A 71,784-nucleotide genomic window follows, 5' to 3' on the forward strand; every position below is an offset into this window, starting at 1 on the left:
ACATAGGGATTTAACATTTATGAGTCAAATAAATATTTTGGAGAAGCAACAGGAAGTGAGCATCCCAGCAAGACTGAAACATATTGACTTTTCCAATTAAACTGGAAAAGCAATCTGCTTTCTCTTCAGTAACAGTCTTATTTGATTTTTAAAAATTCATTTCATTTGGAAAATGTAAAGATATCTTCATCAACCCAATGGCTTACATTTGTTCAGAGAACAAATTCAGGCTTGCAGAACTATTCTTGAAAACCCGACCACTCACAATAACTTTGATGGCTTTCCTAAACCAAGGGTAAAATAAAGCATAGATCAAAGGGTTTATGGCCGAGTTGTAATAAGCACACCAACAGCAAATCTCATAAATATAGGCCGGGGTTATGAAGCCCATAAAGGCATCAATCAATGAGTCAATACTATATGGTAACCACGAAATCATGAATGCTATGACCGTGATGCCCAGGGTTTTAGCTGCTTTCCTCTCTCTCTTGGCCACTCTGGATTTGTAACTTTCTGATGATGACTCTGTTTTGCCACCAGTATTTTCTATCTTTTTGGCCTGTTGTCTGGCCACAAGAAAAATATTACTGTAGAGAATTATCATAACAAGGGTAGGTATAAAGAAGGACAGAAAATCTATCAACACCCAGGTTTGATTTACAACTGTCTGGCAACCTCCTACACAGTTGAGGGCCCTAGACAGTTCCTCCAGCCCATTCTCATGGGCACCCGTGTAGAACACGGCACCACTGTAAGTGATGGGCAGGATCCAGGAGATGCTGATGCAGACCCCTGACACAGACACCGTGAACTTGGTGGGATAGACCAGGGGGTCAGTCACAGCAATGTACCTGTCGATGGAGATGAAGGACAGGTGGAAGAGAGAAGAGTAACAAAATGCTGTGTCAAAGCACGTGTGAAAAGTGCAGAAAGTTCGCCCGAAGTACCAGCAGCTCTCCACGGACCTGACCATGCTGAAGGGCATCACAGTCACTCCCACCAGGAAGTCTGCACAGGCCAGAGAGGCGATGAGAAAATTGGTTGGTGAGTGAAGCTGCGTGAAATGCAGGATGGCAGTCATCACCAGGAGGTTCCCAAACACGGCTAGGACAGCCCCAAAGCCATACACCGTGTAGAGAATCACCCGGGATGCGGGCGAGTAGGGGGTTTTCACACAGGATCCGTTCAGGTGCTCGTAGCAGAGCGGCCCAGCTGCAGAGGGGGATGAGTTGCTCATGATCTCCTCTTACATCTGGAGAATTCTGTCCTTGATTTCACAGACTTTCAATGCTTCTGAGGGAAAAACATACAGTAGGATGCCTGAGGAAATGATCACATGTTAGTAATATTGTTTTTCAATTTTCCATTTTTTTTTTTACTATAAATCTCAATTGTGTTCAATAGCAAAATAAAATACAAAAAATTACATTGGCCAATATCACTAGGGGTTACTTTTGACTAATGCTTAGTTCCCTTAATTTGGTAAAGTCCTAAATATTTTTAGATGTTTTACCTCCAAAGTTCCTCTTTTCAACAGGGAGTGATATGAGAAGTAATTATGGACTGAAAGCATCATCTCCTGTTAGGTTTATCTGCATTACTGCCTAAAGCACACAGTCCTCCCAGATAAATAAATGCCATCTATAGGAAAATCCCTAGATGCAATCCCTGTAGAGCAACGTGTGAATTTGGAAGATTATTTTCACGAGTAATTATTAAGACAGTTATTCTACAAAGTAACTCCTTGCATTAAGTTAGCCAAAGACTTTTTTTTCTTCTTAGACTTGAAATCTTCCCCTATTCTCACTTCTGCTCTGGACGCTTTCTTGAATTTTTATTACAAAGATAAAATAGGGTACAAAAAAAAAATAGGGTACAAGCAGTGAAAATTAACACTTGTTTTTTTTTCTCCGGTGAAGAATCAGTTCTGCATCTTCACTGGACACCAACAAACAGCAAAGAGAAGACACACTGGGAGCAACTTGCAATGAAAGCGCTAGAAGCACCATTCGTGTGTTTAGACACACCCTCCTTTCTGAGCTTCTACTACGGTTAGCGCTGGTGGAGAAAAGATCGTTGTCTTCTTAGGATATTGTCACTGGAAGCAGATTGCAATGTCTCTCCATCCACGTGAGAAATGGGTGTAAACCCTCTGTACTGCTGCTGTGGGATGCTCACAAACAGAAGACTTCCCATTCCCTTCTGTAGTGGGTTCCATGTTATCCCCGCCCTTGCAAAGGAAATGTCCATGTTCTAACCCCCAGAATCAGATCTTCTTTGGAAAAGAGGCCTTCATGGATTTAATAAAGAGATCACCCTGTACTATGAACAAGGGCCCTAAATCCAAGAGCAGTGTCCTTCTAAGGGACAGAAGTTGAGAAACAGGGAGAGTAGAGAAATGGCCTTGTGCAAATGGAGGCAGAGAATGGAATGATGCTACCGCAAACCAAGGAATGCTTAGAGCCTCCAGAAGCTGGAAGAGATAGAGAATGACTCTACCCAGAGCCATGGGAGGGGAGCATGGCCTGTCAATACCTTGCTTTCAGACTTCTAGTCTACAGGACTGTGAGAGAATACATTTCTGTGAGAGAATAGTGCTGGCAAGATTGTGGCTGTTTGTTACGGCAGCCTAGGAAACTAAGACACTCTCCTGGGTGATTTTCATTAGAATGGTTGGCAAGGAAGAAATTACAGCAAAGTATCAAAGGGTGAAAATCAACACAAGTCATTCAAAAACCTGGATTCATAGCTTTGAAGGCAAGTTGCACATAATGAGAGTGTCTATTGTCAGACATTTAGCAGTCATCACCTGATACTGTAGGTGTAATTATGTTCATTTTAAACAAAATATTTTTAGAGGAGTTTTAGGTTCAAAACCAAATTGTGTGGAAGGTACAGAAAATTCTAAATCCAGCTTGTACATCTGGAAGTTTTTGGTTCATGTACCGTTGAAGCCTGGCTTGAAGGATTTTGAGCTTTCCCTTGCTAGCATGTGAAATGAGCGCATTTGTGCAGTAGTTCACCTTGTATATGTGCACATCTTCCTTATCCATTCAGCTATAGAGAGACAGCAGTGTTGCTTCCATGTCCTGGCATTGGAAGCATGGAGTGTTAACCACTGGACCACCAGGGCCTCCTTTCATTCTCCTCACGGTGCTGAGTGTCAAAACCACCACCCACCAGAAGGTCAGCCAAGGTCAGAGAGGTGATGAGGAGCTGAGCTGAGAGGACAGCTGTTTGGACTGAGACCAGTGAGTAGGGCTGCTCGTATTTCAGAGAGCTTTATTATCAATTGCATTATTATTTTGAAGAGATCTTCTGTTATTCTGCTGTCATTGAGTTTGATTTCTACTCTTTATGTCATTTCTGGAAAAGTGATGAGCTACACCACACGAGTTTGGTATAAGCTATTGGGGGAGCCCATCTCCTAAGTTGGGAAGACAATGTCCCTAGAGAATGACTGTACAGGGCTTTGAATCAGAAAGTACCAAGGGTAAACCCTGGACTTGTAATCTTGGACAGTTTACCGGAACTCTCCTGGCATCAGATTGCTCAGCTCTGATTTGGGAGTGATAATACCCACCATAAAGAGCTGTGTGAATAGAGGTAAGGTAGGAAAAGACTTAACTTATGCTTAAATGCAATTAATTTCTACATTACGTTACCAATAATATAGAATAATACAGGTTAGTATAGCATAGTAGAGTTAGAGATATAATAACCATTAGCAAAAATAATAAAACAAGTGCAGGGTCTTTCCTTCCCGTTTATGACTTCACTCCTAAGGACTGAGTAGGATGATGGTGCTGACGCTGAAGGTGGGTGAGTCATGAACGCCTGTAAGCCAGAGGTGAAAGCTGGAATGCAGTTGGCTTCCTAGAGCAAGTGAGCTGGAAAGACCGGTGCCAGTGATTAGACACCCAAATTGGAGGGATTTCAGGTTTTAGTACAGGTCCACATTCTAAAATTCTAAAATCTATAACATTGAAAATTTGTGTCTAATTAATTTGTTGACAAACACTTAACATGAGGCTATTTCTAGTGTTAATTTCTTATCAGTCTATCTGAATATTCATGCAGATACATTAATACTGTTTTGACTCTCTGAGTATTGATGCAGAAATAATGCATTGATGACAAGTGCTTCACACAATCCACTGGTATATTCCAAATATTTAATGGATAGGCCTTTTAAATAAAAAAAAAAGAAAAAAGAAAAAAGTCTGATTTCTAACAGTCCTAGGGGTTCCAGATAAAAGATTGTATCTAGTAAATTACAAGTCCTAAGTAAGGACAGAGGCAGGATGCATGTGATATTCTAGAAGGAGAGAATTTCTAGAAACTGTGAAGCAGATTAGTGCATGGTCAAGAGCACAAACCCTGGATCCAATTGTCCTAGGATTGAACCCAGGCTCTCCCCAACTTCAAAACTGGCCCAGGCTTCAGTATTTTCAGCTGTGAAATGGAGACGATAATTTTACCTTCAACAAAGAGTTAGTACGATAATTATTAGGCTTAGTATTGCTAAAGCACATGATTCAGTATTTAACAGAGCAAGTGTTCACACTTTAAATGTTTTATACATATACGTATGTAAAAGTATATATATATGTATTATAGTTCTGAGAGAATGACTGAGTGCTCAGAATTAACATTAAGATGCAAAAAGGAAGAAGGACCCTGTGCCAGTGTTGACAATATTGGGGGGAGGCAAGACTGGTACAATCTGATGACCTTTGGGGGTTTCTGGGAGGTTGGGGGGTGAATGTTCCACCACCACGAGGAAGAATGCAAAGGATGCCCCCTCATTGCTGTGAAAGAGCAGAGACCTCAAATGAAGACCAGGCTCCTAAAAGGTGCACAGAACCGACACAGAAGGAAACATGTTTGTAAAGTTAAATCTCAATATTTATTCTTTGTAATGTCTTTCAATCTTAATTAATTTATGTTGAGATGCCAGTCTGGGGATCAGTGCTGAACGAAGTCAAACTCCTTATTTTTCAGAGGAGAGTGAGAACAATAAGAACAATAAAATGCGTGTGTTATATTGTTTGTTCAATTTACAGAACTGCCCTTTATTCTTAAATAATCTATTTCTTATATATTGATATGAAAACACACTTTTCTTCTGTGAAATTCTGCCAAAACATAAAGCTGTCCCTGCTATGGTTGCTGCTGCTGTCTCTGATGTCCTGAGTTGGCAAAGTTTATACTTGGCAAGTATCTGTTGGTTCCTTGAATTTTCTTTTTTACAAATGTTCTTATTTCTGAAACTTTTTAATAACTAAGGTGGTATTTTTGCATAAAATAACCCTCAAAATAAACCAGGGCAGCCCCTGGTCAATTCCAAACTTTTGAGACAGTGAAATCTCTTCCAATAGAAGCAGATATCCGAGAAATCAACTACATAGGAAAAGTAATATCTAATGTCGACTATGAAAAGAGTTGTGCTGAGTCTTTCTACATTGTTTTTGTTACTCAGAAAAACCTATTAGAGGAATATATGCTATTTGCTATTCCAGTGTTTGGCTCTCTCCTATATTCTACATACGGTGGGAGGTCCACCTTAGAGGTTTTCATATGAAGAGCCGGTTATATTCCTCTGAGGAGCACACTTTTGGGGAGAGAGGGGGACACAATATACCAACCAGATCATCAGAAAGCAGAAAGCAGTGTAACAGACAAATGAACAAAGTGGTTCTAAGATGGCAGGGGCTATGTAGATACACATTTCCAACCTCTATTGTTCTAGCTTTTCATTAATGAAGAAAATGAAGACACACTTTACCAGGTGGTGCTGGGACGTCCCGGGTGGTCCAGTGGCGAAGACTCTCCATTCCCAATTCAGGGAGCCTGCTTTCAGTTCCCGGTCAGGGAACTATGACCCCATGTGCTACAACTAAGACCCAGTACAGTCAAATAAGATAAAATAAATAAATAATAAAATTATAAGGTACTGTAAATAAATGAGCTATTAAAGGAGCACAAGATTTGAAAATATAATCATTCCTTATCATAATAATACATGATTTCCATTAAAAAATTGTATGCAATTTGGAAATTCATAATACTCAAAAGTGCCTTGAAATGTTTTGAAAGTAGAAGTCTTGCTGTAGAGAAGAGGCTCAAAGGAACCAAATAGTTATTAATAGAAACAACAATATTGTTTGTATTTGTTTGATGTGCAGACCAATCCTGCCATAGAAATTAAGATGCAATTTATCTAAATGATCCTCCCTTCACCCTCGGTGGGGGGGGAACCTCATACAGTAAAATATATAATGAAGAAGTGTAGGTTGAAATGATATGTCACAGGAAATCAATTATTCCCACCAGTGTCCCCATATCTCCAAAGAATTTTGTTTAGCCTTTCCTTTATGATGGCTGAATTTTTCCTTTGAAATAATTAGTACAAAGTTTGTTTTCATATTGCTCCCAGTGACTTGATGGCAGTGGCTGGACCACATCAGGGGAGAAAATTTAGTTACTGGTTATTTCACTTAATTTCTGACTCCCTGGATGTGAATACTGGCTCTGTGTGTGTGTGAGAGAGAGAGAGTATGTGTATACACACAGTCACATCTCACTCTTTCCAGCCCCATGGAATGTTGGCTGGCAGGTTCCTCGGTTCATGAAATTTTCCAGAATACCTAACTAGGTTGTCAGTCCTTACTCCAGGGGATCTTCCTGACCCAGGGATCGAACCTGCGTCTTTTGTGTCTCCTGTACTGGCAGGCTGATTTTTACCACTAGCACCACCTGGAAAGCCAGAACACTGGCTCTATTGTTTAATGAATATGCTATCTTGGGCATGAGACTCACTTCTTTATACCCCGGGTTCCTCACTTATGATGTAAAACAATAATAATATAGTAATAACATTCCCTTGCACATAGAGCTGTTGTGAAGCCTGAGTGGGGAGGTAAGGTGGTCCCAAGGACACAGTGAAAGATCCACGACTTAGACAAAGCACTCTTAGGTTTAGATGGCTTTTATCGTTGTACCCTGCCAGCTCCAAAGCTCATGTGTTACATACCAGAAACACTCAGTAAGTGTTCGCTGAAGCAAAGGCCAATAGACCAGTCCGCACAGAGCCAGAGTAAATTACACAAGAGAGAGATGAGGGCAAGTGCTTGTTGTTTTCTTAATAAGGAAGTTCTAAAATATTTATAATTTTAGACAGAATAAAATGTTGACCTAGGAAAGGAGGTGTTAAAACTAAATGATTGTCTAATATATGTGAAAGTCTACTAAAACAAAAGAAAGACAAGTATAAATGCATCGAACGAGATGTTAGAGTGCTTATTTGAATCCAGAAGCTTTAGATATTCAGCAGACTTTTAAACTTTGATTTTAGCTTTTTCATTTTTGAAATGAGGAAGTACGGTTTCTCTATCTCTGGTGGCACATGATCAGAGAAAGTCACTGCACTGACGAAGGCACAGTGGTGTCTGAGGAGGGTTCACAAATAGTCAGGAAAGAAGAAACGCGAAAAGCAAAGGAGACAGGGAAAGATATACCCAACTGAACGCAGAGTCCCAGGAATAGCAAAGAGAGATGAGAAGACCTTTTAAAATGAACAATGCAAAGAAACAGAGGAAAACAGCAGACTGGGAAAGACTAGAGATCTCTTCAAGAAATCAGGAGACATCAAGGGAACACTTCACACAAGGATGGGCACGATAACGGACAGAAATGGTAAGGACCTAACAGAAGCATAAGATATTAAGAAGAGGTGGCAAGAACACACAGAAGAACTATATATAAAAGGTCTTAATGACTCGGATTAACCACAATGGTGTGGTCAGTCACCTAGAGCCAGACATCTGGAGTGAGAAGTCAACTGGGCCTTAGGAAGCATCATAAGGAACAAAGCTAGTGCAGGTGATGGAATTCCAGCTGAGCTATTTCAAATCCTAAAATACGATGCTGTGAATATGCTGCACTCAATATGCCAGCAAATTTGGAAAACTCAGCAGTGGCCACAGGACTGGAAAAGGTCAGTTTTCAAACCAATTCCAAAAAAGGGCAATGCCAGAGAATGTTCACCAGAGAATTGTACTACCATGCAATTGTGTTCATTTAACATGCTAGTGAGGTTATGCTCAAAATCCTTCAAGCTCAGCTTTAACAGTGAACCGAGAACTTCTGGAAGTACAAACTGGGCTTAGAAAAGGCAGAAGAACCAGAGATCAAATTGCCAAAATTCACTGGATCACGGAGAAAGCAAGGAGATTCCAGAAAAATATCTACTTCTCCATCGATTTCATGAAAGCCTTTGACTGTATGGTTCAACAAACTGTGGGAAATTATTCAAGAGATGGGAATACCAGACCACCTTCCCTGTCTCCTGAAAAACGTGCGTGCAGGACAAGAAGCAACAGTTAGAACCAGACATGCAACAAAGGACTGGTTCAAAATTGGGAAAGCAGAAAGACAAGGCTGTATATTGTTACTCGGCTAATTTAACTTATATTCAGAGTACATCTAAATGTACTGGCCTGTGTACATCTGGCCTGTGAAATGCCAGAATGAATGAATTGCAAACTGGAATCAAGATTACCGAGAAAAATGTCCATAACCTCAGATACGCAGATGATACCACTCTAATGGCAGAAAGTAAAGAGGAACTACAGAGCCTGTGGATGAGGGTGAAAGAGAAGAGTGAAAAGCTGGCTTACAACTCAACATTCAGGAAACTAAAATCATGGCATCTGATTCCATCACTTCATGGCAAATAGAATAGGAAAAAAGCAGAAGCAGTGACAGATGTTATTTCTGGGGGGCTCCAAAATCACTGCTGACAGTAACTGCAGCCATGAAATTAGAAGACGCTTGCTCCTTGTAAGGAAAGCTATGATAAACCCAGGCAGCATAATAAAAAGCAAAGACATCATTTTGCTGACAAAGGTTTGTAGAGTCAAAGCTATGGTTTTCCAGTAGTCATGTATGGATGTGACAGTTGGACCATAAAGAAGGTTGAGTACCAAAGAACTGATGCTTTCCAATTGTGGTGCTGGAGAAGACTCTCGAGAGTTCCTTGGACAGCAAGGAGATTAAACCAGTCAATCCTAAAGGAGATAAACCCTAAATATTCACTGGAAGGACTGATGTTAAAGCTGAAGCACCAATACTCTGTTCACTTGATGTGAAGTGAAAGTCGCTCAGTCATGTCCAACTCTTTGCAACCTCATGGACTATAGAGTCGAGGAATTCTCTAGGCCAGAATACTGGAGTGGGTAGACTTTCCCTTCTCCAGGGGATCTTCCCAATCCAGGGATTGAACCCAGATCTCCCACATTGCAGGCAGATTCTTATCCAGCTGAGCCACACCTGATGGCAAGAGCCAATTCATTGGAAAAAAACCCTGATGCTAGGAGAGATTAAGGGCAGGAGGAGAAGGGGGTGACAGAGACAGAGGATGACTTTGAGCAAACTCTGGAAGATAGTGAAGGACAGGGAAGCCTGGTATGCTGCAGTCCATGGGGTTGCAACGAGTCAAACGTGACTTAGTGACTGAGCAACAACAAAGATTGTATTTTTGAAAGCAGTAAATCAAAATAAATTGATGATTTTCACTGTCAGAAGTGAAGAGTTGAGGGTAAACTAATGCTAAGCAGTCTAGGGTGCCTTTAAATAATTTGTTTCATATTTAACTATCAAGTAAAGATGACAGAGTTTCTCATAAGTACATTAAATCAGAAATAATATACAATCTCAGAAAAGGTTTACCAACTGAAAGCATTTGTTTAATAATAATCAGAAACGACATCCCTAATATACGATTGATTTATATTAAATGAGAAATTAGAGAAATAAACAAGGATATTTTGACATATACTCATCCCTGTCCCAATGATATGATGCTCTGATTTCTCAAACTTGATATCTGATTGCTAGAAAATAAAATTAGAAGAGAATCAAGCAATTTATTTAAAAATACAGAAATATAGCATTCTCTCGTCTTAGTACCAAAAACAAGTCTCCATGTCTGAAAAGTTGACTGGCTTCTATACAATGTGAATTGCTTAACTTGTTCAATTTCATATTTGTGGGTTATATAAAATGCATTTATCAGCCTCTGTCTGTCATCTTTTTATATCCTTCATTTCAGTTCTGTATTTTTTGGAACATATTTGTAATTTGGGCTTTCATGTATATTATTGAAAATCCTTATAAATAATCTTTGAAACAATGCAAAAGTGAACAAAACAGTAAGCTAATTTAACATAAAGTACAATAACAAATGACAATGTTAAAAACTCGTGTGTGCTCTAAACATAGGTTAACTGGTAAGATTTATAAAGTCCGCCAAAATTTTATGAGCAGACAATCACCAGGAAGTAGCCCATTCAACAAATGAATGTTATTTATAACATCAATTACCTTTCCCATAGTAAACAATTGGACAGATATTATAGTCGATACATTTATCTCTGGGTTGATTTTACCCAATTCTGAGATTATATTTCTGGACTCACAAGTCTGAACATCTGACAGGGCAGTCACTACTTTGCCCTTCCTGAGTCAGAAAATCTCTAAGCATTCCCCAGCTACACTTACACTGTAATATTAATTAAAAAAATATTTCAGAGGAATAAAGAGAAGCTATAACCAGGAATTAAACTATTATAAAGTAATAAAAGGGAGGATTTTGAATAACAAAACATTACAGTTTCTATCTATACCTTTTTTTACATTTTCTCAAGAATGCTGCAAGGAAGGGATTAATGACTAGAGATTGTACAGTGAAGTTCAGAGACAAGTAGCAGCCCGAAATCAAAGGTAAAATGCCACGTTTCTGGCTCCAAGGTCATGCTGTTTCCATAACAACCAGGTTTTTATGTTATATTGACCAAAGAATGATGAAACTGAATTTAAGCCTTCAGGTCATATTGGAAGCATAACTTATTCTTTTACTTTACAAGATCTTGCATGTATATGATTAAGCTTTCTGCCCAATGGTGTGTTCACTGTGAATCTATATTCAATTCCTCCATCTAAAATGTGGGCTTACCCGGAAAATAAATTTACTGTTGAGGAATTCTCTCTCAAGACTTTGCCAGTGACAATGAGTTTGATGGCTTTTCGAAACCAGGGATAAAAGAAAGCATAAATCAAGGGGTTCATAGCTGAGTTATAATAAGCAATCCAAACCAGTATTTCATAAACATACGTGGGAGTGATGAAACCTAGGAAGGCGTCAATGATGGAATCTAGGAAGTAAGGCAGCCAGGAGATGAGAAACGCCAGCACTGCGACGCCCAGCGTTCTTGCAGCCTTTCTCTCCCTCTTGGCCACTCTGCCTTGGTAGCTGTCTGAGCATCACCCAGTCTTATTGCTCAGACTCTCAATTTGTCTAGCCTGCTGTTTAGCAATGAGGAAAATCTTGGAATAAAGAACTATCATCACAAGGGTGGGGATGAAAAATAATAGAAAATCCACCAATACCCAACTCTGATTGACTGCAATTTGACAGCCTCCCACACAGGTGAGAGCACTTACTAGATCCTCCAGGCCAGCTGCATTTGCTCCTGTGCCAAGAAGGGAAAAAGAAAAGATAATCGAGAAGAGCCAGGAGAAGGCAATACACAAGCCAGAAACAGACACAGTGACCCTGGCTGGATAGACCAGGGGGTCAGAGACGGCAATGTACCTGTCCAGAGAGATAAAGCACAAGTGGTAGATGGAAGCGTAACAGAATGAGCCTTCAAAACAAGAGTGGAGTTGACAGTAACGCTGCCCAAAGTACCAGCAGCTCTCCACGGACCTCACTGTGCTGAAGGGCATCACGGTCACTCCCACCAAGAAGTCCGCACAGGCCAGGGAGGCGATCAAGAAGTTGGTAGGAGAATGCAGCTGCTTGAAGTGGAGAATGGACATCATTACCAAGAGGTTTCCAAATACAGCCAGCACAGTTCCAAAGATGAACACGGTGTAGAGGATGAGGCGGGGACCTGGCGAGTAGGGGGTTTTCACACAGGATCCGTTCAGGTGCTCGTAGCAGAGCGGGACAGCTGCGGCAGGAGACGCAGTGCTCATGATTCTCTGATTTGATACCTGGAAACCTGTCACCCTCTGTGGCCCAGGATGTCATTCTAGTTTTCAAAATGTCCTTAAAGAAAAGATAAATACAATGTCAGCAGTTGCCAGAGTATTCTGTCTTTAATTCCTTATAAGTGCAAATCTTTATTTGCATGTTTGGAATGTGATTCATAGCCTCATCTTGTAAAAAAATCACTTCCAAATGAATAAGCAGCTAATTTTCAACATTATATAAAATGCTGTTAATTTAAATTTTAAAAAATCTTACCTCGTTTTTCATATCAAAGGAGAGGTTGTCTTCAAGAAGGTATTACATGATATGTGTTCGAATACCACATTTTATTAGCATTATTTCCCTAATTTATCAGAGCAATGATAATGCCCCAAACACTCTCTCCCCTCAGGAATATAACTAAATAATTTCAATTCCCAAAGCCCTTAAGACTGAATCCCCATAAGTTTAAGGTGCTTAGAAAGAAAAAATTAAATAACAATTATGTTTATGCTAAAATAAGTCTATGCCCTACTAATTTCCTACTAATGACATTTTAGCTTTGCATGGAACAGAATAGCGACTATCCTTTAAAATCTTTGAGTGGGATTTGAAAGTCATATAATTTGCTATTATTAAATATTGCCCTTTCACTTTTGTTAGAACCATTTATGTATGATTTCTGTGTTGAATGTCACTAGAACTCTTTCAAATAAACTCTTTATCCCTACCAGTGTTGATTTGTGTTAAAGAAATTAAACGCGTGAGCTCAGTTGCTCAGTCCCTCCGTCGCGTCTGACTCTTTGTGACCACACGGATTATAGCCCACCAGGCTCCTCTGGCCATGGAATTTTCCAGGCAAGAGTACTGGAGAGGATTGCCATTTCCTTTCCCAGGGGATCTTCCCAACACAGGGATCTAATATGTGTGTTTTATGTCTCCTGTATTGGCAGTCGGATTCTTTACCACAGCACACACTGGAAAGCTCAAAGAAGTTAAATAATCATATGTTAAATATTTGAATGATTCAGGCTTACATTTAAAAATTCTGACTTGGGAAAGTGGGGTAGTTTGCCTCAGGGAACAAAGGAAGTGTAAGTACAAATAAAGCACTGTTTCTGCTCCTGTTGTTGTTGGAGTTGCCGTGAGAGCAGTATGGAAGATATTCAAAAAATTAAAATGTTGACAGGACTTTTGGAATGTGGATATTCCTATGTTACACTCTGGATCTTACCACTGACAAATCTCCTTTTCCTCTCAGCATTCTAGAACAGATCTCACCTTAGTTTTTAAAAAAAGTGTTTTCTGGGGCTTCCCTGATGGCTCAGTGGTAAGAATCTCCCGAACAGTGCAGGAGACACAGGTTCGATCCCTGATCAGGAAAGATCCCAGAGGCCAAGGAGCAACTGAGTCCGTGCACCGCAAAGCTGAGCCCGAGCCCCAGAGCCCGGGAGCCGCAAACCGAGGCCACGTGCTGCAGCTCCTGAAGCCCCCGCCCCACGTGCTCGGCAACGAGAAGACACGGGGATGAGACTGCGCACTGCAGCTGGGGACCAGCCTGCTCGCTGCAACCGGAGAAAAGCCTGCGCCGCAGCCAAGACCCAGCGCAGCCCTAAACTGGACAAATACAATGACTTTTTCTGAGGAATGACTTCTATGTTTAAAAATCAGCTTTTTCATACTGAGGCATAAAATAAATTTGAAAAGTTTACATTTTTAGCACGCACGGATGGATGACATGATAAATGTATCCACCCTTATATTCACCACCACAACCAAGGTAGAAAGCAACACCGTGACAATTCTCCTCAGGCCCTTTTATAGTTAATCTCACCACACATTTCCTTTCTCCTGTCCTGGGGAAAACGCGGATCTTCATTCTATGGCTAGAGATTAATTTTCAAGGCCTAAAAATCTTTTATGAAAAGAGTCACAAAGTTTGTCCTCTTTGGTGTCTGGCTTATTTCACTCAGGTCAATGTCTGTGAGTTTCATCCATGTCTGAGTACACTTTCAGCTCATTCCTTGTTATTGCTAAATGTAATTCCATTGTCTGAATATACCACAATTATTTTATCTGTATTTTGCTATTGTTCAGTTGCTCAGGCGTGTCTGACCAGTTAATAAATATTCAGACTGTTCAGCTTGGGGTTGTCATATTGGGAAGTGTAGGTTTAACTCTGCAAGAAAGTATATACTATCTTCTAAAGTAATTGGATCATTGTATACTCCCACCAGAAAGCTATGAGTGTTCCAGTTTGCTCCAAATCTTTCTTTCCTCCTGGTGGATTGTCTATCGACTTAAAAGACTTTGGAATAAACCAAAGATCATCCATTATACTTTATCTTACTTCTTCAACTCCATGTGAGAGGCCAACGTGTGGACCAGTAATTATTACAACTCAATGTGGTGACGGTCGGACACAGAGAGTGCAATGGGGGTCACCACAACGAAGCGGGGAACTGTATCCGCAGGCAATTTTCCCAAGCAGGTGACTATAAAGAGGGTCTAGGAGATATAAGGTAAAAACAGACAGGGGTTTCCCAGGCAGAGAAAGGTGTGTGTTGAGGCTGGGAGATGTGGGCTGGACGCATCCGCAGGGCTGAGAGCGGCGGTAGCGCGCAGGCGCAGTGTGGGGCCGGCGTGCGCTCCAGGAGCCCTGCGCACAACCTGACCTCACCCCCTCGTTTTGCCCGGCTGTTTGGATTTCTGCAGAGGTCAGAGGGCAGGAGGGGCGAGGACATGAAATACCCGTGGTGAGCGATACAAATCTTCACTCCACCTGCTCAGGGATGCTAGATAGGATTTATTTTTCTGCAATACCCTTAAATCTACCTAGAGTCTCACATTGCACCAGGTACAAGAAAAATACCCCAGTAAATACGGGGATTGTGACCTTTATCCCCACAGTGTCATCCATCTTCGGAGAGCTTGGTCTCACACTAGTATCTGTGGGTGTTCTTTGAGGTCTGTCTTCTGAGGAATGCATTTTCCTACCTCTAAGGGGCAGACTTATAATCTTTCCTGGTGGCTCTGTCCGTGGAATTTTCCAGGCAAGAGTACTGGAGTGGGTTGCCATTTCCTTCTTCAGGGGATCTTCCTGATCCAGGGATCGAACCCTGGTCTCCCGCATTGCAGGCAGACGCTTTACAGAATTCGCCTACCAATGCAAGGGATGTGGGTTGATCCCTGGGTCAGGAGGATTCCTTGGAGAAGGAAATGGTAACCCACGCCAGTATTCTTGCCTGGGAAATCCCAGGTACTGTAAGCCCGCCAGGCTCCTCTGTCCACGGGGTCACAAAAGAAAAGACAAGACTTAGCGACTAAACAAGGGGCAGGGTGGGCAACGTTTCCCTTTCCAGAGGGGAAACGCTCCTTCCACCCTCGCTGGGAGGTGAAGTCTCCCTGAAAATATGTGCATCTACTCAGCATATCTACTGTGCCTGATTATCACTTTTCAAGAAATGACCTGAAGAGCAGAAATAAAGCACAAGTGGAATGTTGAACCATGACTCTTGGTAGCTTCCATCGCTGCTAAAGAAAGCACGTAATTAATATATACCAGAAGAGTTGGAGCATCTTAAAGATCTGCTGAAAGAAAACCGTAAAAATACTTTAAAATATTAAGATATAATTCCTTAGATACTTTATCTATATAAGGTGCAGTTTCTCAAATATACTAATGTACCTATGTCATAGTTTCATTAGATAAGACAAAAATATACCAAAAATATATTCTCAAAAGATATTCCCCCCCACATAAAACAAACGAACACACAGATGAAGCTAATGATGCTTCAATAAAAATAAAGGTGGTATGATTAATATCAACTTTAACCTATGTATTTTAATCACAAACATTAAAATGATAAAGCTAAATTACAAAGTAAATCCCCCTCCCCAGACACAGACACTGCCTGTTATACATAAAGTTACATTTGGTAAAAGTGTAATATGGGGACCTAGTCCATATATTGTTTTATAATCTTGATCAGATTTTTTTGCTTCTGTTTTCTTTTGATTTTAGTGAAAAAAAATATATTGTGGTTGTTTTACCACATGTTACAATGTTACATGTCTTACCACATGTTACAAATATTACAGGGCATTTGTTCTTTTTAATGGTTTTATAATGTTTCATTTCAAAAGTAGAACATAATTGATTTAATTTGCACCATGTCAAGCCTAGTTTGTTTCAATCTATAATTGAGAGATACACAATGAATGTCCTTGTCATGTTTCCTTCCTTGCCTGACTCTATCTTCTTAGGCTTGCTTGGCAGAAATGGAAGTACAGAGTCAAGTGACATGTGATTTGAAATTTTACATAAATGTCTTAATTTTCCTCCAAGAGAAGAGATACTAAATTGTGTTTTTCCCATATGTATATGAACATGCCCAACTCTCAGCAGTATGCTAAACTTCTCAGAATCTAATTAATCTGCTATTAATGATCCTTTCAATGCTGTCCTTCCAATTTGAGATATGAAACTCTATTACATTTTAACTAACTTTTAAAATTATTTGTACATTGGACATTTAAATGTATTTATTAGCCACACCTCTGTAAAATTTCCTGTTTATTTGTTTAGTGGGACATTTGCCTCCATCTTTCTATTGTGTAAATTGCTCTTACATTTTTAAAATCTACTAATTCTTCATCATGCATGCTGCCAATAGTTTCTCCAAGTTTGTCTGCTTTTCCTTAACATGGTATTCTTTTTCTTTGACGTTTAAAAATTAAGTGCCTGAGTCCATATGGATTTTCTGTCATGATTCTACCAATAAATTAAATATATACATATATGTTTTCTTCTGGTTTTTTAGCATCTGGAAGAAATCAGTTTGGATTTTGTGAAATACATGAAGCAAGATCCTTAAGAATTTTTCAAAAATTTTTATACAACAACAGTTCTAAATTACACATTTTTCCAATAACATAGATAACAGTGGTATTTTTTATCATGAACAGTGTATAAGCTCCAAGTAGTGCCTATAGAAGGAAAAACAACCAACAATTGCTCTCCATCATGAGCTGGAAGGTAAAACAACAAACTTCATGAAATGAGAAAATGGTTACATAAAGGGATGCAACTATGATAGAAACTGGGCTTCCATTTGGCTAATGGTTATTCCTACATTTACAAAATATCTCCTAAAAAAATAAAACATGAATCTCATCCTGAGTCTGAAATGGCCAATGGATACATCTCAGAGACCTTTAGGAGCTCTAGAAGACTGGACCCCAAGAATCAATTTGCTCAAAATAATTGCAGACTGAGTCCACAGAACCACCTGACATTAACAGGGAACAGAGAAGGAAGAAACATGAAAATGAAAAAAAAGTTAAGTGGTAAGAAAGGTAAAACAGGAACAGGCTTGAAAGAAGAAAATAACAACTGACAGAGCAGGATGGTGTAAAGATTTGAGGAAACTAGAAATTATGACCCCTGTGTCGACCACTATTAAATAACATGGTTCTATCAAATGCTCAAAGGATGTTCACTTTTCGAAATATGTAAACGTATCAAAGTGAAGCTGCTAAAGTTGAGATACCATGTCTCCTCTTCAACTGAATGATCATTTTCAAGTCTGTTATTTCATGCAATAATCACTACAGAAATTTCCAATATATCACCAGATCAACTTGAAATTTTTCAAATCATCGATATGAAATTTAGGCTTTAGAAGTTATTTTATAATTCATAAACTGTCTTTCAATATTGCCAGTTTACTAAGTTTTATTGCTCTCCAAACCAATGGTAAATGAAGCATAAATCAAATGATTTAGGGAAATTTGCAATAACTGAACCAACAAAGTATCTCATAGCGTATGAAGTGTGATAAAACTTAAAGAAGAATCAGTGAATGAATCAGATACATCAAGTAATCATGAGACCAAAAGTGCTACCTTGTGAAGCCCAGGGTTTTAACTGATTTACTCTGTCTCTTAGCCACTCTGATCTTGCAAGTCCCTGGTAACAAATTTATTTTCTAGTAATATTTTCCATCTTTAAAAAGACTGAAACAGACTAAAGTCTGTTTTCTAACCATAAGAATAATATTTCTGTACAGTAGCATCTTAACAAAGCCAGGTGTGAACAATAATAGAAATTCTATCAATATCCAAAACAGATTTAAACAGGTTGAAAATCACTTACTAAGCAGAGAACGATTACTAATCCCTCCATCCCATCATCTCTGACATCTGTGTACATCTTGGCACCACTGTATGCCAGGGGCAGGATATAGAAGATGCTGAAGCCAATCCCTGACACAGACACCATGCAGACTTAGACATGATACTTTTAACTGCATCCCAAAAAAATTCCCTGGGAAAGTAATCAAAGCAAGAAAAGTAGCATACTGGAGAAAGTTAATCACGGAGAAATTTTTGATAAATTGGGAATGAGTAGATCAGTTTGTAAGGAAAATAGGAAAGGAAATAAAAGGGAACAGATATGTTTATAGGTAACAAAGGGAAGAGTCAATGGAATAAGAGAGAAAAGGTGGGAATGACTGCAGGGAATGGGAAATGGTGCGTTCTACAGCAGCTAATAATGGGTTTAACATTTATTAGTCAAATAAATATTTTTGGAGAAGCAAAAGGGAAGTGTACATCCTAACCGACTGACGCATTGATTTATCCAATTAAACTGGGAAAGCAATTTGTTTTCTCTGTAGTAACAATCTTACTTGATTTTTAAAAATTCATTCATTTGTAAAATATGATGATACCTTTAACTTCCTCAACCCAATGACTTACATTTGTTCAGAGAACAAATTCAGGCTTGCAGAACCGTTCTTGAAAACCCCACCACTCACAATGACTTTGATGGCTTTCCTAAACCAAGGGTAAAATAAAGCATAGATCAAAGGGTTCATGGCTGAGTTATAATAAGTACACCAACAGCAAATCTCATAAATATAGGCCGGGGTTATGAAGCCCATAAAGGCATCGATTAATGAGTCAATACTATATGGTAACCACGAAATCATGAATGCTATGACCGTGATGCCCAGGGTTTTAGCTGCTTTCCTCTCTCTCTTGGCCACTCTGGATTTGTAACTGTCTGATGATGACTCTGTTTTGCCACCAGTATTTTCAATCTTTTTAGCCTGTTGTCTGGCCACAAGGAAAATATTACAATAGAGAATTAGCATCACAAAGATAGGTATAAAGAAGGATAGAAAATGTACCAACACCCAGTTTTGATTTATAACTATCTGACAGCCTCCTACACAGTTGAGGGCCCTAGACAGTTCCTCCAGCCCATTCTCATGGGCACCCGTGTAGAACACGGCACCACTGTAAGTGATGGGCAGGATCCAGGAGATGCTGATGCAGACCCCTGACACAGACACCGTGAACTTGGTGGGATAGACCAGGGGGTCAGTCACAGCAATGTACCTGTCGATGGAGATGAAGGACAGGTGGAAGAGAGAAGAGTAACAAAATGCCACATCACAGCATGTGTGCAAAGCACAGAAACTTTGCCCAAAGTACCAGCAGCTCTCCACGGACCTGACCATGCTGAAGGGCATCACAGTCACTCCCACCAGGAAGTCTGCACAGGCCAGAGAGGCGATGAGAAAATTGGTTGGTGAGTGCAGCTGCGTGAAATGCAGGATGGCAGTCATCACCAGGAGGTTCCCAAACACGGCCAGGACAGCCCCAAAGCCAAACACCGTGTAGAGAATCACCCGGGATGCGGGCGAGTAGGGGGTTTTCACACAGGATCCGTTCAGGTGCTCGTAGCAGAGCTGCCCAGCTGCGGTGGGGGCCGAGTTGCTGCTCATGATCTGCCCTTTACACTCAGAGAATTCTGTCCTTCTTGATTTCCACGGACTTTCAATGCTTCTGGGGGAATACATACAGTAGGATGCCTGAGGAAATTATCAGACATTAGTACTATTGTTTTCTCAAGTTTCCTTTTTTATTAGAAATCTTAATTAAGTTCAGTAACAGAATAAAATGCAAAAAATTTACATCAGGCAAAGTCACTGGGAGTGAATTTCAACTAACTAAAGCTCAGATCCCTGAATTTGATAAAATTTCCTTTTGGTCCTACATATCTTTAAAAAATTTTTTACCTTCAGATTTCCTCTTTGCCACAGGCACTGATATGGGAAGTAATTATAGCATCAACTCCTGTTAGGTTTATCTGCCTTACTGCCTAAAGCATACAGCCCTCCCAGATATATAAACGCCATCAATAGGAAAATCCCTAGATGGAATCCCTGTAGTGTGAGGTGTGAACTTGGAAGTTTATTTTCAGTAGTGAGTGTGCAGAAAGTTACTGTAGAAACAACCATTTTAATTAGGTCATTATGTTTCTTGAGCTCAAGATTTTTTTTCTTCTCACACTTGAACTTTTCCCCTATATTTAGTCCTGCTGTGACCACCTTCTTGGATTTTTGTTACAGAGATATAATAAGGTACAGGCACTGGGAGTCGACACTTAGCTTCTCTCTCCCAATAAGAATAATTTTTTTTTGCCTGCTAACAGGAAAGGTAGCATACAGTGTGAGCAACTTGAGACGGATGAATTACATTTCAGGAAAACATTAAAAAAAACCACCATGGTATTTAGACATGTCCACATTTCTGAACTACTACGACTGTCCGTGCTCTTAGAGAAAAGATGTGTTCTCTTTTCAAGACATCGTTGGAAGTGGGTCTGTAATGTCTCCTCATCCACGTGAGGAGTCCACACATTAAACCCTCCGAGTGATTCACATTTGTTTCTGAATCCACGTGGTAGAACTTTCTGTCCTTTGTGCTAAAAAATTTCAACAAAGGAATAATGAACAGAAAACTGAAACACAGCAATACATTTCTTGGTAATTTCCCACCCTTGGAATGTCAGGACAGGGCAGAGCAAAAGATAGTATTACCCAGGCTTCTTCAAGGATTCCAGACTCTGGTCACTGTAGGGCCACTGACTTTGAAGATATATCTGGACTTGTTCTTTTGAATTGTGCCATAGGAATTATTATTAATTCATCTGGTCATCTGACTCCTAATCACACACACAAAAAATACTCTTACTGATCTCTTAGATTCTTCCTAATGCATTCTGAGAGTTTGATTTTGTAAAATAATCAGTTACTTAAGTCGACAAAGGTGTAGGCTAGGCTTTCTCAGCTTCAGCACTATTGACATTTGAGTTCTGATAAGTTTTGATGTGGCATCTGTCCTGTACATCAAAGGGCATCTAGCAGCATCCCTGCTACTAGATGCCAGTAAAATCCCCTTAATTATGAAAGCCAAAAATATCTCCAGACACTGAGAAGTGTCCTCTGAGGCGCAAATGTATCAGAGAGGAATGACTGAAATGAACTCAGTTGGGTCTGACTCTTGGCAACCCCACGGACACCTCTGTCCATTCCAGGCTCCTCTGGCCATGGAATTCTCCAGGCCAGAACACTGGAGTGGGTAGATGTTCCCTTCTCCAGGGGATCTTCCTTCCCAACCCTGGGATCGAATCCAGGTCTCCCACATTGCAGACGGATTCTTTACTGTCTGAACCCAATATATTAGTGGATCTGCCTTACTTAGAACCATGATTCTAGGCAAAAAAAAGGATCACATGATCACAAGTATTACAAGTATCACCTGTCATTTGGGGTACAGAAATAACTTTATCTCCCTCCATTATTTTAAATTTATTCAGTAATTAATTCTTTAATCCAAGGCATAGTTATTGAGTGCCAGGAGCTGGGTACAAAGGAATGAACGAAATAGACATGACCCCTTTCTTCATGAAACTTTCAGTCTTGAAAGGAGAACAAACCTTCAACAAGTAAGCAGATAAGTGGATGTATGAATAAAAATTGGGGGAAGTATTACGACGGTGAAAGGCAGTATTGTGTGAGAGAGCAGTAACCGCCTAGACTGCCAGGTGCAGACAGTAAAGTTCCTGCCAACAGAATAAACCCAAAATGCTGCTGCAACTTTGTAGACTTTTAATGTAATATATGGGCTTCCTTGGTGGCTCAGTGGTAAAGAATCTGCCTGCTAATGCAGGAGATGCGGGTTCTATCTCCGGGATAGGAAGATCCCCTGGAGAAAGAAATGGCAACCCGCTCCAGTGTTCTTGCCTAAGAAATCCCTCAGACAGTGGAGCCTGGTGGGCTATAGTGCATGGGATTGTAAAAGTGTCAGACACGACTGAACAACTAAAAACAACAACAGCAAATAGAATATATACTCAGAGAAAGGAAATAGGAAATGAATGGAACTATAGTTGGGGTTTTCATACTTTTTTTTAGCATAGAGAAACTTAATGAGAAAGAAATATTACACCAGAAGTATAGAAAGAGGGAAAGAGGGACAGATAGAGGTCTAGCTGTGGTCTAGAAGCAGGATGGGGTGGGAAACCTGAAGCTTTTTCTGTGTAAAACCTGGACTGACCCCTAGATCTCTGTAAAGTGAGGAGCTAGATTCCTCCCAAAGTAAAGCACACTTTTCTTTTATGAAATTATTGCAAAGTATATATGATTGTCCTTGCTGCTGTTGTTGTTTTTTGCGATGTCCTTGGTTGGCAAAGTTAACACTCAGAAATTATCTGTCGGTTCCTTGAATTTTTCACCATTCTTATTATTTCTGAACCCACATTTCTAAGAACCACCATCCTGATACATTAGTCTTTTTAATAGTAAAAGTGGTATTTTATAAAGTTACAGACATAGAAAACAACTTATGGTTACCAGGGTATAAGTGGTGGAGGGATAAACTGGAAGACAGGTTGACATACACACAATTTCTGTATATAAAATGGACTTCCACATTATTGTAAAGTAATTAGCCTCTGATTAATAAAAATAATTGGGGGAAAAAATAAAAAAATAAAAATGAATACATTAAAAAAAAAAGGACTTCCCAGATGGATCAGGGGTAAAGAATCTGCCTGCCGATGTGACTGAACAACAAAATGGGCAGGGAGTACGTTACGCTTAAATTTTCTTGTCCAGCATCGAAACATAAATTGCATTCCATCAGTAGCTTGCAAAACAAGATTATATAGGAAAATTACTATATTGAAACCACAGGAATCAAAATAAATTCATTACACTGTGTTAGAACTGAAAAATTGTGTATAAACTGATACCATGCAGGCTAGGGTGCCTTTAATTATCTGTAAAATCAGATAGAAACAGTATGCTCAGTCACTAAGTTGGGTCCGACCCTTTGTGATCCCATGGACTGTAGCCCGCCAGGGTCCTCTGTCCATGGTATTTCCTAGGCAAGAATACTGGAGTGGGTTGCCATCTCCTTCTCCAGAAACAGTATAATTAGAAATAATACACTATTTCTAGAAATGCTTACCAATTCAAAGTATTTGTGTAATGGTAGTCAGAAATAATGTGCTAATAGGTAATGTTGATTTACGTCAAGCTAGAAAAATTTAAAATATAGCAAGAATACTTTGATGTATATTCTCTCCTGCCCTGAAGATATCATAATCTGATTTTAAAATTTTGAAGTCTAATTGACACACAGAACCCTCCAGTCTTAGTATCAAGAGTAATTCTCTGAAATAATTGGCTTGATTTATCCACTGTTAATTGCAGAACTAATTCATTTCTTTTTTTTTGCCTTAGAACTGAGTTTGTGGGTCATAAGAAAATGCATTTCACAGCCTCTGTCTTGGCTTCATTCTATGCCCTTCACTTCAGTTTTCTTTCTTCTTTTGAGCACACTTTTAAGTTATGCTTTCAAGTGTATCCTCAAAATCCACTATAAATTACTTTTAGAACACTATACAACTAAATGAATATGGAATAAATTAATCTGAAAATAAAGTAACATAATGAATGACAGTCTTAAAACCCTGCTTTAAACATCTGCTAACTGGTTCTAAACTCTAATATAATTTTATGAGCAGACTTACTAATAAGGAAGAAGCTCACTGAATAAATAAGTGTTATGATGCAAATTACCTTTCCCATGGACATAACTGAATTGATATTATAGTTAACAGAGTGATCACTTGATTGATATTACCTGACTCTGAAACCACAATGTGGGAACCACAGATCTCAACACCTAACAGAGCAGACCCGCTGCTTTGCCCTCCCTGGGCAAGGAGGCACCACGTCACTAAGTGGCTGTATTTACATTTTAATAGAAAAATAATGCAAAGGAAGAAGCAGAAGATTTAGGCAGAGGTTGAACTAATATAAGGTAACTGAAAGAAGGATTTATATTAACAAATATGTATTAGGTCCTTCACTTGTATTCTCCTAAGTTTGGTCGTGACTACTACGAGGGGGCAGAGAAATACCATGAATTTCAGAAAGAGCCAAGCCACCCAAGATCACCTAAGATCACCCAAGTGTTCCAACGGCAGAATGGGTATTGCCTTCCAGGCATTTCTGGCTCCAAAGCTGTGTTGTCCCCATTACAAATAGGTTTTGATGTTATATTTACCAAAGAATTACGAACTTGAATTTAAGCATATGAGTCAGGGTTGAACTACAATTTAGCTATTTTATATTACAAAAATTTCACTTTTACTATCAGCTTTTTTCTCCTCATTATCTGTCCAACGTGAGTCTATTTTCAGTTCTCCCAAACTAAGAACAGAACCTACTCAGAAAACAAACTTATTGTTGAGGAATTCTCTCTTAAGACTTTGCCTGTGACGATGAGGTTGATGGCTTTTCGAAACCAGGGATAAAAGAAAGCATAAATCAAGGGGTTCATAGCTGAGTTATAATAAGCAATCCAAACCAGTATTTCATAAACATACGTGGGAGTGATGAAACCTAGGAAGGCATCAATGATGGAGTCTAGGAAGTAAGGCAGCCAGGAGACCAGAAACGCCAGCGCCGCAACGCCCGGCGCTCTTGCAGCCTCTCTCTCCCTCTCGGCCACTCTGTCCTGGTAGCTGTCTGAGCATCGCCCAGTCTTATTGCTCAGACTCTCAATTTGTCTAGCCTGCTGTTTAGCAATGAGGAAAATCTTGGAGTACAGAACTACCATCACAAGGGTGGGAATGAAAAATAATAGAAAATTCACCAATACCCAACTCTGATTGACTGCAATTTGACAGCCTCCCACACAGGTGAGAGCACTTACTAGATCCTCCAGGCCAGCTGCATTTGCTCCTGTGCCAAGAAGGGAAAAAGTGTAAATAATGGGAAAGAGCCAGGAGAAGGCAATACACAAGCCAAAAACAGACACAGTGACCCTGGCTGGATAGACCAGGGGGTCAGAGACGGCAGTGTACCTGTCCAGAGAGATAAAGCACAAGTGGTAGATGGATGCATAACAGAATGACCCATTGAAACAAGAGTGGAGTTGACAGTAACGCTGCCCAAAGTACCAGCAGCTCTCCACGGACCTCACTGTGCTGAAGGGCATCACAGTCACTCCCACCAAGAAGTCCGCACAGGCCAGGGAGGCGATCAAGAAGTTGGTAGGAGAATGCAGCTGCTTGAAGTGGAGAATGGAAATCATCACCAGGAGATTTCCAAATACAGTCAGCACAGATCCAAAGATGAACACCGTGTACAGGATGAGGCGGGGACCTGGCGAGTAGGGGGTTTTCACACAGGATCCGTTCAGGTGCTCGTAGCAGAGCGGCATAGCAGCGGCAGAAGGAGACGGACTGCTCATGATTCTCTTCTCATGATTTGATACCTGGAAACCTGTCACCCTCTATGGCCCAGGATGTCATTCCAGTTTTCAAAGTCCTTAAAAAAAAAAAGAGAGAGAAATACAATATGTTAGTAATTGCCAGCACATTCTGTCTCCATATCTTTGCAAGTGCCCGCCTTTATTTTCTTCTTTAATAAATATATTTATTTACTTGCTGTGAAGCGTCTTGGTTGCATCATGTGGGACTTTTTGTCGCAGTGCATGGACTCTCTGGTTGTGGCCTGAGGACTCAGCATTTGCAGTGCATGGGTTTAGTTGCCCTGAAGCATGTGGGATCTTAGTTCTCCCACGAGGGATCAAACCCGTATCTCCTGCATTGCAAGGCAGATTCATAACCACTAGAACACTAGCGAAGTCCTCAAATCCTTATTTTCATGTTTAGAGAGTGATTCATACCATCTTGTAAAATAATTCACTTCCAAATGCATAAACAGTTAACTTTCATCATTAAATTATTTAAGTTAAAAAAATGTATTCCTTTGCATTACCTGGTACTTTATGTCTGAGAAGTGCTGGTCTTCAAGAAGCTGTTATATGATGCTTATTCAAATGCTACTTTTTATAGGACTCTTTTCCTAATTTATCAGAGCAAGGATAATGCCCAAAACACTCTATCCCCTTAGGAAAGGAGCCAAATGATTCCAATACCCAAAGCACTTAAGAATGTATCCCCATAGTGAAAGGTGTAGAAAGAAAGGAAAATTTTAAATCATGATTGTGTTTATGCTAAAAATAATTTTATGCCCTACTAATTTCCTGATGACGCTTGACCTTTTCATGAAATAGGAATGGGAATAGTCTCCTTAAAAACTTGCTCAAGATTTGAAAACCACGTTGTTTATTCTGACTAATTATGGGTGACTCAATTTTCATTTTGTAAGGACTACAGGTTGTTGATTCCTGTTTGTCACTAGAAGTCTTTCAAAGAAGTTCTTAAGCTTTTACATTTCTAGTTTTTATAAAGAGATTAAATACAGAATTATATTAAAATCTAGACTGTTTCAGGTTTAGTTTTAATAATTTTGATTTGGAAAACTGAGCGTGGAGAATCCAAAATGTTTCCTCATGAAATGCATGAAGGAAGAGTAAGTACACCTAAAAAGCAGTTCCTGCTAAGGTTTTTATTTTGGAGAGGGAGGGATTTTGTTGTTTCTAAATGGGAACTGTTAGGAATATATTAAAGAAATAATATGAAAAATGTATTTTTGGAATGTGAATATTCCTATGTTATACTCTGAATTTTACCGTTGACAAATTCTCCTCTTAGAGCTCTAGAACAGAACTCAGCTTAGACTTGGAAAAAAATTTTTTTCTGAAGAGTGACTTCTAGTCATTTTACAAAATCAGCTTTCTGAATCTGAGGTATATTTTATATTTGGAACTTTCACACTTTTAAAGTGAACAGGTTGTGGAATTATGGTAACTGTATCCACCCATGTAGCCACCCCTGCAATCAAGGTATTGAATAGACTGTTTCCAACGCCCCAGTTCATTGTCTGTGCAATATCCATCCGTTTATTGGCTATATTAGGAATGCATTCCCAATTATTTGCTAAGGAGTGATCTATTGTAGGAACATACCACAACTGTTTCATTTATATATATTTTGATGTTCATCTGGACTCTTGCTCACTTTAGGGCTGTTATTAGGTGTTGCTGAGAACACTCATATATAATTATTTGCATAGACATGTGTTTCATTTCTTTCAGGTAAATTGCTGGCCCTAATGGGAAATATACGTTTAACTGTACAAGAAAATACAAACTATCTTCTAAAGTAATTGTAGCATTTTATACTCCCACCAGCAATCGATGAGTGTTCTTCAAGTCTTCTTCAACACTTGCTATTGACATGTTTTTAAATTTAACCATTCTAGATGGTGTATAGTCACATCTCATGTTTTTAATTTAATGAATGGTGGTATTGAGAATCTGTTCATGTTATTATTGGCTATTAATGTATCCACTTTTGGTGACATGTCCATTAAAAATTTTGCCTATTTTTACTTGAGTTCTAAAATTTCTTATTATTGAGTTTACTGGGTACAAGTTTGTTGGGGTCCAGCCCCATCAGGATCCAGGGGAACCCTCAGGATGAACGGCATCGGTGAGAGAGAGACACAGTGAGACAAAGCTCGGGCACTGAGTCTGAAGTTTATTTTTGCACTGCCCGTTTATGCCCTTAAAAACATCTTTTTTGGGGTAAGTGCATATTGCTTACACACAGGTCATCTCAAAACATTACAGCAACTTGACCTTAAACAGAAACAGGATGTCATCCATATATTTCTCGTTTACAAGAGTCTTCTTTATCATTTGGCCTTCAGGCCTGCTAACATTTTATGGCTTGCACCTGGTGTGACTTAAGAAATGTCTGTTTTTCTTGGAATTAATCTATTTTCTTTCTAATAGGCGTTATCTCCATGGGAACTAGATAGGATTACATTTTTACAGAACAGAAATGCAAAGGGCTGCAAAAACAGCAGATATAGCACAAAACAGGCTCTTAGTCTAAAAGTTAACTACCTGCAAGAAGTCACCAGCTAACCTCTATCTAAAGTATTTTCTATTAGGCACATTTGTGACTATTATTTGTGGAGCTTTTCTCACCCTGTGGAGGGACCTATGCTTAATAGTTTCTGTTGTTAGCGTACTGTGCTTAGGATGTCTAGAACAATCATGAACATTTTTTGCAATGGGAGCATACATTTATCAAACAAGCCAGAATGCCAGCAAAAGGGTTTGAATTGAAGCATCTCCTTCATCCCTGGCCCCTTCATAGGGTACCAGCATCTAGGAGATTTATTAATTAGGGTTTTAATTTGGTCTTTATTCAGTGAAAGAGGAGCAGAAGAGCTCTCGGCAGGCAACACAAGAATCTGCAACAGAGAGAACGAGAACAACAGCAGAAAAGCGGGGAGGATACAGGGTGGGGTAGAGGCTGGGGACAGCCTGGAGGGTCCCTTGTATCCTGAACGGCCTTGCGTGTCAGGTCTTTTTATCATGACCTCGTCATGGGTGGGATCTCCCATAATGGCTCCCGGCACAAGTTCTTTTGGCATATATCTTCTGAATATTTGACTTTTCAGTTTCCTGAGAGTGTCTTTTAAAGATTAGAAGGTTTTATTTTTAATGAAGTCCCACTTACTATTTTTTTATTTTTTTTTCCACTTACTATTTTTTTAATGGCTAGTGTTTTTTTTTTTCTAGTCTAAGAAAATTGTCTAACACAGTCACAACTATTTTCTTCTATGCTTCTTCTAGAATCTTTATAATTTTACTGCTAGTGTTTTATGACTCACATCATATTAATTTTAAATATGTTATGAGGAGGAGTCTGAGATTTATTGGGAGAATGAGTAGTAGTATAAGGATATTCAGTAATTCCAGCAGCATTTCTTGAAATGACTATCTTTCTCCAGTGAATGACATTTGCCTGTGTCAAAAATCAATCAACCATATGTGTGCAGATTTATTTCTGGATTCTCTTCTATTCTGTTGATCTCTATTTCTATATTTAGGTCAATACACTTCTGTCTTGACTGAAACTTTACCTTAAATCTTAAAGCCAAGTTGTGTAAACCTTTTACTTTTTTGTCCTTTCCAAAATTGTTTTGGCCATCTTATGTCTTTATTTTTTATAAAACTTTTAAAACCACCTTGTCAAAAAAGAAAAAAAAAAACACACCACACACACACACACAAAAACCCAAAAAACCCCCCAGCAGTGTTCATTGTTATAAAATTTGAGTCTTTAAAACAATTATGAAGAGGGGCACTGGAATATTTGACTGGGACAGTAAAATTTCTCATTTCCCCATTTAATTACATCATGTATGGTTTTCTGACTCATTGGAAAAGAGCCTGATACTGGGAAAGATTGAGGGCAGGAGGGGAGGGGGTGACAGAGGGTGAGATGGTTGGATGGCATCACTGACTCCATGGGTCATGGGTTTCAGCAAACTCCAGGAGATGGTGAAGGACAGGGAAGCCTGGTGTGCTGTGGTCCATGGGGTTGCAGAGAGTTGACATGATTTAGTGACTGAGCAACAGCCACCCCAACAATGATTTATGAATTTAGATGCTTTGCAAATAGCTGCAAAGCATCTAAACTTTAAATTGCTATGGTTTCCTCACATTGAAGGATCGTACATCTTAATAATATTGAGCCTACCTAGCCAAATGCATATTTTGTCTTTCCATGGTTAGAAAACCAAAAGGGGAAAAAAATGAAACTAAAAGTGTTATTTTAGCAAAAAGAAAGAAAGAATAGAGAAACAAAATATAAGGAGCACAGCTAGAAACAAGTATCAAGAGAACAGAATCAGGTCAAATACGGAAAATCATTTATCCAAATTAGCATCTGTAGACACCTGTAATCAAGTGCCTACAGAAGAAAGGGCTCTGGGTGGCCACAGGTTCTTGCTGCTTTAAACATTTTGGTAAAAATGAGCAGTATCTTGTGTTGATTAGTTTCTTTTAACTGCTCTGAAGAACTTGGGGGGAAAATTAGCTTAAAGGCTTTAAAGTGCCAGCTCAACATTTCTATAAGAGGCCTGAAAGCGTTGATGAAAACTCTGAAAGAACTCTTCATATCCTAGAGTCACAGAACTGAGTTTCTGAAAACCAAACTCCAAGCTGAAATCTGTAGGGCCCCGAATTACAAGGCAAACAGAATTCTCAAATTTCTAGAGCCTCTTTCACTAAAAGTCTGGCATTGATTAGCAAGGAAAGGGATTCTCTAAATTAGGATGGTGATATTAAGGCAGGTCCTAATGAAACTGGTTACCTCCATCCTCTGATTCTGCCAAGTCTTCTCTGGCAGAAGCAATAGCCCTCCCCTCACTGCCTCATGCATTCAGTCTTCCTTTGTCTGAAGGAGCGGTGGAGTCCTCCTCTGAGGTAATTGCCATAACAACGCACCTGGACCCTCCTCAGGGCGACCCCTCACACCTGTCCTCATCTTCTCCCCATCATCAGGACCCAGTCCTAGCAGGACCCAAAAGGAACGGTAGGAAGTGAGACTCATGAAGACATGCAACTCCAAACAGAAGCATGTAGGATTCTGCCCATCTATGTTGACAGAAACCCAAGGAATATATATGAGAATGGATCTCAAGTATGTGATATCAGTGTGGAGGTTGAGTAAAGCAGGATCAGGCTTAATGTATTAATAAAGACCCACCATGCAACACATGATCTTTAGTGAAGGAAGAGTTGAGGAATCTTGAAGACATGCTCATGCTCAGTTATGTCCAACTCTTTGCAATCCCAGGGACTGTAGCCTGCCAGGCTCCTCTGTCCATGGGATTTTCCAGACAAGAATACTGGAGGGGATTGCCATTTCCTTCTCTGGGGGATCTTCGGAACCCAGGGGTGAAAATCATGTCTCTTGAGTCTTCTGCTTGGGCAGGTGGATTCTTTACCACTGAGCCACCTTGGAAGCTTTAAAGACATGCTGCAAAACAATATTAAACTACTTTAATACAGTAAGATATAATAATTCCTGAGATGTTTTAATCACTTTAAGAGGTAGTCCCCAAAATATTGGGCTTCCCAGGTGGCTCAGTGATAAAGAATCTGCCTGCCAAGGAGGGGGCGTGAGTTTGAACCCTGGTTCAGCAAGATTCCCTAGAGAAGGAAATGGCAACCCGCTCTAGTATTCTTGCCTGGAAAATTCCATTGATAGAGGAGTCAGTCAGGCTACAGTCTATGGGGTCGCAAAAGAGTTGGACACGGCTTAGAGACTAAACAACAACAACCCTAAAATGTACCAACACTGTTACATTTTATTTTCATTACGTAAGAAAAATATATACTAGGAATATGCACACAAAATGTATTTTTATTAAATTAAAAGAAGCAAACATCTTTTGAGATCAACACATACACACTGCTCTATTTTAAATGGATAACCAATAAGAACATATATAGTGTATGGAACTATAGTTATACATGCAAGAACATGTATAGTGCAGGGAACTCTGCTCAATGTCATATGGCAGCCTGGATGGGAGGGAACTTCAGGGGTGAATGAATACATGTATATGTGTGACTAAGTCACTTTGCCGTGAACCTGAAACTATCACAACATTGTTAACTGGCTGTACTCCAATATTATACTTTGGATAGTGTTTATAGAAAAAAATTGCCCTGTCATAACTGGAAGGTAAAATAACACACTTGATGGGATGAGAAAAATAATCACAAAAAGATAATCTCTCTTGTGGAAATAGCACCACCTGTTCATGGCTATGCCCACATTTACAGAAATCCCCAAATGATATAAGTCCAACCCTGAGTCCGAAATGGCTTATGCATATGACTCAGGGACCTCTTAAGGTCCCTGACTTGACTCAAGGACCAAAAGACCTTTCCCCAAGATACAAGCCTCTGAAAATGAGAACGAAGTTAACTGAGTTCAGAAAAAAAGACAGGGAACACAAGACTTTCATGGGACATGGAACTAAGAAACTTTTGAAAGTGAAGGAAAGGTCAGCCTGAAAGAGAGGCCCAGAAAAGGAAAACCATTAACAATGAAGCAAGGAAGCGTGCAGATTTGAGGAAACAAGAAAACATCAACTTGTGTCAAATATTTTTATTGAATATATTTCTGTTAGATGATTAAAAATGTTCACTCATCAGAAAAGTAAGAGCATGAAGGTAATGCTGCTGAAATTGAGGTATCGTTTCTCCTCCTCAGCTGAATGGAACACTTTTACACAATGTATTGTATGCCACGGTTACTGAGAAATTCCAATTAAATCATTAAATTCCTCGGTTTGAAAATTAGCTCTCTTTAGAAAATAAGTTAATGGTTGATGAGCTGTCTGTTAACACTTGGCCTGTTATGATAACTTCTATTGCTTTCCTAAACCAAGAGTAAAATAAAGCATAAATCAAAGGATTTAGAGCAGAACTATAAAACCAAACCAGCAAAACATCTCATAAACATATGAAGGCGTTGTAAACCTCCCCGCCAAAAAAATCAATAAATGAATCAATCATATATGGTAACCATGAGATCAAAAATGCTATCACCAAAAATGCTATACTTAGAGTTTTAGCAGCTTTTCTCTCTCTCTTAGTCACTCTGGTTTTGTATATGCCTGATAATCCTTCTACTTAGCTAGGAATATGTTCAATCTTTATAGCCTGTTGTCTAGCCACAAGAAATATATTACTATACAGAATTATCATGATAAAAGTAGGTACAAAAATAATATAAGTCTATTAAAATCCAAAATTGATTTACAACAAGCTGACAAGGTCCAGTGCAGCTGAGGGCACTTACTAATTCCTCCATCCCATTCTCGTGAACACCTGTGAGGAACACAGCTCTGCTGCACAGGAGGGCAGGATCCGGGAGATGCTGATGCAGACCCCTGACACAGACACCCTGAACTCGGTGGGAGAGACCAGGGGGTCAGTAACAGCAACAGACCTGTCGATGGCGACGAAGGACAGTGGAAGAGAGAAGAGTAACAAATGCCACATCACAACACGTGTGAAAAGTGCAGAGAGTTCACCCAAAGTACCAGCAGCTCTCCACGGACCTGACCATGCTGAAGGGCATCACAGTCACTCCCACTAGAAAGTCTGCACAGGCCAGAGAGGTGATGAGAAAACTGGTTGGTGAGTGCAGCTGCTTAAAATGCAGGATGGCAGTCATCACCAGGAGGTTCCCAAACACGGCCAGCACGGCCCCAAAGCCAAACACCGTGTACAGAATCACCCAGGATGCGGGCGAGTAAGGGGTTTTCACACAGGATCCGTTCAGGTCCTCGTAGCAGAGCGGGACAGCTGTGGGGGTGGATGAACTGCTATTCATGATGCTGCTGTTAATAGCATGTAAACATCTGGAGATGTTCTGCCCTTTCCAATTACATAAAATAGAGCAGTTTTCTATCTCTTTAACTAAATACCCGTGTTACAGTTACCAGATATTATCATAATGCCCTGTCATATATCTATTTTAATTTTAAGCTCAGAACATATAAAATAATAATATACGCAAGTTAAATTCTCAATAAATACCACTATTAATAATTACTTTTTTATTTTTATTCTTTAGAATATAGTTGAAAACAACTTTCCATATCCAATAAGAGTTTAAGCAAATCTGTGGCAAATTTGCTTTTGCCACAATACATTTCTTGCATTGTAATTTATGAAAAAAATTTTTTACCTGGACTGGATATTGGATTTATTCCTCATTGTCAAAGTTAGTGAGATATATGTGATTTGTTATTTATTAGTTACCTTTACTACCCTCACCCCCACAAGAACGTCTGAGGAGTTAATGACAAAAACCCCCAGGAAACAACCAGAGCCCATATCAAAATATCTACGGGGGAGTCCCTGTATTGCAAGGTGTGAGCAGAGAGAAGAAACTTATATTTAATAATCTCCAGTGAAAACGTATTGTTTGATGTAGAATGGCCTCACAGCAGGGGTGCAGAAAAATGAAAATGAGAGGATATCTCACTTGTATACAAAGATGCAAATATCCTAAACAGAATGCTTGTAAACCAAACATATCAACATATAAAAAGATGATGCGTTTGATTCAATCAATGCTAAGAATGGAAATTGCGTTAACATTAGGAAATCAATTAATATAATTCACCATATTATCAAACTAGGATTTTGTGATTATTTGATTAAATGCAATAATAGCAGGCATTTTTTCCCCCACTCTTTTTCTCGCATAATTGCATCAGCATTTCAGGATGCTAAGCAGATGACCTGGTGAGTACATTGGGATTGTCTTTGTATGTTCTATCTGGTAGAGATAGACATTTCTCAAAATGGGAAAAAAGATGTCCACAGTACCCTCAGCTTGAATAACAATAATCCACTCCAGATCTGTGAGTCTGGTGACCCTCTGTATGTGCTTCAGACCATTCATGTGTGGCTCATGATGTAGTATGCTGCTTAGGCTTGTTTAGATTTCAGAGCTAATGTACCATAATCGGTTTTCCCTCTATCTGTGGGAAAAGGTTCCACTTTTCAAGAAACTATAGACTTATCAGGGAATCTAGTTCTGCTTTTGAAATCCCTTCCTTTTTAGTGTCTTCAGTCAGGATTTTAGTCAGTCAGGATTTTAGTTATGTCGGAGTACTTGGTCAGTTTTCTGTTTTCTTATCTTCCTTCTTCCATCTCTCCTTCTCTCCTAGTCTCTTACTAATTACCCCGTATCTGTCTGGAAATGTGAAAATATTCTGAAGTTCTTCTTCAAATTCTCTCATCACAGTCACGTACTTCCTGAACTGAATATAACTTCAGAAAGCCTACTGTACATCTTCACACCAGTTTTCTTAGAATTTGAGTCACAGCCCTTAGTTAATAACTTTTAATCAGTAGGCATACAGATGTGTGCATCCTAAAACATGATGGATATTCCAGACACACCCACAAGTATCTTCTGTGACTCACAGAGAATAGATTAAGGTGTGCAAGACATGTTACTTTAATGCAGCCATCGTTATAATGGTAGCAAGCAGCAAACAGTATATATAAGTGGTTTGGTTTACATGTATTAAGTCACAAAATGGTTATGTGCAAAAAAAACGAAGTCAGAAGTATTATTATCCTTATTTTATAATCCTAATGGATTGGGAATGGGTATGGATATATTCTAGGAAGGGAAGAGGAAAATGTGTTTTTAAAAATAATGACTGACATACTTTGCAAATTATATTTATTGCTACATCTAAGACACAGTGTTCCAAGCTCCTTAAAGTTTCAAAACTGTAGTACTAAGATAACTTGAATTTGTAATTCACTTGTAATTTATCTCATAATGCTTGAGCTAAATGCAAAAGAAAAAATAATTACTCTCAAAGAAGTATTAAGTGTTAAAAAATACATCGAATATAGCAGTGTGTACATGAACACTGCTATGGTTTAAATGGATAACCAACAAAAACCTATTGTATAGCACATGGAACTCTGCTCAATGTTATTTGCCAGCCTGGATGAGAAGGGGATTTGAGGGAGAATGGATACATGTGTGTGTATGGCTGAGTCCCTTCACTGTTCACCTGAAACTATCACAACATTGTTAATACAGTGTTGTTAATACATTATTGTTAATATTGTTAATACAATGATCAGCTATACCCCAATACAAAATGCTTTTGTTGTTAAAAAATAAAATAAAAACATTAAAAATATATTGGAAAATATTTTTACAACAAATGTATTTTTTAATTATGAAAGAGTGGGATCAATAAACGTTATCCTTCCATCAAAAATTAAAAGAAATAAATCCATTTTAGCTAACTTCATTGCCAAAATATGACTTTTACTTCTTTATTTATTGATTGCTATGTCTCCGTCTGTATCTGCATCTGTATATCATCTGTATATCTGTACTCCAGACACTTAAATTTAATTTACAAATAGTTTTCCAAGTAAGTAATTATTAATCTGAAAAAGTCACTAAGAAATATGGAATTAGACTGACTAGAGACCTGTAGGGAAAGATTTAGGAAGAAAACAGGAACAATATGTACTTAAAAGACACATCCTTCCTAGTAATAGCTCCTGTAAAGAATGATTCAATTCTGAGCAAGCATGTGGCATAAATAACTTATTTTTTGGAAGAAAATCCACACACCAGTGTCTCTGGAAAAATAGGTCTAACTTGTATGATTTTTTAAAAGGAGAAAATATTAAAATGATGAGATGTGGAGCATCATTAATTTACAAACATGCCACACATTTTCATTTTTCAATTATTAAAGAAAAAAGAAGAAAACATTCACCCAAGAATATAATACATTTACTCAATGAGCATTGAAACAAACCTGACTTATCATCGACCTGTTTAGCAACTGGGTTTCAGAGAGACAGCATTTTTAAAGGGACCATTTTTAAAAAGAGACAGTCTGAACACTTGATCTGATTATGAAAAGTGATGCAAAATTAGGATGCAAACAATATTTCCCAAAGTTCAATTATACAAAGCTCAATTATTTGAACTTAAGGACATCTTAGAGAGCGAAGAGTATAAACCCCTGATTTTTTTTGATGGGGAAACTGATGAGGGGAGGGGTAAGATATTGTCAAAATAGCTTGACCTGGTGCTACCAGCTTACAGGACCAGGTCAGGATCTCAGAAAACTGCCCTCTGGGTTTCTTTCCCTCACCTCTGCATCTTAATTGTCTCAGGGAAGTAATACATGAGGAGATTAATATTTGCACAGAGTTTTGAATTATCCAATAAACATTTAGAGGATGGCACGCTCTCCTTTCCCTACATTCTGTAGAAACCTGGAAGGAGAAGAATGTTGTATCTCTTCCCAGAATAAGAGGTTTGTCTTTTTCCCCCCTGCTCAAACCCTGGAAGCCTGCCACAAACTTCCAACACAACACAGCCCACCCTCACAGTTCCACTCCTGCTTTTTGCAAAACCCTATCCCTAGATGGTTAGATGGCACCGCCGACTCAATGAACATGAGTTTGAGTAAAGTGTGTGAGATAATCGAGGACAGGGAGGCCTGGGGTGCTGCAGTTCATGGGGTCACAAAAGAGTCAGACATGACTTAGTGACTGAAAACAAGCTTGCATTCAGTCAGTCTTGGTACAAATCAATTGCGGGAGTCCGTGGTGAGAAGATCTCCCGACTCAGGAGAAGTTTCAGCGCCTTCCTGAACCACCGGTAGGAAAAGACATAGATGATGGGGTTGCAGGCCGAGTTGAAGTAAGCAAGCCAGATAAACGTGTCGAAGACCAGCGGTGGCGTGATGAAGCTAAGGAGGCTGTCAACCATCGTGTCGACGGTGAAGGGAAGCCAGCACAAGAGGTACACACCCACGGCGATGCCCAGGGTCTTGGCAGCTTTTCTTTCACGCTTGGCAGCTCCAGCCAGGCTTTTGCTTAAGTTGTTGATCTGCTGAGCCTGCCTGGTTGCAACCACAAAGATCTTCACGTATAAGCTGATCATGATGAAGCAGGGGAAAAAGAACACAGGGAAGTTTAGCCAGCCCCAAAACTTATTGAACAGCAGCTGGCAACTGCCCACACATGGCATCTGTGCTAGCCACGGGTGGAGCCCTCTCTCTACCACGTCTGTGTAGAGCAAGAAGGCAGTGTAAGCTGCTGGCACCCCCCAGCCTGCCAGGATGTACCCGAGGGCCACCCTGACCGTGAACTTAGACGGATAGAGCAGGGGCTCACAGATAGCACAGTGGCGGTCAATGGAAATGAAACAGAGATGGAAGATGGAGGTGAGGCAGAAGAGGGTGTCCAGGTAGGTGTGCAGGCGGCAGAGAGGGTCTCCGAAGAACCAGCAGCTCTCCACGGAGCGGACAGCGCTGAGGGGCAGCACCAGCAGACCCAGGGACATGTCGGCCAGGGCCAGCGAGAGCAGCAAGAGGTTGGTGGGAGTGTGAAGCGCTCTGAAGTAGGTCACAGCGAACACCACAAACAAATTTCCTAGGACCGTGATCAGCACGCCTGCCGCACAGGACAGGTAGATGGTGAGCCGGATGCCCAGGGGATGGACTGTCCTGGGGCAAGACCCATTCACCTGGTAACAGAATGTCTCGGGGCGCTCTTCAGCATCTTGGTTGAGGACCACACTCATTTATGGTTTCTCTTCCTCTTCTCTTTCTGGGAAGGGTTGCCTGTCCCCAACAACAACAACAACAAAATTTATCTGATAAACGACTAGACAGTGAGATCTATAGGAAGAACTAGAGGAAGATTTAAATCAACTGTGCCTTGAAAATCAACTACAGCATGGGACTCAAGGTCCCAGAAGAGCTACTTCTGTTAGCCCTGGTTTGTCTGACTAAGCACTCTTAAAAGTACTGGAGACAACATCCTTAAAGAAAGAGAAGAAGGATGTAAGTACATATTTCCTCAAAGAAAAAGCTAGTTATATCACAATAAGTAAGTAAGTAAGTAAGTAGGTAAAGTCGCTTGGTCGTGTCCGACTCTTTGCGACCTCACACCTACCAGGCTCCTCTGTCCATGGGATTTTCTAGGCAAGAGTACTGGAGTGGGTTGCCATTTATGTCACAGTCGGGAGTATAAAATTATTAAGAAGTGTCTCTTCCATTTTGAAAACGTACCTGCTGTCAAATGTAAACTGAGATATAAGTGATGAGGGGGAATTGGATGAAAATAATCAAAAAGATACAAGCTTTCAGTTATAAGATGAATAAGTACCTGGGATATAAAATAGAACATAATAAATGTAATGAACACTGCTGTATGTTATACATGGAAATTCTTAGGAGAGCAAATCCTAAGAGTTCTCCTCACAAGGAAAAAATTTAAAATTATACAGTACTTCAACCTATACAGCACTGTAAGTCAATTATATCTCAATAAAACTGGAGAAAAAACAAAATTATTTTTGAGTCTGAACCAGGGAAGAATTAATTCTTGTTAATAAATCATTACTTGGGGAGATGTAACTTCTGGCTCCACCTTCTAAGAATTAAATAAGCCGACAGTAAAATCAACTGAGTAAGCTGTTTTTAATTTATTTACTTATATTGAGGTATCATGACATATGGGACTTCCCTGGTTGCTCAGTCAGTAAAGAATCTGCCTGCAGTGCAGGAGACCCAGGTTCGATCCCCCTGGGTCAGGAAGATACCCTGGAAAAGGAAATGACAAACCACTCCAGTATCTTTGCCTGAAAATCCCATGGACAGAGGAGCCTGGTGGGCTGCAGTCCATGGGGTCACAAAGAGCCGGGCACGATGGAGCGACTAACATGCACATAATGACATGTAACCTTAACCTAGTTTCAAGAACAACATAATGTTTTGATATTTATATATATTTATGTTATGAAATGATCTGCACACTAAGTTTAGTTAGCATTCAACACTGCACAATTTTTCTTATGATGAAAACTTTTCAGATCTACTCTCTTAGCAACTTTCAGATATGCAGTACAGTAATATTAACTTCAGTCATCATCCCCATGACTTAATTATTTTATAAACAGATGTGTGAATCTTTTGACACCCTTCACCCTTTCACTCAATTCCAGTCTCTGGCAGCTTCCAGTCTGTTCTCTGTATCTGTGGGCTTGTTTTTTTAAATTCTACATATAAAAAGTGAGATCACACAGTATTTATTTTTCTCTGTCTGATTTATTTCACTTAGCATAATGCCCTCAAGGTCCATCAATATTGTCTCAGATTGCAAGATTAAATTTTTTATGACTAAAATATATTCCATTCAATTTATTATTTATTTTTTAATTGGAGGGTAACTACTGCTTTACAATTTTGCACTGGTTTCTGCTGCCCAACACCACAAACCAGTCATAAGTATAACTCCCTCCCTCTTGAACCTTCCTTATGCCTGCCCACCTTCCTGCCTGTCTAGGTCATCACAGAACACCAGGCTGGGCTCCCTGTGTTATATGGCAACTTCCCACTGGTTATGATAGTGGGTATATGTCAATGATGCTTTCTCAATTTGTCCCATCCTCACCATCCCCTGCTACATCCACAAGTCTGTTATCTCCATCTGTGTCTCCATCCCTTCCCTGCAAAGAGTAAGCTTTTTGAATTACATGTCAACCCTCCTCAGGAAAAGAATTCAGCATACAAATAATTAAATGAATAGAATTGCCCTATTTTACTTTTGTGAGCTACACAATTTCTAAAGATAACACAATGTTTACACACCCTGGGGGAACTGTCACAAATAAAAAAAGCATTTTATCTATCTAGTCTAGTCACTAGTCTGTGAAATTTTAAACAAAGTCTGATAAAATTGTATTCTGAGCTTTTAAGCTACTTACAGAAGAGTCAGAATCACTTCATGGAAAGGAGTTCTTCTTTTAGCAGGTGACATAAGGTACATAGCATTCACTTCCTTTAGCAAAGATGGCAGATGTACAAGCAGGTAATGATTTTATACTCCAAGTAGAAACTGCTCCTCTATTTTGGGATGTGAAACAAATTAGTACTGAAGGAGTACCCAGGGACCTAGTTTGCACAGTTCACAAGTCTCAGTAGTTTAAGGCTCATTCTCAATATAGGATCACTTATCCTGCTAATTAATTAGAGATGAAATTTAAAGACACTGGATTTACATTTTATTTTGCTTAATTTTACTTTAAGTGTGTTCCATATATCCCTTCTGCTTTAAGATTGTGTATTTTTCTCCCAGCATGAGAAATAATTGAGAATAATCGATCATAAGCCCTTTGGTTTGTGACTCCTACATGGGATTCATCATGGATTCTTTTTAAGCTCTACATTTTGTGCTGGTTAAAGAAATCACAGAAGGTGAAACAGTTCACCTGGACATAGCAAAGTTAGATTCTTGTTCTGCCACTTCCTAGGTCATCACTGATCCTCTTCCTCCCTTTGTTTCCCCATTAATAAGATGACCTATGATTAGACTCATATGCTGTATATCACAGAGATAATATCGAGGAAAATAACATGTTCAATCATACTCTGCTTGTTCTGTTTCTTGGTACCAAACCTCCAGAGGATGGAATGTGTCTTTTCGGCCTTGGAGAAATCATTCCACAGTGCAAATTAAACTGATGTCACAAAAATGACAGAATTCTAAAGGGAACAATAGATTACATCTAGCAGCAGGGGTGTAGGGCAAGGTGGGAAGTCCAAAAAGAAAGGAAGGAATTTGGCATGTACCTCCCCCTTCTCTGCAAAGTCAGGGACACACCCAGTGTTGACTGTCAGAAACTTGCCTTGTGCATGGTTTTAAGGTGACGGACTAAGACAGAAAAGACAAGCACAAGAAGATACACAATCCATTTGTTTTGCGAACTGGAGGTTCAACTATTAACATCATATGAATACACTCACCTCTAAAACAATGCACATTAAAAAAAAAATAAGCTTTTCCTAGTCAATACAGATTTAAGGACAAGTGTAGGCTATTTCCATGAAGTAGATCCTATAATTTCTCCTGAACAGAGGCCACAAAACAGACTGTTCAGGAATACCAGCTCCTAGTTTTACATCTTTTCTTCCATCTCCTTCTTCTAAACAAGCCACATCTGGTATCCCAAAGGCCATTCAAGAGTCCACATGGATTATTTTGACTAGTGTGTAATGAGAGACAGGAGTAGCTAAGACAGCTTTTATGTAACCACTTCCTAGCTCAGCAATAATCCTGGAAAGGTGGTATTATATATAATATTTATCCTGAATTGTCTCTAATTTGCATACTTTCATTCCTATATATATTAAAACCAAAACATAATATGATGCGGAGTAAACAGTTAAAATCTAGTATTGGAAATTTCAATCTATTTCAATGCCTCCCCCTCACCTAAAGGGTGAAATTCACCCTTTATCGGGCGTAGAAGGTCCTCCCAGTTCACTCCCAACATCTCTGCAGTTTCATCTCCCTATATCACGTGGCCAAACTGGTTTTCACACAAATATCTGGCTGCTTTTTTCTTTTGCTTGTTTTATTCCTCGTGATGAATTATGCTCTGCCAGCCTGAGAAATGTGTTTCCCAGAATCTCTTTATGTATATGATTCCAAGTTAGAGGAACTTTGGGGAGATTTGGAAAGCAGAAATGAAGCTGCAGTCATTATTCTGCTGGTTTTTCCTGGCAGACACAGAAGTTGAGATGTTTGGATGGCATCACTGGCTCAATGGACACAAGTCTGAGCAAACTTCGGGAGCTGGTGAAGGACAGGGGAGCCTGGTGTGCTGCAGTCCACAGGGTCACAAAGAGTTGGACACGACTTAGTGACTAAACAACAACAGTGGTAGACAGACAGAGGTAAGAGGTTCCAGCTTGGCCTCACTCCTGTCTGCTGGCACCGCTGACCAACGGTAGCCTCAGATATCCCACCAAATTCCTGCAGAATGCACCAAGGCAGCAGTCAGCCAGAGACAACAGCTAACCATCGACTTCTCTATAAGCGCTGACTTTGCAGTCCTGAGTCTGACTGGTGGAGAAGGAGATGGCAGCCCTCTCCAGTGTTCTTGCCTGGAGAATCCCTGGGACAGAGGAGCCTGGTGGGCTGCCGTCTATGGGGTCACACAGAGTCAGACATGACTGAAGCGACTTAGCAGCAGCAGTGATTGGAAGTGAGTTCTTTAATGAACCTGATGATACAATCCTTTGGCCTAAAACGCAGGCTGCCGCTCCTGCTGCTAAGTCACTTCAGTCGTGTCCAACTCTTTGTGGCCCTATGGACTGTAGCCCAGAAGGCTCCTCTGTCCATGAGATTCTCCAGGCAAGAATGCTGGAGTGGGTTGCCATTTCCTTCTCCAAAATGCAGGCCATCTTCTCTAAATCCCAAACCTGGCTAAATTTTCCTCCTCCATGCTGCCTTAGCTTCCTGCAGTAGAACTGAGTGGTTACGGATCACAAGCTTCTTAAGGCCAGGATTTGTTTTATTCATCTCGGATCCACACGCACTCAGAGCAGATCTTGGCACACAGCAGATGGCCAATAAATGTTTAATGAACTGAGTGGTTTTTAATAAAGAGAACAAAGTGTCCATGGCAGTCACCATGCTCTTGAGAAAATGACTACTCTGTTCATCCTAGATAATACCTAGATAGAAGATCTATTTTGGATTAGAAATAAGGATGGGATGATTCACTTTTTCTATGGACTGGCCTGGGAAGAGCATGTGGAGCTGTTTTGTGAAACAATTGAACTAACATCCATGGACACCCTTTGAAAACTACAAAAGTCCTCCATTGAGGTAAGAAGAGATTGTAACTGTGGTAGAAGCTTCTACCTTCTCCTTAATTTCTTCTCTATTTAGCTCAGCTCCTAGTGGGCAAAAAAAAAAAAAAAAAAAAGCTAGGTGGTATGGAAAAAGGACCACCCCATGGCCTCAGACCCCACTTTCTTGATGTTAGGTAACACATTTTATGTGATCTTAATAAGAAAAGAACTATGTGCTGAACGAATGGCTCCCCATCCTACTTAGTCCCTCAGATTCAGCAACCCAAACATCTGTGCTGAATCCCCAAAGAGGAACAGAGGCTCATCATGGGAAGTGGATTATAAAGTGCTCCTGTCCTCATAAAGTGGTCTATTGCCCATCAGGCCCTGGAAGGAGGTCTAACTTGGCCTGAAGTCTGAGGAACTATTCCTGTTCTTTTGGTTTTCCAAAACAAGTGCCTTACCCTCCAAATACTGCCTTCAGGATTATGGGTGGAGAAAATCTCCTTCTGAAGGACTACATTACTGCTCTCAGAACAGAATAAACTAATTCTCTATTAAGCATCTTAATGCTCAATTTTGATTTCATATACCGTACTGGGATAACAGTAATTTGCTGAAACATCTCAGTACTTAAATATGCTATATTCAAACTACTGAATTATAAGTACCAACTTTGGGAAGCTATGAATGTTCAGTAGAACACAGATCAAGAGGGTATTGAGGATTTCCAACTGAATAGAGATGTTGTTAAAGGTGTTTTAAAATAATGAGTAGTTTTCTCAATAGCTACACTGAAGCAAGGATAGATTTTTTAAAAAAGCAAAAAGTTTCATGAAAGCCTTGGGATTTACCCATATGAATATTGGAAACCTGAGGATTAGCTGTGCTGCATAGATGTGTGATGTCATTTTACCAGGTCAGAGAATGGGGGGGGGGGGGGGAATTGGTTAACCAAATATTCTGATATCACTTAAGAATTACTGCAATCAAATACACACTTATTTAGCACATACATGCTAAAGGTAACAAGTTTTCTTTTTGCAATTTGCCAGTGACTTTTGGTTATTATTATGAAAAACAACCTTACTTTCTGCAAAAAAGAAACCTAAGGTTGATGAATATGTTGCTCTAGCTACATGTGAACAGATTCTAAGTTTGTGACTATATTCCATCTGGGCTGGAAGAATGAGCCTATTAATGATTTACATTTAAAAAAAAAATTTCAGTCTGCTGTGGTTGATTCATGTTGATGTATGTTAAAAGCCAACACAGTATGGTAAAGCAATTATCCTTCAATTAAAGATAAATAAATTTTAAAACCTCAACCTGTTAATACATAGAATATTGAACAATATTTCTGTACAACCACACCTTTCTATAAAGCACTTGTACTACTGAGGCATTAGGAAAGAAGAGACTTAATTTCTATCCTCAGGAAGTTCACCGTGTGAGCATGAAAATTGTAGTCTGAATGTTGCACGTGTTCTGAGCTGGTCAGTCATTTTCCACCGCGTGCCTCTTCTGGCCTTGTCCTCAAGTTTCCCAGCACAACATTGTACACATATGACCAAAGCCCATTAGAACATGTTTCAAGTTCAGTTCAATTCCTTCTTTACAAGTGGACTTTCCCCCCATTTTCCTTGCCAAGAGAATGAGCCCCCACTGTCCAATATCTTTTATCATTATTTCTTTCTGTGAATTTGAGGAACTCCCTCCCACTGTCCTCAAAGTTTCTATGTTTTGGTTATCCAGTGAATGCCTCCAGTGATTTTTATTGGAAAAGAACTATACCAATCACTGTGGGGTACAAAGATGAATAACATACAGAGCTTTGCACACAAGAAGCTCATAATCTACATGAGCAACCAACACATTTGTGCATACTTAATTCCAGTACTGGTGGCTCAGATGGTAAAGAATCCACCTCCGGTGCAAGAGACCCAGGTTTGATCCCTGGGTCAAGAAGATCCCCTAGAGAAAGAAAAGGCTACCCTCTCCAGTACTCTTGCCTGGAAAACCCCATGGACAGAGATGCATGGCAAGCTACAGTCCCTGGGGTCACAAAGAGTTGGACGCAACTGAATGAATTAAAAAGCAGAGACATTACTTTGCCAACAAAGGTCCATCTTGTCAAAGCTATGGTTTTTCCAGTGTTCATGTATGGATGTCAGAGTTGGTCTATAAAGAAAGCAGAGCACTGAAGAATTGATGCTTCTGAACTGTGGTGTTGGAGAAGACTCTTGAGAGTCCCTTGGACTGCAAGGAGATCCAACCAGTCCATCCTAAAGGAGATCAGTCCTGGGTGTTCATTGGAAGGACAGATGTTGAAGCTGAAACGCCAATACTTTGGCCACCTGATGCGAATGAGTGACTCATTTGAAAAGACCCTGATGCTGGGAAAGATTGAAGGCAGGAGAAGAAGGGGATGACAGAGGATGAGATGGTTGGATGGCATCACTGACTCAGTGGACATGAGTTTGGGTGGACTCTGGGAGTTGGTGATGGACAGGGAGGCCTGGCGTGCTGCGGTTCATGGTGTTGCAAAGAGTCGGACACAACTGAGTGACTGAACTGAACTGAACTGAACTGAACTGAATGACTAATCATGCAACTCCAGTACAAAGCAGGAGGCAGAAGAGACAGGACTGGGGTGGTGAAGGGGGGCAGGGAACACAGAAGGAAGATGTCAGTTACATCGAATTTAAGATTTTATCGGGACACCAAAAAGATCCTCCTCTGGTAGTAAGAAACAAGAAGCTCAAATTTGGGGGAAATGACAGAACTGAAAATAAATACATTTGAGAGAAATACATGGAGGCTGTGAGGCTAAATAAGGTTAGAGCAGAATTTCTCAATCATGGCACGATTGAAGTTTGGGGCCAGATAATCCTTTGTTGTCAGGGAGGCTGTTCCATGCACTGTATGATTTTTGTCAGTATCCTTTACCTCTGCCCTTGAAATGTCAGTAGAACTCCCTCCCTGGCTATAAGAACCCAAAATGTCTCTAGACTTTGCCAAATGCACTCAAGGGGCAAAACTGTGCCAGGCTAAAGACCACTGGGTGAGAGAGACAGAGTAACCGTGTGAAGGGTGAAAAGATCATAAAGGACGCAGTTTGGTGAAATAGGTTTCTAGGGCAGGAGAAGGAGGAGAAAAGCAAAACACGGAGAAGAGACAATCACTGAGGAAGTAAATATCAACCAAAACACTAGGGAGGGAAAGAACTGCAGTTCTGTGAATGAAGCTTAATCTTGGTGAATAAAATGTGCACACACAGCCAAAGAGATGTTCACAGCACTTGCATGTATACACGTAGGCCAGGTGACTCTATAGATCAAAAACATATGTTAGAGAAAGAATACATTCCTAAAATCCATTCTGCTTATTTAATGAGACAGTCCGATTTTATCAAACTATTGCAAAAGTCACTTGAATTCTTTTTTAAGAGATTAATCAGCAACCGCAGCTGCTTCCTTCTCCCTTCCTGTGTCCTCACATGCTCTGTAATTCAGCCTCACAGTGTTCTCAAGTTCTCCCCACGCTCCCAAAATGTAGTAATCTCAGGGAAGACTTAGATAAACTCTACATGGCTATTAAAAGTGTGAAGTCCAACTGTCTCTTCTTTTGATGTTTACAGGATAAAAAGAAGATCCCCATCTGACATGCCAAAGGTGTGAAAAGCTAAATCTCTCATTTTGGAAATTTGGGAATCAACAAGTCTTGGGAGAGAGTTTCTTTTTACCGGAGGTATCTCCCCCAGAACCCCAGAAATTGACCACTTTGGGAACTCTGGTATAACCAGAGGCTAGATCTATTGATTCCACCTAGGTGTCTATTACACCAGCTGGTGGCTCAGATGGTAAAGAATCGACTTGCAATGCAGGGTTTGATTCCTGGGTCAGGAAGATCTCCTGGAGAAGGGAATGGCAACCCACTCCAGTATCCTTGCCTGGAGAATTCCATGGACAGAGGAGCCTGGTGGGCTATAATCTATGGTGTCACAAGGAGTCTGACACAACTGGGTGACTAATACACAGGTGTCTATTACACCAACTGGAAGAATAACCTTGTCTAGTCAATCCACTCCTTCACCTCTAGAGGGAAAGAGCATCCAGTTTCCTTAGCAGGAAAGAATTGTAGAGAATGGAGAGCATTCCCTAAGCACATGCAGGAAATATGTTTAGGCTGGAAGAGTCAGGGTGGAAGATTGTTCCTGAGACAATTGTCCTCAATGCTTTGCGAAACCAAGGATAAAACATACCATATATAATGGGATTGAAAGTGGAATTAAAATAGCCCAACCAGAGAAAGACATTGTACAAATCTTCAGGCGTTGTAAAATTAATGAAAGGGTCTGTGATTGTCAAGACAAAAAAGGGCAGCCAACACAACACAAATACTCCCATGATGATGCTCAAAGTCTTGGTGGCCTTGCTTTCTGTTTTGGTTGATGCCTTCATTTTGCTTTCTGACCCGATGTGTTTCATCATAGAACCTGTGCCAATTTGCTTAGCGTGCTTCCTGGCTACTGTGAAAATATGTATGTAAATTCCCACCATTACTGTCCCAGGGAGAAAGAAGGCTATAAAGGAGGCCAGCACCCCCCAGAGCTTGTTGAATATCAGCACACATAAACCTGTACAGTCAATGGCTGCCACAAAGTCTTCTGCACCAATTATGTTTAATTCTGAGAATACCAGGCCGAAAGCAAAAAAGATGGGAATGGACCAACTGATGAGTAGAAAGACTCCTACGAGAGAGACGGTAATTTTGGTGACATAATGTAAAGGGTCACAGACAGCATAGTAGCGGTCCACTGAGATGAAGCAGAGGTGGAAGATGGAGGTGGTACAGAGCATGATGTCACAGCAGCTGTGGACTTTGCAGAAGAGATCTCCAAAGTACCAGCAGGACTCAATGGACCGGATCATACTAAAGGGCATGACCACACAGCTCAGCAAGAAGTCAGTGGTGGCCATGGAGAGGATCAGGAAGTTGGTGGGGGAGTGGAGCTGCTTGAAGTGGGCAATGGAAATGATCACAACCAGGTTGCCCAGCATGGTCATTACTATGGCACCGATCATGACCACATACATGGCACAGGCACTCAGCCCAGACCTCATGTTTCTAGGGCATGAATTGTTCACCAGAGCAAAGCAGAATTGTACTTCTGAAGGGTTCCAAAGGTCCAGTGAATTCATTGTCTTTGTCTTATGGGTACTATGAGTCTTTTGCAGAAATACTGTGTTTTTCTCTTTCCTGTGAAAGAAAAACAATAAAAATAGTGCAGCTTTTCAGAGAGGCCCAACTAACTGCACTTCCGATCCTGGAATAAGCTCCCTACTGACCGTGAGTGATGCTTCATAACTTTAATGTGCATATGAATCAGTTAGAAATCTTTTCAAAACACAGATTCTAGTTCTGGGGTGGGGACTAAGAATCTGCTTTTCTTATCAGCTCTTGGGAAATGCCAGTGCTATTAATCAAAAGACCATCCCTTGATTAGAAAGGAACTAAATACAACTAAATGAATATTGTCACCCAACATCTAAATAACCCAGGTAAATGCATGTTCTGATTGTACCAATATGTTCTTACTCAGGATTCTGAAAACATGGGCAGATCAGGAATTTTCCCTATCCCACTTTTATTAATCAATTTGATTTACTGGATAATTCCCCTCAAGAATTACCAGGACCTTGGGAACTATTCCTTAATGCTGAGTTTAAACAAGAATTGTGATCTAAAGATTGTGCATCTTCTTTTTTTAAAATTTCTGTTGTGAGTATTTGCAAATGTTTTGCATCTTGCCATTAATACATGCTATTCAATTAAGAAAATATTTTTCTCTTCAGTGCAGTCAATTTAGATTTCAGAGTTTAGAACTATATACATAACTAAAAATACTCTAAATCCTACAAGATTATACAGGAATTGCCTCAAAAGAGGGGTCGGAAATATCTCAAATGATAGATTGTGAAATTCTCTGGGTTGTCTCCTTCCATTTGGCAGCCACATTCATTCATAAGCTCACATTCAAATTGACGTCATCTTGTCCACAGATTTTAAGTCTCGCATTGGTAATGAATTTGACAGATAGGGTGCTCATTTATTTTATATGTAATTTACGCTGTTGTACTTAAAATGTGAAAATAATGGGACTGACTCATCTGGAGTATGACAAGGGTTTGACTTGTTTTTCCTTGTTTGACTTGCGCTAGGACTGGATGTGTAACTCTGATGACAAATGACAAGCATTCATGAGATCTAAGGCCAAGTTGGAGAATGGAGCTTAGCCTGAGAATAGATTAACATTCACTGGTCCATTGGGAAAATGAACCCACAGCAAGTCCTTGCCAGGTTTACTTGGAAAAGATGCTAGTGAGAATACATGTAACTTTGAAAATAATATTTACATTTACAATACTTGCTACCATAGCTTAACAAATTTTTCCAATGTGCATTATTTGAAACCTTAACATTATGGCACATTTTATTTGCTCTGGGTATACTGAATTAATTTCTTAGACTAGTATTTTTTTTAAGATATATTTTAACTAAACTGTTACAATATTATGCAACTGAGTTGAACTTGAGAAACCAAAATGTAGAGAGTAAAATATGAGAGACAAAGATTTATTCAACTGTTTTTTAAACTGCAGAGTATCCAGCACTAATTATTTGATTACTTATCATTTTGGTTCCTAAACTCTGATACTGAATATAATAAAATCTTAAATGTCTAATCATCTTCTTTAATAAATGAACTTTTAAAAAATTATTTTTATCCTTTTTACTCTTGTGAATTAAAGTTTTTTCTTTAATTATTTTAAAAATTATCTTGAAAGATATCTAACAATTACTGCAAAATAACTTATACATTTGTCACTAATGGGCTTCCCTACAGGTAAAGGATGGCAACCCATTCTAGTATTCTTGCCTGGAAAATTCCGTGAACAAAGGATTGATATAGTTTAACCTCATAGGTTTGTAAAGTGAATTTTGTTCCTTTTATTTTGGAAGACAAGTTATGAAACAGCTGCTAGAAATTAATAGTATTATTTCATGTTTCTGATGAATGGTTGTGTATATTAGAGAAATATTTCAACATTTATCATATAAAAGGATAGAATAAGACACATTTATTTTCAAAGGTAATACATGGAAGATTTGTTAAGGTAATATCAAAGATAATTAAACCTTCATCTTAAGTTCTGAGTTAAAAGTTGCAAAATGAGTAAGCAAATGCAAGTATAACTACTACTAGTCTACTGCTTTGTTAAAAAATAAAATAGTCCAAAAAAAAAAAGGAAATTATTAAGCGCATGGGATTTTGTTTAAAAACTAAACAAAGTAAAGATTCCTTTTCATTGAAGATATACCTCCAGAAAAGAATTTTTTAATAACAGTAATTTTTAACAATGTAAAGTTAAATCCTCTATGGCATCTGACTTCTATCATAGGACATTGTTGTTACACCTATTTTTTTTTTTTATTACTGACATTTCAAAAAAGGATCAAATTAATGACAACACTGCAAAGAATGGCCTAAGGAAAGTATAGAACATTGTTAATTTTACCAGGAGGTAAAAAGAAATATTTACTAGCAGTTCTGGAGAGAAGCAAAAACTATATTACTTTTTAGTTCAAATTTCTTTCTTTCAGGGAAAAAATTACCGAATGGATAAACAGACTCAAGGACACTGAAATAATAATTTTGAAAAATGTAAAAGTTCCTCAGAATTTTAAGGAAAATATGAAAAAGAAATTATATAATAATTTCCCTCAAGTATTAAATATTTAAAATTCTATTAATATATATGTATCTTCCTCAAATAAGAAGGAAAATATCCAGCAAACTCAATAATATATTGCAAATGAAATGGAAGAAATAAAGAGAGAACTTATATTTGCTTTATCAGGAATGATTTTTCTCCTGTTACTGGTTATGAGGCTTAAACACTCCACCTCTGAGACTGTTTTTCTGAAAACAATGATTTTATCTTGTTTTGCTCTATCTCACTCAAACAATAATTTCCTAGGTAAGAGAGATTACTTGTGAATTAGATGCAAGAAATGACTGCTGTGGGTCTTTAGAATGGCCTCTTTAGAATTCCAGTGATTTTTAAAAATGATCCAAATTTATTTTTATAGATCTTATGCTTTGTAGAATTTATTGATTAATATTTTAAGTTTGGTTCTTTGAACTTGAAATAAATAAACACATACATACATACACATATCTGATCTTTTCTCTCTCTTAGGATACTCCTCTTTTGCTTATAAGAATTTGTTTGGCTAAGTGATTTATTTGTTGTGCGAAGCTGTCTTACCATGCAAATGAGCCTTATGCTTCACCACTCTCTTCCTTACTGATTTTCCCCCAGAAAAGACCCTTAGGCCTGAGATATTGGTAGGCTCCTGGCAGTCTGTGTTGTCATCAGTATTTATACACAAAATATGCCTCCTGTGGCTGCGTTACCCGGATTCTGCTTTTAACAGGAGTGTTCTTTAACAACTTCGGCGTGTTGTCAGCAGAAATGCTATACTGAGTCACCAGAGAATTGGCTGGCTCTGGGAGAATAAAAGTTTTGTGCTATCATCTCCATGACTCCGAAGGGGCACCAAGAACTAGCCTCACACAGGGCAAAAGTGGAGAAGATTGAAAGGGGGAGGGGAAAGGTGGGAAGGAGGAAGGAAGGAAGGAGTTAAAAATCCAACAAATGTTCACTCTACTTATTACCAAATGCTACATGTTTTCAAATGGTGAGTTTTTTAATTCCTGTGAAAATTTGACCAAGTTATATATCTTTTCCTTTTGCTGCCATGTACAGATCAGTGATACTCATTCACCCTGCAGTGCTTTGTCTATAATTTTCTGAGCCCAAACAAAAGGCAATAAGAACCATGCTTCAAACCAACCAAGTGGAAAGGGGAAACTTCCATCATCATGTGGGTATTTTCATACTCACTGGGAGAAGGTGTATCCATTAGTGCACCATAATTCCAATGGTACACTAAGCTTCAGGGAGTTTATGATGGCAATTTTATTACCCATCAAACCACAGAATTGTTATATTTCAAATACTCAATGCTTAGAGGGTATTAAAGCTTATTTATAAAAAATAGAATCAAATTATCTATGTTTAAATTAATTGATCAAAATTAACTTTTACAGCCTCTAAGGATTTTCATCATAAAATGAATAGGAATGATCGGAAAATACTGTTTTTCTTTACATGTTCATCTGGGTTTACAAAACTTCTCTTTAGAAATTTCTTCCCAGGTACATGACGCAAATCAATCACATAGTATTAATATAGTTTGTGCTCAGTTTAAAAGTAATCTTTGTACATTTGTCATTTTCAGTATTTGTAATGTTTAAAGGAATTTAGCATTTACTACAATAGCTTTATGATTCCCACTTAAAAATATGTCATTAAATCATTGATCTAGCTATGATTTTTAAGTTGAGAGCTGGAAGCCAAGTTTGCTAGGTTTACTAAAGTTATTATAATTGTTAAGAGTTTTAAATTTACCATATTTGTAAGTCATAAAATTTGCAAGAGTTAGGTACTGGGGAATGTTTCATGTATATTCGAGAATTAAATTTTCAAAAAGTGACCTTGAAATTTTAATTTGATAAAAGTAAATAAAATATTGAAGGAATTCAATTACCTAAGTCTCTAACTGCTTCTTAAAAGATGTTGTTAAAATTTACTAAGTGTAGAATAACTTATATTCTAAGTTAAATAAAGTTCAATAGAAATTATAAGTTAAATAAATTTTAAAAGAAGAGCTAATTTCTTCAATATTGTTTTCTAATTGAAATATTAATTCTAAAAGCCAAAATTATCTTAAATAGTCTTTTTTATACACAAAAGGACACCAGAAGTCTCAAGATGACAACTGATCTTCAAAAGAAAATAAGTTTGCCAAGTGGAGGAGGGTGAATCGCCCCCAGGGAGGGCCAACGCAGGGGGAATGACTTATTAGGGGGCCAGGGATTCCTTTAGAGGAGGGTAGACTTCAGAAGAGTGACTAAGTGTAGTTTCTACACAGAGAGTTAATTTTTGTAGAAACACAAAGAAAGGCCCAGTCAGGCTTATACAGACCTGATGTCTTTGAGGAGAATTTCAAAATTTTATTTCAGAACAATGAAAAGCTACATTTGTTCTTGGTTCAGCAGGAAACAGATGGTGCAATCAGCCTGTATGATTGAGGAGAGTTTAATTAAAAAAACAGAAACAAAAAAACAAAGAAAGAAACTATTTACAAAGACGTGGGCAGTGCTTAAGGAAACCAGGCAGAAAATTCTAGCACCCAGGGACAGCAATAGCAGGAAAATCCTATGGACAGAGGAGCCTCGTGGGCTATAGTCCATCAGGTCGCAAAGAGGCAGACATGATGAGCATGGGAGCATTACCTTGGCTGGGCCCAAACTGATAGAAGATGAGGATGGTTCCAGGAGTACTAGAGGATGGCTCTATGGAAAAGGAGTCTGAATGGCCTTTCCTGAAGGACTCAGCCAGCCCCAGGGTAACTGGGCAGGGAGGTGGCCTGTGTTAAGCACCCTGATTGCCCCTCCTTCCATCCTCACATCTCCTGCAGGTGTTTCTGTTGGTAAAATGCCATCCATCAGACACTCCAGGGCAAGAGACCTTGTAAATCCTAATCCGAATCTGTGCTTTCTACACAGAGTTCGTGGAGAAGGCTTGGACAAACAGAAGGGATTTAGCTTGGAAACCATGTAAGATATTTAAGAGGAAAGTGTCAACTTGGGATAATTGTGCAGAGTAGATTGCAAAGCTGTGAAATGGGAGGCAAGAACACTAGCTAACATGGTGGGAGAAGAGGCGTGTGCTGAGGATCAATTCTAAGTAAATATTCTTATCCCTTACTGAGTATGCAACATCTACCTCAGTGAATGTAGACAATTTTCCTGTAGCCTCTTGGCTATATTTGCTCAGTCATGTCCGACTCTTTGAGACCCTGTGGACTGTAGCCCACCGGGCTCTCTGTCCATGGGATTCTCCAGGCAAGAAGACTGGAGTGGGTTGCCATTTCCTTCTCCAGTATATTTCATACAGCCAGCTAAGTCCATTCTAATAGATTGTCCCATTTATATTTAGATAGATTTATATGTTCTGTCTAATAATCACATGCTAATGTTCCACATACTAAAGCTGGCCATCCCTACACTGCTCCCTTCCCACTTTGAAAATTCCTAATCCTGCTTCCGTGAGAAGCACATGGGCATAAACATACAGACACAGACACACACACACACAGACACACAAACAGAGGACAAAGACTCTCCTTTGATCAAATTTTAATCAAGCTCCTATGATTCCTCTGCTTGCCTAAGCCAAACTTGGACTTCCCTCTTTGCCGTGGTAGACTCTAGATTGAGCAAGAATCCTGCTAGGTCAGTTTATCAAAAATCCCCCACTCTTGGTATCTGACTAGCCTCACTATCTTATCACTCTGCCCTGCGTTCAGCAAGAATTCTGATGAGTCAGCCTAGCAAGAATGCTCCTTGATATTTCCTCTTAATAATTTTCCATCCACTACTCACAACCCAGTCCCATGGGAGCAAATCCCCACTGCACCTTGTTAGAGTTAAATTCTCTCTATTTTACTATAAAAACCCTATTGTAGAAGCTGTCCTTGAATAAAGTTTGCCTTACAGTCTTTAACAAATGTCATGAATAATTTTTTTTTCCTCTAACACACAAAGCATGAAGTTTTTAAGAGTAAATAAATTGTTCAGAAATAGAGAAACATGAGAATTTTAAAAGTTGAAGGAAGCCAAACAGAGCAGACCCATCACTGGATGTGAAGTGTATGTACTCCTGAAGGGGTGTAAGTCTATTTTAATGTCCTCATCTGTGAAGGGAGTGGCACAATAGGATCATGTTCATGGTCACGTGAGACTCTCAGGAAGAAGGATCCTGGCCTTGCCCTCACAACCTAATATGGCTTTTCCTGGACAAAGCTTAAAATGTTCACCTTAAGACCAGCAGTCAGATTGGGTTAATAAATGCTCTTTGGTAAACATAAAAACATTCACTGGCTACCAATTATACATTTATTATGCACATTTGCTTTTCTACCAAGAAGTTGTTGTTCAGCTGCTAAGTTGTGTCCAACTCTTTGCGACCCCACGGACAGCAGCACACCAGGCTCCTCTGTCCTCCACTATCTCCCAGAGTTTGCTCAAATTCATGTCCATTGTGTCGTTGATGCTATCTAACCATCTCATCCTCTGCCAACCCTTCTCCTCCTGCCCCCTCAATCTTTCCCAGCATCAGGGTCTTTTCTAATGAGTGCAATGAGTCAGCTCTTCCCCTAAGGCAGCCAAAGTATGGGAGCTTCAGTTTCAGCACAAGTCCTTCTGATGAATATTCAGGATTGATTTCTTTCAGGATGGACTGGTTGGATCTCCTTGCAGTCCAAGGGACTCTCAAGAGTCTTCTCTAACACCACAGTTCAAAAATATCAACTCTTCAGCATTCAGCTTTCTTTATGATTCAACTCTCACATCCATACATGATTACTGGAAAAACCATAGCTTTGACTATACGGATTTTTGTCACCAAAGTGATGTCTCTGCTTTTTAATACGCTATCTAGGTTTGTCATAGCTTTCCTTCAAAGAGCAAATGTCTTAATTTCATGGTGCATGTAACAAGTACAGGGAATAAAAACTGTAATGAATGAAGTAGTCCTTACTGAATATTATGCTTTAAGACACAAGTTGAACCTATATATTTGAATTATATTATTAAATTATTCTTGGATCTAGAATTATTGAAATTTAATAAAATAATATTTGCAGTGACCTGGGGATGTAATGTACATGCTTCAGGTCGAAATAATAATCATCTCACTTTCAATACTCTGTTCACTTGTAATGGCCTTTTTCTTAATGTGCTTCAGGAAACAGATTTGCACTTTCTGAATGGGAGCTAAATATTTTTCCCGACACTATGTATTTAAGAGCTTTCCGAAACCATGGATAAAAGAAGCCATGAATGAGAGGATTGCAAGTGGAATTGAAGTACCCAAGCCACACTAAAAGATCAAGTACTATCATGGGAGTGGAGTAGCCTAGATATGGGTCAATCAAAACAGCAAGAAAACAAGGCAACCAGCAAGCTAGAAACACTCCCATTACTATGCCCAGGGTCTTGGCTGCTTTTCGATCCTTTTTCTTGGATAAGTTTTTTCTCACTTCCCTCTTTGTGTTTTCAGGCATGTTGTCCATAACTCTAGCATGCCGTTTGGAAACAATAAAGATTTTGCCATAAATACCAACCATAATGGAGCCAGGAGTAAAAAAACATGTAGTGAATAATATCGTCCCCCAAAATTTGTTGAAAGCAAGGGCACAGAAATTGAAGCAAGCAACGAGAATCTCATAGTTCTGCATACCAGAAACATTGGCCTTGGATAGAACTAAACCAAAAGAAAAAAGAGCAGGGGCTGACCAGCAGAAAGCCAGCAGCCACTTTATCATGGAGATGGTCATTGTGGTTGTGTAGTGTAGAGGGTAACACACAGCATAAAATCTGTCAATAGCAATGGAGCAGAGGTGGAAAATGGAGGCCAGACTTAGCATCATGTCAAAGCTTGTGTGGAATTTACAAAAGCCATCCCCAAAATACCAGCAGCTCTCTACTGATCGCACCATGCTATACGGCATGATGACCAAACCCAGCAGAAAGTCTGTGGTTGCCATGGAGAGGATCAGAAAGTTTGTGGGAGAGTGAAGCTGCTTGAAATGAGATATGGAAATGATTATGACCAAGTTTCCAAAGATAGTGATGAACATGGCTCCGATCATAATTGAGTACATTATTACTCGAATATGAAAATGGCGGTTGGTGGGAGGACAGGACTTATTTCCAAATTTTGGACAACTGGATAAATCTTCAGGAATATGAGTTAGATCCATGGTGCTTTATCTCTTTAAGCTCCTTTTTTGGAAGGTAAGTCAACGTTTCTTCTCCTCTTAAAACGATTCCAGGAAATTTCAGCCCTGAAAGTACAATGAAGTCACCTGTCATTAATTCAATTATAATATATTTAAATATTTAAAATTACATCAGTGGTGCTTACTTTCTGAGTTGTTTGCTGCTCGCTCTTTCCTGTTCTAGTCCATTTTCTTCTATTTCATCCTTCTCTTTATTCATTCAAGGTGGGCTTATCTATTGGCTGTTTTATTCCCCATAATATATCGGAAGCTTTTTAAAGATTTACTCCACTTACACGAGACATCTAAAATAGTCAGATTCGTGAAGTAGATAATACAGCAGTGGTTACTGGGAGAATTGGGTGGTGGTTGTTCAATGTGTTTAAAGTTTCAGTTATGCTAGATGATTAAGGTCTAGAAGTCTGCAAGCCATAATGCCTATAATTAATAAGATGAAATTGTGCACTTGAAAATTCATTAAGATGGTGTATCTCATGGTAAGTGTACCACAAAGAAACAAGCAAATCAGAGAAACACAAGAAAACCTTGGGACATGTTGGATATGCCCAGTACCTTGATTGTGGTGATGGTGTCACAGGTATTTGCGTATGTTCAAACTCATCAAATTCTGTAGTTCTCAGCATATTAATTATACTGCAGTGAAGCTGTTTTTTTAGAAAAAAGGGTCAACTTTCACCTTAAACAGTCACTTCCCTGGAAACTCCTTTGAATTGCAATATAAAAATACTTAATCCACAAAAGCTAAGTGAAATCACAATGTTTTTGCTTCTGCATTCTTTCAGTAATTTGAAATCTTTTGTAAAAAGTCTACAGATGTTTCAAGAGTTGTAAGTGGCATGTGGTTACTGAAATGCACAGAAGACCAGGCACCTCCTATGGGTTAAACCATAGCTTCTATAGTCTGCTCCCTTCCTCTCCTCTGCTGTCTTCTACTCTTCATTTCCCTTCCTTGTCTTCCTTGAGTCTTCTTTCTTATCTGAGATTCTAACTGGTGCAGCCGTGTCACATCTTGCATCACCGACTGACTCAGTACAGTCACAGATTTCCCACTCACAGACTTTGGCCAATCAAATCTCACATGACTCATATTGATCATAGGCATGCCTTTCTCTCATTCTACTGAAGGCAAAGAACTAGTCTGTCTTGTTTTCCCTGAAATCTCGGTACTTAGGTTAATGCTTGTAGCAGGCACTAGATGCATATTTATGAATAAGTATACACATAAATGTGAAATTATGGCTGTTTTAAAATACTTGCACTGTTCCAATAAAAGCAACTGTTTCAATACACTTATAACTTTGCTGGAAAGAATCAAATAATTTCAGGAGCTCAGTTCATGAAAGTATCTTTCTATATTAAATTGCTTCTGATACTGCTATAAAAGAATCACTCCCAGAGTAGCATTAGAGAGGCACACGTCAGAGATTTTCTCTAAACATATTTTACTGATCCTTTAGGCTAGTGAGATAAGACCTAAGGATTCTGAGTCCAGATATGGATATGAAGGTATTAGTAAAAGGAAAACAAACAAACAAACAAAAAATGCTGCAGGACTTTCAGCTAAGTGCCTTTGGGAGATGGTGGCAGGGGTGGCATAAGAACCCACTCAGTGCTCCATGACCCTGTTAGGATGGAGTGATATGTGTGCTCAGTCATATCCAACTCTTTGCAAACCTATGGACTGTAGCCCGCCAGGCTACTCTGTCCATGCAATTTTCCAGGCAAGAATACTGGAGTGAGTTGCCATTTCCTGCTCCAAGGGATCATCCCGACCTGGGGACTGAACTTACATCTCCTGTGTCTTCTGCATTGCTGGTGGATTCCTTACCCGCTAAGTCATCGGGGAAGCCAGGATGGGGTTATGCTGGCTTTAACGTCCCTTATGCATTGTTTGGTGCCTTACCTTTGCAGAGTTGGAAGTGTTCTTCTTGCTGACTCACATACTCTGAAAAATTAAAGAAAATACTATGTTGGAGACTTACAACTTACAACTACACTTACATACTTCTAAGTTCATGAACATGCAGGCAAAGTACACTATTGCCCAAATTTAGTTTTTCCTCCTTTTTATCTGCTGAAAAAAATCAGATGGATTAGCAAAGGAAAATAAACATTAGTGTTGTTAGTTCTTTAATATACTAATTCAAATTAAATGTTTTAATTTTTTATTTGTTTGATAAGGTTGATAAATAATGTGCTTTCTCTTTCTCCTTTAACTTTTGATTGTTCCATGCTTCCTGGCATCTAAGGCTGAAGTCTAAAATATTTCAGCTGTTAGAAAACTGCTTAAGAGAACTATATAAAGTTTCAAATCCACTTCTCAAAATGTAGACTTTTCTGAATGTCTCTGCTTATGTCTTTCAGTTAGGAGAAAGAGACTTTTTACTGAAAGTAGGACCAACTTAAAGACCTGGAACTAACACCAATAATAACTGTTTCATTTCTCTCTCCATTGGTCAGAAAGTATTGTCAATATACTAAAGTATAGTATCTATTTAAAAAAAAAAGATCTTAAACTCCAAGTCTCAAATATAAATTCTATTTTTTAAAGCTCCAAAATCATTCTAAATTATTCTAAATAAATAATTCACCTAAATAATAAATCATTCTAAATTAGCCTAAAAAGCAGATGCCATTCAAACAGCGGATTTCTGTTAATTTTTTAATTAAATAAAGATAAAAGTATGATTTTATGAGTAATTTCAAAATTTGAACTAGTATCTATAGTGCAACAGTGTAAATGTTATATGTAGTATAACAGGAAAGATAAGCAAAGGTTTGAAATTTATGAAAATCCATGATGTTGGATCTTTTCTGTAAGTTCTCTAATGTCTTACATAGACCATAATGAATATTTGAAGACTACAATAACAGAAACTGCTTGGAAACCATCCCAGGGATGACAATAAGTAGACTGCATTCAAATACTGTGCTGAAAAGTAAGATTAAGAGAAGAAAAAAAATTTTTTTCTGTGACTGATTTCTATGACAAATGATTAATTTATTCCAAATAAATGGAATCACAGTCTGTAAGCAAGCTTCATAAAACCATATGGCAGTTGGCAATGGGCAGAGACAACCCCTTGAAAACAGTCTTCTTAAAAACATCTGGGAGCAGGAAAAACATTTTAACTGATAGTAAATACGTACCAGAAACAGGCAGAGAGAACTCCATGTCAGAGAGCGGGGAGAGAAAGGAGAGTGAAAATTAAAACCATAGTAAATATCTTTCTCATAAATAGCCATAAACTACAGCATTATTGAAAAACAAACAGAAGAGAAAAATCTTTACTACAACTATCAAAGAAGTATGAGGTCCAAAGGAAATTGATCTAAATAAATGTTTTATCAAATATATGTGTACTTTTTTTGGTGGATACCTGAAAACGGTCTGGAAAAACATGCCTTGGCTAGAACATCAGAGCACTAGTTTGCCTGTGATAAATGATAAATCTTTTCAGCATCTGTTGGCATGGAAACCCCGGTTGTAATCCTTCCTCCCTTCAATCTACAATACCCCAGCAGCCTTTGGTCATGTAGTCTCTATGTTCCCTGCAAACACCTGTGGTTTGGGCAATCCCCTTTTCTCCAGCTGACCCTTCATCTCTTGAAAATCTCAAGGCTCAGCTCAAATATCATTTCCTTCTAGAAACCTTTTTTCACTCTCCCAGTTGGACTACTAGGATGACTAAAGGTCTTAGAGTTATGTTGTCTTCCTCGTTTTCCAGCTGACTTTGATTTCAAATGCCTTTTATTTCCTTTTCCTAGCACAACACTTAAAAAATATGCCTTATGCTAATTTACAATTCAAATTTTTGAGAAATTTACAGTTAATGAGATAAAATTAACCATCTAAGGCTGGCAACACTTAGTACAGAGCCGTGTTCATCTCAGGCAAGCAGGAATGGCTTGCTGAATTAAATGGAAAGAAATCAATTCCAACACATTAAGAAACCTACAGAATAGGCACTTTGTCTCATGGTGTTAGAGACATTTGGTTTGAGAAAGATTAAATCACTAGGGAAAAAATAAATTTTGTTTAAATATTTAAAAAAAAAATTTTATGATGTTGTGTTGGCTTCTGCCATACAACAGCTCAGATCAGCCATAATTATCCATACATCCCCTCCCTCACTAACCTCCCTCCCCTCCCCTCGTCCCATCCCTCCAGGTCATCACAGAGCCGCAGGCTGGGGGCCAGGTGCTACCCAGGAACTTCCCACCAGCTACCCATCTTACACCCGATAGTGTGTATATGCTGATACTACTTTCTCCATTCGTCCACACTCTCCCTCCCACACTGTGTCCGCAAGTCCAATCTCTACATCTGCATCTCCAGTCCTTCCCTGCAAATAGGTTCATCAATATAATTTTTCATATATATGCATTAATACACTATATTTGTTTTTCTCCTTCTGACTTACTTCATCCACCTCACTAGAGCTTACTCAGATTTGTTCCTTTTTACGGCTTATTTAGAAAGTACCTAATAAATCCTCTCCCTAGACATACTGAACTGAACTAAACATACAATATTCCAAATGAAACCCAGTCAACAAAAATTCTGGATATTTTAAAGTTTTTGAATTACTTGAAAGGCACATTTCCACTGCCTTTCCCCAACTTTTTCATGTATAGAATGTAACTAAGGTCTTGAGGGAGAGTTGCTACTAAATGATGTAACTAACATTACAATCCAGGTCTTTTGGTTCCTGCTGCAATAAGCTTCCCATGATTGCTTACTATCTAAGAATGGGAAATAATAATAATATCAATAAGAAAGTCTCTGGCTTCATCTGTTCATATTTCTTTCATACAGTCCTTGCTTATTAAATTATGGCTCATAATCGGCTATGGATGACATCATCTCCTGGGAACATTCTTGGAAATGAAAAATCTCAGACCCCTCCCCAAATGCACTTTTGGCAGGATATTTTTTTTTGGCATGGTTATTTACATAACCATTGGATTCTGGAAAAATTGTTCTAGATAGGAAAGAAACTGTATTTTAGTTTGAATATGAAATGAGTGGATAATCTTGAGGAATAAAGAGTGACAGACTAACTTAAGTAAATGTTGCTTGCAAGAGAAAAAATACCAAAAGTGAAATGTATAGTGTCTGGCAGTGAATTAAATAGTATATATCAAGAATTTTTTTATATTATCAAAGAGGAGAGTGCATTTTAACATTATTAAAATACATATGTAACATATTTACTATAAATTATGTCTTATATGGTTCCTGTTATCTGCAAAAACATTTTAAAAATGCCACTACATAGACTTTAAACCTTGCCATTTTGATGGAAAATTTAAGGCATTTTTTAATAATAATTTTTTTGCAGCTAGAAAAAAATGCTGCCTTTCCTCTTGCATGCTATTGGTAACAATTTTTGGTTCTTTATAAAATTTAACTACTGTTATTCAGTTATTTTGGAGAAGAGAATAAATCAGGTTTTAAAAAAACAGGATAGTACATTTCTAATTCTTTTTATTGACTCAGTACCTTCCCTCTCTTGATAAGTTAGTTGTGAATCATTGTGTCTCCTCTGGTGGCTTTGCAGGCATCGGGTCAGGATCGTAGAGAGTATAGTGTCAAGGACTGAGATATCTGACTCATATAAGTTTACCTCTTCCCTCCAGAGGACTGGAGTGAAGAACACAGATTCAGGAGTTCCTAGAGGGAAACTAAGTGCACAGTCCTGGTGGAATTGCTCTTTTAACTCTCTTTCCTGAGGGATATTGACCCATTCTGTCTATTTTTAATATCCCAGATAGTTTTCAGTGCTTTTTTTTTTCCAAATAAAAGATGACAACTTCATATCAATTTCATGATCATTTGGGCTTCATTCTGGCAAAATAGGGTAGCAAAATTTCTATATCTTAAGAACATATAGACTTATGACGCTAAATTAAGTGTTGGCTGATATCCAAAGTAGAAATAATTATCTGAATCATAAAAGGCCTCAGTTTACACTTTGATTCCTGGATGAAATAAGAAGATATTGGGATGGGAGAAAAGTTTTTATTTTTGCTTCAGTGATTTGCACCAGTTTAATAGAATCCTTAGTTAAAAAAGCAAAAGTAGACAATCCCATTAAATCTTGATAAAAACTAGTAAAAAAAAAAGTAGTAAATCAGGAACACTGAACAAGAAGTCCAGAAAGCTAAGTTCTAGTTCTGCTTCTACAGAAAATTGTATCAGTTCAGTTCCATTCAGCTGCTCAGTCATATTTGACTCTTTGCAACCCTACGGACTGCAGCACGCCAGGCTTCCCTCTCCATCACCAACTCCCAGAGCCTGCTCAAACCCATGTTCGTCGTGTTGGTGATGCCATTCAACCATCTCATTCTCTGTTGTCCCCTTCTCCTCCTGCTTTCAATCTTTCCCAGCATCAGAGTCTTTTCCAATGAGTCAGTTCTTCGCATCAGGTGGCCAAAGTATTGGAGTTTCAGCTTCAATACAATAGAAAATTGTATAATCTGGGGCAAATAATTCAATCTCCCTGGGTTCAGCTTTCTCATCTATAATGATCTATAAAATTTGAGTGTGAGGGGAAACAGTACTGACTTTGGGAATGAATGGAGGATGAACAGTGGAAGAAGAAAGGTAGATGGGATGCTTTCAACTAGTAAACAAGCCAGGATGACCACATTCTGAAACTAAAAAGTGCCTCATAGAGTCACAGAGAACAAATGTGCGGACACCAAGGCGGGAGGGAGGAGTGGGATGCATTGGGAGATAGGATTGACATGTGTACCCTACTATGTATGAAGTAGATGGCTGGTGAGGGCCTGTTGCATATGATTCCACTTCTCTGAGATCCTAGAATAGTCGAATTCATAGAGTTCCAAAGTACTTTGGTAGCTGCCAGGGGTTGGGGAGTAGAGGGTAGTAGAGGGAAGGGGCATAGGGAGTTTTTAACGGGAACACAGTCTAGTTGAGGAAGGTGAAAAGTTTGAGGGATGGATATTGGTGAGAGGTGCACAACGATGTGAATGTACTTACTGCCTCTGCACCGCACAGTTAAATGTGATTAAAATTTTTAAAAAGTGCAAAGAAAATTATGTTTCAGTGAAAAGGGAAATAAATTAGAATGTTTAGCTACTTGAATGATTTTTAAAATATGAGGAGGATTCTCTTAGAGACGAAGCATCATGAGAAACTTTTGGACCACATAGGACCGACGAATTGTGACTTCATCCGTAAATACCAGAATAAACCACCACCACCATCACAAACACTATCATTCTGTAAAAAGAACACCATTGCAAAGACGCTGCGCTGTTCCACCTCAACCTTACCAGCTAGAGGGTGAGACCCACCTATCATTAGGACAGCAAGGATGGAAGGGACATAGAAGGTCTGGAGAACACGGGTTAGCCCATCTTCAGGCAGCCAGGCAAGACTACCAACTAAGCTGGCTGCTGGGCATCACTATTCCCTTGTCATCTGTGCGATGAACTAAGATCAAAGCACATTTGTGGGGAGTTATGTAAACATTTCCAAAAAGAGAAAAAATTTGCTCATTGATACAATGTAATGGAAAAATCAAACAAACAAAAATTTCAGTGAAACAGTGTCCTCACACACACACAAAACACATCCACAGACATCCTTGTATATATACAACTAAAATGAAGACTTCATAAGGCAATCTTTACCCTCAATGCAGGTCATGTATTCTGAAACTATCTACTTCCTTCTATTCTGGTTTGCTTTTCATTAAAAATGTTTTTTGCAGTCAGTGGTAAACTAGAACCTCTCATGTCCACGTGCAGGAGTAGGTTAACTTTTGAGGAATTTTAGAACCTGTTGACATTACATTCATAGCTTGAAATCAGCTCAATGGGGGAAAAAAATCAGATTCTACAAATCTGGGCTTTTTTCTTTCTTTTCAGAGCCAGATGTTAAACATTTTCTAGCACACCACTGGTTGTAGACTTCTAAGTGGATTTTACAAATTACTAATGGGTCACAGCTTATAGTTTAAAAGTCATTGAATAGCAAATGCTGTATAAAGTTTGTTGTACCCACCACCATAAATAGAAGCTTTCTTCTTTGCTTCCTCCTTCTGCTACTCTATTATTCAAAGATATATGTACACGTGTTAAGCAAAAAGGAGTGATTGAGTCAAAACACAACCTTTTTTTGGTATGTACTTCACATTTATTAAAAACCAGAAGACCAAATAGCCATACAAAGTGTGAATGAGCCTGAGAAAGAAAGGAAGGTGCTGGCTGGAATTCTCTGGCTAGTAAAATAGAAAAATAGAAAAAAAAAGAAAAAACACCAACTGTACGATTAAGATGATACTTGGATGGAAATGTGGATGGAATCTGGGACCTCAGTTACACCGTGTCCATTTCTTATTTTATTAAAAAAAAAAGTTCAATCTCACAACTGTAAAATCTAGTAAAGGCTTACATTTCAGCTATCAATTGACTGACTCTTGACAGCATATGGTTTCTTGAAATTGTTATTTCCATATTTACTTACCTATAATTTTTAGTGGTTGATGTTTCAAAATACCTCTGATCAGACTCTGAGGAAGAAAATGTAAATGAAATATCACACAAGATGCGTGTGATGGTGAGGATGGGGAGAGCCATAGTTGAGCTCAGCTTGTGTTCTGCTTCCTTCCAAATGGTACAAAACTTTGTGTGTGTTGTCTTCTTCCCCTTTCTGGCTTTTCCGACCTTCTCTTCACCTCTCTGAGTTTCTTTCTTCTCTAACTATAAGCAGTAAGAACTATTCTGAAAAGACAGGATTTGGGGTTCAAAGAAAAAGTTCTTTTTTCCTCTCAAGTTTTAGAAACTAAAAACTTTCCATGGTAGCCAAAGTCACACACGCATGCACACAAAGTTTAAGTAACTTCATTCTTCTAGATTCCAGTCCTTTGCTTCTATCCACTCACACAGAATAAGTCTAATCAGTTTCTTTTTCTGTAAACAAATTAGCATTATGAAAATGTGAGCTGAAAATTTTACCCAGGAAAATGTACTTCAGGGCTCTGCGAAACCAGGGATAGAAGAAACCATATATTAAGGGATTACATGTGGAGTTAAAATAGCCAAACCATGTCAAAGCATCAAACAAAACCACAGGAGTAGAGAAGCTCAGAAAGGGATCCAATAAAATCGTGAAAAAACAGGGAAACCAACATAATAGAAAAACACCCATCACTATCCCTAAAGTCTTGGCTGCTTTCTTGTCTTTCCTCATTTGATTATTTTGATTTTCTGGTAAGTTATTGATTGCACGAGCATGCTTTCTAGACACTGCAAAAATCTTGCCGTAAATCCCGACCATCACAGACCCAGGAGCGAAGAAACCTGCCATAAACAAGGTGGTCCCCCATAGCTTGTTGAACATCACCGGACAGGAGCTAGAGCAAGCAACCAGGATATCATAGCCTTCTATTCCATCCGTGTAGGCCTCAGAGAAGACCACTCCGAAGGCAAATGTCCCGGGGACTGACCAGCAGAGAACCAGCAACTGTTTAATGACTGGAATCGTCATTTTGGTTGAATACTGTAAAGGGTAACAGATAGCATAAAATCTATCAATGGCCACCGAGCAAAGATGGAAAATGGATGTTATGCTGAGCATCAGATCAAAGCTATAATGAATCTTGCAAAACGTCAGCCCAAAATACCAGCAGTTCTCCACTGATCTTATCATACTGTATGGCATGATGGTGAATCCCAGCAGGAAATCAGTGACCGCCATGGAGAGGATGAGGAAGTTGGTTGGTGTGTGAAGCTGCTTGAAGTAGGAAATGGAGAGGATCACGGCGAGATTACCAAACACTGTGAGGAATATGGCTCCAGCCATGAAGGAATACATGGCAGCTCGCACGCCTACCGGCCTTTCGTTTTCTGGGCAAGACCCACTTCCATATTCAGAGCAATTCAGTAGTTTCTTAGGAAAAAGCAAGAACATATGGGATTGTGTCAGTTAATAGATAATATATCATATTTTTAATATACTTTCATAGAAAAATTCAAAAAAGACTTAAAGAAGATCATTTATGATGAATTATTATAATCTTTCTTATCTTAATCTGTATTTTATCTTAACCTGTAAATTTGCAATTCATAGAATTCTAGCTTAAAGAATTTAAGTGATCATTGTTTACTTTACTCTTGCCTTTATTCAAATTAAGGCTTCCCTGCTAGCTCAGTTGGTAAAGAATCCACCTGCAATGCAGGAGACCCTGATTCAATTCCTGGGTCGGGAAGATCTGCTGGAGAAGGGAAAGGCTACCCACTCTGACTTGGAATGTTCTGACCTGGAGAATTCCATGGACTGTATAGTCCACGGGGTGGCAAAGAGTCGGACATGACTGAGCGATTTTCACTTTTCACTTATTCAAATTATACCACTGACATTCAGTAAGCTCTTAATTTAGGCCAGGGCCTGAAATCAGAAGGAGGAGGAGGAGGAGGGGAGTCAGGAAAAGATTGAGGGGAGGAAGAAAAGAGGAGGGGGTAGATGGAAAAAAGGAGAAGAAGAAAAGTTTATTATTGAACTTAATATAATTGTTCTTCCCTGGGTACACAGGAAGAATAGATACTGATACTTATTAGACAATACATTCACTTCTTCCTCAAATGAGTCAGGAACATGTAACCAGACTTTGTTTGATTGGAATCTATTGGCTTATGGGACCAGGAGTTTACTAAGCGAAAAACAGATTTCTGTATATGTTCTATCACTCTCACTGTGCTTCTATTTCTTTCATGCCAAGCTCATTTGAAAGAGGAAGAATCACTTAAGGAAGTCTAATGATCTGGAAAAATCATCCTCTTCAGCTAGTCATGGAACTTTGATAAGCATCTCACCATCAGAGCAGCTAAATCAGAGGAGGGCAAAAGCCAAAGCCAACCATCCCCACTTCTTTATGAAGAGTAAGGGATCCGCTGCAGTACGTCTCCTCAAGCCCCGTGCAATGATAACAGTCTGGCAAGTTTCAGCGTGTGGGTCACACAGAGAGCGAGGAGCTGGGCATTAGCGAGTTTTAGGAAAGAAAGCCAGTTCTAAGCTGTACATGCTCTCCATGCAAGGACCCAGCATCTTTATTTCGCATATAAAAATCTGCATGTTACCATTTACATGTATACTTCGAATGGAACATGTTTATGAATTAAGATAACTTTTTTCTTTTTTCTAATATATACTATTTATTTATTTTGCTTTGCTGGATCTTAGTTGCAGTGTGGAATCTAGTTCCCCATCAGGGATCCAGCCTGGGCCCCCTGCATTGGACATGTGGATTCTCAGGCATAGAACCACCAGAGAAGTCTTAGGATAACTTTCTTCTTTAAATGTACATTAGGGGAAAAAAAAAAACACTATCTAAATACAAATACATGCCCACAATCCATGAGACACAATGAAAGGAACGAGAAAGCATGAACTAATCCCTGGCAGTGGACAGTCTATAAAACAGCTAAAAAGACAAAACACATCAATGCTTAAAACCCAAATGATTTTGGACCACAGATTAAAAGCAACTGTGGTGATGAGCTGACCAAAGAAAAGTCTAAGCGATATGTGCATTCAAAGATCAAAAGTGGACAAGAGGCTTTCAGGCTGGGTCAACAAAATGCCCCAGTGAGGATAAGACTTTTGCTTGGTTCTCACTGGGTGCATAATATTTGAACAGAAAAACAAAAACTCTATTTTAAGCAGGAAGAGTGAAGAAATGGCATAAGGTTATCCAGAGACCGTTGAAAGTCATTCTCAGGGTTTCTGAAACACGACAGAGAAAACTGGGTGTGGAGGAGAGGATGGAACGGGAGAAGGGAGAATTTCTAGTGTCAAGTTCCCTCAAGCCGCTGTTCTTAGTCTGCATTCAGTCAAAGGAGCTTTCCCACCTTGTTCTCATATTTAGGCAGTTATATCTGAACTGTATTCTACTCAAGTGTTAAAAGTGATTGCTGCATTCCCTAAGAAAGTGATTAAACTGTAGGAGCAGACCATAATAATAAAGAATTTTCTGATTATTCTAGTATGATCTCATTTCTTTTTATCTTGTCATTAAATTTTTGTGCTTCCATTTTAAATATTCCACTGCTTTAGAACCCACTCTTTAAGGGTTTTAAGAGGCTTTTAAAAGTACTTTGTTCTGATAATCATTCTTTCTACTTTCGTTGAATTATTCTGACCTTACCCAAGCAATTGTTTCCTTTCAGTTGCTTAATTTCTATCAGAAACTCATGTTAATGAATCTTAACATATTAAATAATACATGTGAACAGTCTTAGCACAATGCCTGATGTATAAAGAACACTATCAAAGGTGACTGCTCTCTTGTTATTCTTCCTTTCCTTCCTTCCCTCTTTCCTGGTTGGGATGAACACCACATTCAACATTCAAGGATACATTTCACCAGAAAAGATGTCTCCTAAAAAAGCAAAGGAATGGGACTGTATGTAAAAACCCAGGTAACTGCCTTAACTCTCTGCCTCACACAGGTGAACACTTGTGGTAAATGATTTGCTCAGCAGCTTATAAACAAATAACCCTTTCCATAATTCTAAATCTTCTTCCTAGGAAACACGTTGCACTGCCAAAAGGCAGCACATTTTCCTGTTAGCATAGTTGAAAACCTCTGCCTTTTATTACAAATTTATATTAAGTCCTGCATCTATAATCTTCTGCATTCCTACAAGCCTCTTTGTACTGGACCAAAAAAAAAAAAAAAATCAACCTGCCAGCAATACCACTATATTATTAGAGTGACAATCTGCTTCTTGAGAAAACCCAAGGAAAAGAAAGTGCAGATCCGTCCTTCTCAATCTCTTCTCCACATACCTGTTGTACTGCAGAAGATGACATTGCTAATTAAACCCCTTACTAGAGGAACTGTATTTCTTTGTTTCTTTTCCATCTAAGTGAATGCTTTTATGGAACTGAACAAGCTGAACTATGTACGTTGCTCTGTTCTGCAACTTAACAATTAGTCTCAAGGGAATTGGGTCTGAAAATTAAAAAAAAAAAAAAGCAGAGCAAAACCTTGCCTTTCTAAAGTTTAACAGCTAAATGAGCCTAAACCGTTCTCCATCCTCCCAGGACTCTGCTTTCCGAAGTTTTCATCACCTCCAGCACTGGTAGCTCTAAATCCACTATTATATGACAAATGCAAAAGTAACTCTAAACCTTCCAGTTATGGGTGACCCTAAGGAACCTGATTCAGTTACACATGAATGAGATTGGTAGTTGGAGTAGAAGGATGATTATATGTCTTCCATCTCTTTAGGAAAATCCAACTGTCACAGTCCATGCATTGTTTCACATTTCAGTCACTAAGAAGGGCTCTTACCACCTAACATTTTTGTCTTTTTCCTTTGTTTAAAGGTGACTAAAAGAGCAAGTCTCATCAACCCTCTTAGATCTGGAGGAACGGAGCATAATTATTATCTCTTTAAGGAACTCAAGTAATGATGCCAAAATCTCAGATGTTACCGATCTAAATCTGTTCACATGTTGAAGAACCTACCTTTTCGTTTTATCCTTTTAAAATGTGAAAGCTCCTTTTGCACTATTGGGGACAATGTTGGGAGGCAACACACTCTAGATGTAGAGAAACTATAATATTGGTCACTAAAAAGCATCAGGGTCTGTCAACAAGGACCTATTGTCCTTGTTGGAACTCTGCTCAATGCTATGTGGCAGCCTGGATGGGAGGGGAGTTTGGGGGAGAATGGGTACATATATTAATGTATGTACGGCTGAGTCCCTTCACTGTTCACCTAAAACTATCATGGTATTGTTAACTGGCTATACCTCAATGCAAAATAAAAACTTCAAAAGAAGACAGAAAAAAATCAGGGTCTGCTTGCCTGAATTAAAATTATAGCTATTCTGTGATTTGTCAGCTCATCGTAGGGCTGTTGCTTAGATATGCCACTGTGCAGTCGCATGGGGTCACATGAAGTCCTGAGCTTCAGAGGGTCCACGCTTGGCTCAATGGCTCCGCTAATGCCCTTTTGGAATGCTTAATACATTTTAGGAAAGAAACTGCAGGGCTTCCCTGGTGGTCCAGTGGGTCAAGAATCTGCTTGCCAATGCAGTATTCTTGCCTGGAGAATCCCATGGACAGAGGAGCCTGGCGGGCTAAGATCCATCGAATTGCAGAGTCGGACACGACTGAAGAGACTTAGTGTAGCACAGTGCAGGGGAGATGGGTTCAATCCCAGGTCCGGGAGGATTCCACATGCCATGCGGCAACTACGCCCTTGCAGGGCAGCTGCTGAGCGGGCGCGCCAGAGCCTGCGTGCCGCAATGACTGAGCCCTCGTTCTGCACCCACAGAGCCCACACATCCGGAGCACATGCTCCACAAGAGAAGCCACTGCAATGAGAGGCCTGCACATCACAACTAGAGAGTAGCCTTCCCTCCCTGAAAGGAGA

The 71,784-nt window shown here is 39.1% G+C and overlaps 8 protein-coding genes and 1 pseudogene across 8 annotated transcripts; all 9 read right to left on the reverse strand.

The window, feature by feature from the left end:
• Positions 1–202: 202 nt before the first annotated feature.
• Positions 203–2,250, reverse strand: LOC122433830 (trace amine-associated receptor 6). The gene is made up of 2 exons (XM_043456788.1): positions 2,100–2,250; positions 203–1,245 (listed from the first exon to the last, which is right to left on the reverse strand). The coding sequence occupies exons 1-2, from the start codon at positions 2,248–2,250 to the stop codon at positions 203–205; spliced, it is 1,194 nt and encodes a 397-aa protein (XP_043312723.1).
• An 8,763-nt stretch (positions 2,251–11,013) lies between these two features.
• Positions 11,014–12,042, reverse strand: LOC122433831 (trace amine-associated receptor 7a-like). Its single transcript, XM_043456789.1, is given in 1 exon segment — positions 11,014–12,042. A coding segment is annotated over 1 exon segment (1,029 nt).
• A 6,756-nt stretch (positions 12,043–18,798) lies between these two features.
• LOC122434002 (trace amine-associated receptor 6-like) lies at positions 18,799–19,842 on the reverse strand. The gene has a single exon (XM_043457113.1). The coding sequence runs from the start codon at positions 19,834–19,836 to the stop codon at positions 18,799–18,801; it is 1,038 nt and encodes a 345-aa protein (XP_043313048.1). The 5' UTR covers positions 19,837–19,842.
• Positions 19,843–24,631: 4,789 nt separating this feature from the next.
• LOC122434003 (trace amine-associated receptor 7a-like) lies at positions 24,632–25,672 on the reverse strand. The gene has a single exon (XM_043457114.1). It carries the CDS (start codon positions 25,661–25,663, stop codon positions 24,632–24,634), a length of 1,032 nt encoding a protein of 343 aa, XP_043313049.1. The 5' UTR covers positions 25,664–25,672.
• Positions 25,673–32,494: 6,822 nt separating this feature from the next.
• Positions 32,495–33,536, reverse strand: LOC122434133 (annotated as a pseudogene).
• Positions 33,537–37,286: 3,750 nt separating this feature from the next.
• On the reverse strand, positions 37,287–38,333 carry TAAR5 (trace amine associated receptor 5). Its single transcript, XM_043457428.1, has one exon. The coding sequence runs from the start codon at positions 38,298–38,300 to the stop codon at positions 37,287–37,289; it is 1,014 nt and encodes a 337-aa protein (XP_043313363.1). The 5' UTR covers positions 38,301–38,333.
• A 9,104-nt stretch (positions 38,334–47,437) lies between these two features.
• Positions 47,438–50,108, reverse strand: LOC122434027 (trace amine-associated receptor 4). The gene has a single exon (XM_043457161.1). It carries the CDS (start codon positions 48,564–48,566, stop codon positions 47,523–47,525), a length of 1,044 nt encoding a protein of 347 aa, XP_043313096.1. The 5' UTR covers positions 48,567–50,108; the 3' UTR covers positions 47,438–47,522.
• Positions 50,109–56,285: 6,177 nt separating this feature from the next.
• On the reverse strand, positions 56,286–57,350 carry LOC122434028 (trace amine-associated receptor 3). Its single transcript, XM_043457162.1, has one exon. The coding sequence runs from the start codon at positions 57,322–57,324 to the stop codon at positions 56,293–56,295; it is 1,032 nt and encodes a 343-aa protein (XP_043313097.1). The 5' UTR covers positions 57,325–57,350; the 3' UTR covers positions 56,286–56,292.
• Positions 57,351–65,549: 8,199 nt separating this feature from the next.
• LOC122434029 (trace amine-associated receptor 2) lies at positions 65,550–67,282 on the reverse strand. The gene has a single exon (XM_043457163.1). The coding sequence runs from the start codon at positions 67,211–67,213 to the stop codon at positions 66,293–66,295; it is 921 nt and encodes a 306-aa protein (XP_043313098.1). The 5' UTR covers positions 67,214–67,282; the 3' UTR covers positions 65,550–66,292.
• Between the last annotated feature and the right edge of the window lie 4,502 nt (positions 67,283–71,784).

The sequence above is a fragment of the Cervus canadensis genome, chromosome 33 (assembly GCF_019320065.1).
Source record: "Cervus canadensis isolate Bull #8, Minnesota chromosome 33, ASM1932006v1, whole genome shotgun sequence".
Lineage (NCBI taxonomy): Eukaryota > Metazoa > Chordata > Mammalia > Artiodactyla > Cervidae > Cervus > Cervus canadensis.

Bases quoted from the DNA above. Each gene is read 5' to 3' on its own strand.
- TAAR5 (XM_043457428.1), bottom strand. From the start codon at position 38,300: ATGAGTGTGGTCCTCAACCAAGATGCTGAAGAGCGCCCCGAGACATTC.
- LOC122434002 (XM_043457113.1), bottom strand. From the start codon at position 19,836: ATGAGCAGCAACTCGGCCCCCACCGCAGCTGGGCAGCTCTGCTACGAG.
- LOC122433830 (XM_043456788.1), bottom strand. From the start codon at position 2,250: ATGGACATTTCCTTTGCAAGGGCGGGGATAACATGGAACCCACTACAG. The intron at 1,246-2,099 runs GTGACAATATCC...TCCAGATGTAAG, and splicing joins GACATTGCAATCTGCTTCCA to AGGAGATCATGAGCAACTCA.
- LOC122434028 (XM_043457162.1), bottom strand. From the start codon at position 57,324: ATGGATCTAACTCATATTCCTGAAGATTTATCCAGTTGTCCAAAATTT.
- LOC122434027 (XM_043457161.1), bottom strand. From the start codon at position 48,566: ATGAATTCACTGGACCTTTGGAACCCTTCAGAAGTACAATTCTGCTTT.
- LOC122434029 (XM_043457163.1), bottom strand. From the start codon at position 67,213: ATGTATTCCTTCATGGCTGGAGCCATATTCCTCACAGTGTTTGGTAAT.
- LOC122434003 (XM_043457114.1), bottom strand. From the start codon at position 25,663: ATGAGCAGTCCGTCTCCTTCTGCCGCTGCTATGCCGCTCTGCTACGAG.